General features: G+C 42.5%; 2 protein-coding genes across 2 annotated transcripts in view; one reads left to right on the forward strand and one right to left on the reverse strand.

Moving 5' to 3' along the window:
* Positions 1 to 5045: 5045 nt before the first annotated feature.
* T265_02971 (hypothetical protein) lies at positions 5046 to 60693 on the forward strand (the record flags this gene model as incomplete). The annotated part of the gene is made up of 10 exons (XM_009167350.1): positions 5046 to 5060; positions 5392 to 5451; positions 29608 to 29724; positions 34550 to 34576; positions 49012 to 49428; positions 52917 to 53078; positions 56401 to 56565; positions 57935 to 58120; positions 58389 to 58526; positions 59902 to 60693. The coding sequence occupies 10 exons, from the start codon at positions 5046 to 5048 to the stop codon at positions 60031 to 60033; spliced, it is 1419 nt and encodes a 472-aa protein (XP_009165614.1).
* A 3372-nt stretch (positions 60694 to 64065) lies between these two features.
* Positions 64066 to 70460, reverse strand: part of T265_02972 (hypothetical protein) — a gene marked incomplete at both ends in the record, with an annotated part of 15193 nt that continues 8798 nt past the window's right edge. Inside the window, 3 exons of the mRNA XM_009167351.1 lie at positions 64066 to 64310; positions 67453 to 67738; positions 69569 to 69643. Coding sequence (XP_009165615.1) covers positions 64183 to 64310; positions 67453 to 67738; positions 69569 to 69643 — 489 coding nt within the window. The remainder of the gene's footprint in view (positions 64311 to 67452; positions 67739 to 69568; positions 69644 to 70460) is intronic.

The following is a 70460-nucleotide window of genomic DNA, read 5'->3' on the forward strand; positions in this document are numbered from 1 at the left end:
CAAAGATAAACCTTAACGGACGCAATGTACTGTGCCTAGTTGTGTTGGTGGGATGTTCATTCTGACATTCTAATCATTCTGGCCAAAAATGTTCTTACTTCAGAAAGAGAGGCTATGGAATTTCGGATGTGGTGACAGACAAAAGCCCAGTTCTTATTCGACACAAACTGCGGCTGTTTATGAATACCATTTGATATGGAGAAACCCGCGGGGCGGAATTAATTTTTTCGCCAAATGATTTTTGACTCGTAGATATACAGACAAAAAGCCGGAATATAGACAATCAGATGCAAGCCTTACCTCAAAATATAGTCCCTCAGAACGGGTGTAGTCTTTTCTCACAGCCCAACGGGGGGTGTAGTCATCTGTGTCATTTATTAAAAAGATGTGAATACTATGGGTTCAAGGCGATTTATAATAGGAACATTGGTTGTGAGTTGTTGGTATGAAGTGTGGCGGACAGCTCCTGCATTGGTTTGTTATTGCATGATTAAGCTTCACTGAACTCCTCCAAGTTTTACAAACATCCGTGTAATGCACTTAGCTCATTGATATTGGAACTAAGTGAAAAGATTCACTGTACCGCTTTATAGTGGGGTACATTCCCTCACTCATTTTTAGTTAAGAGTGAAAAGCTTACTCCTAAACATTTTCCAGGGTCTTGAACTGGTTATTAGTGTGAACTGTAATGGCTGTAAGCGTGGGGACAGTGTTACCTCATCGGTATTTGATCCCTATCATACTAATGATAGTTGTTAATATCACGGGCAGGTTCTTCAATGGGAGGCAGCCAATGGCATCCGTTTAAGCTGTTTTTATTTCAAAAGTCTTTTGAAGGTGTTACATACACCCAATCTTCTTCGCAATGTGGCATTTCTGGAAGCGTTCTGAATTTTCCTTCGCCGTCTATCTTTGTTCCATCGAATCGTCAAACTTCGTTGGTTAGCTTGTTGGTCGGCTTTATGGCACGCTCGTCTGGAGGAATCGCATCATGCCTTAGCTGTCTCATTAGAACTCCAAGATGTCTTTTCATCCAGGCTACGTCTGTGTGGAATTCGCGTTTGCATCCTGCAGTGCTGTTCTCGTTTTGATTAATATAAACTTTTATTCTCGCATATCTGGAGGATACGCGTGTTGTAAAATCACACATAGGGTTCATTAATGGTGCTAGCAATTCATTCGATAGATGTCTGGATAATCCCATGTGCAGTTAGAGTGCACAGGTATGATTAGGGCTAACTCCATGGTGTTTCAGTTGGCGAATGATACATCCGGTAAACCTGAGCTCTTTGGTTTAATTCGATTCTTAGTTATTTGTTTTCGTTCACATTACCCGCGAATGAACTTCGCGTTTCGAAAAAAGTCTCTGCCGCGATGTACACACAAAATATACTGTTCTCGCGCTGAAAGATCAAAGACATGAGGCTTCGGAGCCGCAACGAATAGGGTCCAACTGGATGATTTAGAAAGATTCCTGTCCAACGGAATGATATGGACATTGATATCGTCCAATTTATGAACTACAACACTATGCTTGCGAAACCTCGAACGTCGTAACAACCGAGGCATAATGTAGCTGCTGTATAAGGTATTCAGTCGGAGAATATAGCAAACGAAAGTTTCAGTTGAATCACCCCCTTAAATTAAATTAGGTGCAAAAGGACATGCTTCAGGAAAAAACAGTTCAGTTCAGAAGGACGTTCTCCCTGATGTGCATTTCCAGCCATCGCAACAGTCTTAGGGCAAAATCGCTGGCACTATAAAAATTTCAAAGATTGATGTCGTCTGCAGTTTACATATTACTCTGCGGCAGAGAAGTAGTGCATTCTTTCACACTAATTGCATGTATTGAGAATGAATCTGGTGATGAAGTCAGTGCAAGAATCTCAAAGGCTTGAGTCACGTTTGCTAATTTGCGTCACTTGTGGCGTCAAAAAGGCATCTTACTGGATCTTAAGGGTCGTGTGTACCAGGCTACAGTAAGGGCTGTGTTGTTGTATGGGTGTGAGACATGGCCTCCGCGGGTAGATGATGTGAGGCGTCTTCAGGTTTTCGACCATCGATTCCTCAGAAGCGTGACTGGTTTCGGATGGCTTCAGAGTGTTAGTAACGAGCTGATCAGAAAGCGGGTAGTTGGTTGTGCTGCAGGTACTTCAATCCGAGAAAACATCCAGCATCATCGACTACGATGGCTGGGTGATGTGTGCTACGCATGCCGAAACACCGTCTACGAGACGAGTGTTGTTCTCCGTGCCTCCTTCAGGATGGCGCAAACCGCGAGGTGGAGAGCACATGACTTGGCAGAAAGGTGTGAAAGAGATCACGAAGGGTTTGGGTGTTGTTGTTGTTTTACACCTTCCAGGATGGGGTTCCCGTGACCCCGTCTGTTATTGGCTGGAGACGTTGCAAGAAATGGCAGCTAATCGATGTCAGTGGCGTTCGTGCTGCCAGTTTCTTTCCAGATTGTCTGATTGAGCGGATATATACGTGTAATGTACATAGAGGAACCTTATGGTTGTACGACAGTGAAGCATCAGTGCCATGACTGATGTTGCTGTCTTCGATGATGATGACTACGTCTTCCCTCCAGAGTAGAGCTTCAGCCTATTGTGCAATCACGTACCGTCAGGATGGTACCTACTCCTACCAAGTTGCAAGCCTGCTTCAGCTGGTTCGGAATGGATGCCGTCTAACCATCATTTTATAATCGTTATCAGTTGGCTATTTTCCCCTTATCCCCACTTTTGTTCAAACACTCATCAAATGACCTGTGTGATGAACGGGACAAGCGGTTCCGTAGTTTTAGCATGCAACCAATCGTGTTGCTAAGATTAAGGTATGCGAAAATGTCACGCTTGTACTAAAAATAATTGCCAACTCCCACAACAACAGGCCAGAGCGTTTTGCTGGCGTCATGCTGTGTTGTGTCGCAATACGCTGTCAGAGGTGGGCGAAAACAATAGTGGAGTTCGAAGGTGGGGTATAAATGAGAGATAGGTAGGTGCAGCACTCCATGGCAACCAATCCACTTGCCGATATAAATGAGATTGAACGAATGGAGGGGGAATTTCGGTCGAATAACCAAAGTTCCATCATAACTAGCACTTATTCTCATCGAAACTTTAGAAATAGAAGTAGTAAGTAGCCACGCTGACCTTCGGTTTCAAAACACATATAATTCATTACTCGAAATATTCTTCACTTAATCTAATATAGTCAGAAGTGCTTTCTTGCCTAAAACTGACTCAGCAGAATAATGTCAGACATTAGGCGCATAGATCGGTATTCTATGTGTTATCAATCTCAAAATAACGCAGTAATAACATAGACCATTCGCCAGTAACGCACTTCGACATCTATCAAAACAATTCAGCGACATACAAGCCTTGGCGGTGATATTAGACATTGTGATACTTAGTTGCTTTCATACGACAGAATGTGGAAAAAGTCCACTTTGAAAATTCACCAAGAGAAAAAATTTACAGTGAAGACGAGGAGACACTTATGCTTGTTTTTAACAGGGATAATGTAATCCACGAGGCAAATGGGCGGTGAAAGAATAGCACATTGAACGGGTCGGATTCAGTGAGAGTACTTAAGTAGGTCTGGCCAAGTTGCTGAACACCTAAATTTGCTTAATTATTCCAAGTGATGACTGGTTATGTTTTGCTTCGATGTGCAAGTTTCCGGGGAAATCTTCATCAGTCTGCTACCTGGTAAATGACTTACAAAATATACATGAACTTTAAAAACCCGCAAACCATAAGCCAGATATCTCGGGAGTTTTAATTATCAATTTTTTAGTCGGTCATAAAGCACGGAGTTGCCTGATATACGTGATTGTGGCAACTCAAAGAAGATTTCAAATGAGAACAAGCGTAGCGTAGATGGGTGATCATTTTCATGAGCTTATAAACTGCCCTTCAAAGTTAGCGTGCTGCGCTTGTATTTGACTAACGGAAGAATGGAAATTAAACAGTATTTAAGCTCCTGACCAATATATTGTCGAGATTATAAGCATGTGCACAGTCCTACAATTTCCATCGAAGTAACCATACGAAGTGTGATAAAAAACGGCCCTGCTGCTTACACAGCACCAAACACCTACAGTCAGGAGGTCTCCAGTTAGTGTACAGTATCTATATGAAATTCTTTCGTATCCAGAAGACCATGAATAATCGGGAAAGGAAAGGAGATTACCACAGTCCGAGAGAAAAGGCACTAGCAACCACACATTATGAGAATCAGATTTGAAATCTCAGACGTTAAAAACGTCTTTACTGATAATCCACGCCTAATAAAGCTCTCGAAACCGAAGATGCATTAGCTTTCCGTGTACCGAACACGGTGAACATCAATCCGGTTTGAGAGCAGCCTCACTAGAAGCATTTTTACACGTGATCATTCACTTTCGACTCTGCGTTTTTCTGCGTGGATTCTTGCGTATTATGTCCGATGGGAAGCACTGTGCTGCTAACCAACCAGAATAGCACAGCTTCTAGATGATTTTACACGTTGCAATTTACCTCTGAATGGGTACTTCTACCCACAGCAGTCACTCGGCCAGTCTGATGCACTTTCGGACGAAGCACACACGTGCTTATCCCGTTAGGCCAACAAGATGTGCGACCCACGCACATTCCTCATTCGTGACCGCCGAGTTTCGATTCCTGGTGATATTCAACAGTGACAGGGGTGTGTAAAAGACCTAATCGTCCTTGAGCGAATACGACGTTAATTGTGAACCAACAAGCAATCATGTGCACTACTAACGTTAATTGTGAACCAACAAGCAATCATGTCAAGCAATACTTGCATATTTCCCCTTTCGGATTTGAAGCCTTCCAGACGATGCTGATTGATTTGGTTTAATGGTCTAATGCACGATACACTAAAGCACACACTTTGGAGGCGACAGATCTGTCTAGCTAAATGTCTGGGATGCGTTGTTCCTTTGCACGCACACACACATACACATACACAATAGGTGGTTGTCCTGATGTGCAGACGACCATAGACCAAACAAGTCACGCAAATCCGCTAGAATGCACACTCCAGAGGTGTGTTTGTGAGGCGTGCAGTCTGTGTGTGCGTAGGTGAGTGAACCTGACCATCCAAACTCCCTCATCAAATCGGCGAGGCACAGAAGCGCCAGAAGCGTGTTGGCACAGCTTTAGCTACTGTGACCACCTAATCGTATCACTCGACGCTACTGGACCACAGTTAGCCTGTTGTTTCTGTTATCGATTGCCCTCCAACATCGCCATTTTCCCCACAAAGTAGAGTGGACAAAGTATTCGTGCGCCATAGTTACGTTCGCTAATTTTATGGATTAGGTCTTCTGCCTCGAGCGTAACGGTGTGAATTCAATTTTGTGTATATCCCGCTAAGCTTGCCGAACTCATCCGGTTAATAGAGCTTGAAATGCCCACTATAAAACCAGGATCGAAGGTGAGTTTGGTTAACTCATGTGTGCATATAATGAACATATAATTATGCATGCTTAATTCACCGTTCCTTTGTCGCCGTTCTTTTGCGTTCTGTTTCAATCAAGCTATAAGGTACTTACTACAGACGGTTGCTGAAAACACTACTCTACTTAATTCATACAAATTTCCTTGAAGATTTTAATGAACATGGCCGCCAAGAAACCATCAGATCACAGTGTCATCTCTCAAGCTCCCAACCAGTGAAAACACGGTTTTTTAGTATCAGTATTATTGGACGCGAAAAGACTGGCATACAAGCACTTCCTTAAAGCTCTGTAATACTTCAGGCGTCAGTTGACATAGGTGTTTCAAATACCATTGCTGCTTTGCGAGAAATCAAAGAAACTTTGTTAAAATCAATGAAAATACACTGATTTCAAACACATAGCATGGGGACGTTCCACAGATAGCAGTCACCGGTTTAGTCGAAAGCCGTTGGGTGAAGGCAATCTCCAGAACCAATGATAAACAATCCTCAATCTGAACATCGATTTGGTCGTAAATTGATTTTCGGGTCCATATGAATGCACAAGCACTATGACTTGGAATTTATCAGAGTCACCCAATACTTATTTCTTCAGCAAAAGTTGCGGTGCATGGGATGCCTGAAGATTCCATTAAGAATTGTATCAATACGTTGTCTTTCTTAATCGGATCCAAGTAGTATGGAAGGCTGTACAAAACCCGCAGAGAGTCCACTAACGGTTTCGTCCCGTTTTGAAGCCTAACGGTCAGACGTGATCTCCAGAACCCGCCTTTATCTTAACAGAAATTTTCGTGGTCAAATGAAAGCGATGACTGAACTGAAGCTTTCGACGTAACAGAGTGTGCTGTATACCAATCAAAATTGTCTCTGTTGTTTTGGGTAGTCTAGTTTACATGATTGTAACAGATTCGTGAACATTTAAAGAAGAAGGAACTAAATGAATGTGACTTAGGTAGGAGCATCCTAGAGCCCAGTGTAACTATCTTATCGAATCATGAGTAGTAACTATGACCAAACTGACTAACTGCTCATCATGAAGCGTGAAGACAATGTATATCCATCGAGAATCGCCTACGTAACTTAGCTAAGGTAATCTTTCGAGTGGTAGATACAGATAGTCGGATGCGAGAAAGTGGTAAATGAATCTTACCCACACTGTGCGTGTTGTAATGATTTTGTATCGAACGTTTTCAAGTTATTGTTCAACGGTACAGCCAACAGCTGATTCCGTGTGGTTATTTCACCTCACCACAATGCACGTTTTGACCTACTCCGTGGATTACTTCTGGTAGTCAGCGTGACCGTGAACAGAGAGTGTGTGATTCTCGGAGCTTGCTGTCTCATTCACATATGATATCCGCTGTCATAAATGAAGTGTACCAGTTTTCGAACTATTTAGCTGCGTAAGTTTAGCTTCTACCTTATAGACAGACCATTTGAAGTGAATAAATTCTTGAAGATCCAACCTTTGAAAGGGAGCACAAAGACTTACGCAGTCCTTGGTATTCATACACATTTGCGTGGGATTCTATCAAAATAAGTTCCTTGTTCTCCTACATTTACCACACTATTCCAGAGCACAACATGAGATTTCAGAATGCAACATCGATATCTGAAATCCCAGGTAAATAAAGGCGAAAGTGATCTATTTCAGAAGCAACTACCACATTCATGGTTTAATTACGCAAAATGAGTAGTGAAAGATCACGGCTTCCATATGGTGCTATCTACCGATATTGTACTCATGGCAATATGACCTGAAAGGAATCTGGTCATTTGTGGACGCACAATCAGGCAATCCAGCTAGTCATATTTACCTTAAGCTCACTTGCCGTGGAAGACCACCATAGTGCATGCATTTGCTGCAATGACGCTGCAACGACTACCAGCTGATTCATGTTGGTCGTATCTCAATGGGGGTTAGCACCACTATTCAGGGTCCCCTATAAACTCATGCTGGTTGTTATAATCACGCGGGTTTATACTGAGTCAACCGGTTGTCTTATCACGCATGCGTAAGAAAAGCAATGGTTTGCAGAAGAATCCGATTCTTCTGATAGAATAATTTATCCAACAGCGGTTTTTACGGCTGGTGGTTTCATTTCTGACAGAAACAACTTATAAATTTGGCGTTAGGTCAAACGAGAATAGAAGACTGAATTCGATGCTTATCTAATCGTTTAATTGCTGTTTTGGGGCCAGCCACGGCGATTGAGTGAGGATGTCTAACCGAACGACTGAACACGTACCTTGTCAGGTTAAAGGCATCAGCGATTCAGTTTTGGTTCTGGATATCAAGTGGCTAGTGCTACAACCATCATATTCCTCTATGAGGTTAGGCTAAAAATACCAATCTTTGCAGGAATTAGGATTCTGAATCCATCAGAAGCAGTCACCGTTTACATCCGCAGATCAAAGCTTTGAGATCAGAAAAAAATGTTTGAGCACCACGTATAGACTGTCTTGCCAGCAGTAAGGCAAAGAGTCAACAAAGTTCTATTGATCTTTTGCTGCTACAGTCACTTGGCCAATATGTCACGCTTTCTAATCATTGTTTTTACTGACTACTTCGTTACTTATACGTCCACGGATTTTGTATGCGCTTAGTTACATCTGAGCCCAACAGATCCCATATGGAATCAGATTTGAGATTCCATGACTCTTTAGAACCATTGTTTGGTCAACACCTTTTCTTTCAAAAAATTTATAAAAGTGGGGGCGATTTTCAACTTCCCACCACCTCTTTCTACCCATAAATCTCTGAGAGTTATCGAGCAACGTTTTAAACTGGTTGTGGGTATGAAGTCAAAGTGATAAAGCCGAAAAGGATTCAGCTGCTTGAGGTCTCGTAATATTCCTGAATGAGAAAGACCGTCCATGGAAAACGTCGCAAGCCACAAAATGAGGCGGCCATGAAACAAAAAAGATTTTTGGCAGAAATTATGAGGCCAGGCGGGTGATCGCGGCCGAGATGAGAAAAGTATGTGTTGCTTTAAACAGCTGAGGAATAATCTTGCCGTTGTCGAGTGTTGTTTTGTGCCAAACCTTGTGGCTTGAAATAGAGGTTAGCAAATTCTTACAAAGTTAACTAAACCCGAATGATTAATCTCTCCTTTAACTCAAAATCCAATTACTGTTTGAACTACTACATTTATCGAAAACCTTGTCACCCGGTGATATGTATTGTGGTCAAACTGTGTCAAATCAGGGGTCACTGCTGAGTTAGCATCACAGACGGTTTCAGAAGGAACACACAGTCTCAAGGCGACACACATTCAGAAACACGTTTCAGTTTATAGATGAGATGCGGTTATTTTTGACAGGCAGTATTTGAAACGCACATATTCAGCCTAGCACCACCTATCTTACCAACTAGTTCACTGGTTCCAAAAAAACTTTCCTTAATTTCCTCCTATGCCAAGGTGCTACATCTCAGTCATTCCATCGACAATCGATGGTTTAACCAAGTCAGACGTTGCGATAGCATAGACTTCGAACCATACGAAAACAATAACACACCAGTGTGATTGATTCTGGCATCGTTTTTGTATACGTAACAAAGCATAACAAATTTTACTTTTATCACTTGTCTACCTGTTTGCCTTCTTGCGAAAATTTGAGCAACGATTTTCTAAGTGATTTATGCTTGAGCGTTCAGCTGTAGCACCCTTTCGGTGCCTAACTGCCATGCCACCCGAAGGTTGCACGAGGGCTGGGATACTGCCAGGTTGCCAAAGCCTAGACAGGGGAGTCGAGAGGCAGAGGTCGGGTTCGAACCACAGACCCTCCGTTCAGTAAATTCGCGCTCTAACCACTTGGGCCGTCTCGCCCATTTATGCTTGAGCATAAATAATAAAAACGTGGTCCTGGTTCTGGAAGAATTCTATATTAGCGAGTATGGCTGGAGTAAATGAAATTTCATTCCGCAAGTATACTCAGTCTATGCCGCACGTATGCTCCATTCTTCTGGGAATCGTCAGCAATGCGAACGCTTCCAACACTTTTGAAGATATGAATCCAGCTTGCAATAGGATGCAATGTCACATGGTCAAAAGGAGCTAACCAGTGGTGTGATAAGCTTACACACAGACAGACTAGAGAGTTACGATCATTCAGACAGGCTTTTTACATCAAGTATTCCCGTAGGGACTGTGTGCTCAGAAACAGTGCGATATTTTGGGTACCCTTTTTTCCAACCAGAATGCTGGCAGCTGGGAGGTTTGAGTTTTGATGGAAATTTTATCCTGTAAATGAAACCGCTTTCAATCCTCATCAAGAATTAAGGCACACGACTAGCCAGATTGTTTGTTTTATAATCGGTTACTTTGTAATTAGAGTAGTATCGAGAAAGCACGAGCACGGATTACTTTCATTGTCCGCCTCATCTTCGGTTTTACATATATAGAGTGATTGATTTTCATACATAGGACAACACAGGTGAAGGAAATGCATATACTGCTGGTTCTCTTGGCATCTGTTAGAACAGAATCACGTAATAAAGGTCATAATTTGGTTGCATGGTTCGCAGTCAAAAAGACTCGATAAAGTGTTAGAATATTTGTAGCTCCGGTGCGTTTGTTGGTTGTTGATCAGGTTGCTGTCCACTGACCCTGCTTACAAAACGCTTGTCACCAAATGAGGAGACGTTGTTAGTGCACATTTGGATGGGCAATTTCTCCTTAACTATGTGTATTCGTTGCTTCTTAATTCTGTGGTTGATTCGGAGGCGGCATACTCATGAGTTCTTTGCTCCGTTTGTGACTCACTTTGCTATAAACCGCGCGTGTAAGGAAGTACCTGCTCAACCGTGCACTAATGATGTCTCGTTTGATGGCAAAAAGTTTGCAAGGTGATTGCCAAGCTACGCAAACAAGTCAACAGCCATCTGATCAACAATCAACTAAAAGCGCTTGTAGTGGTATTCTGCAGGATGTTTGTCAACTTCATTGGGAAGAATGTATAATGACCTCGACCGCAAAGGGCCGTGTTTCCATGTAGATTACTGTGGGTTGGAGCTGCTTGAAAGTGCTCCTGTTGTCATATGTGCTTACACCGTAATTGGCCTTGCGAATAGATTTGCATGGACCCAAGAACCAAGAGATATTGACTTGGATTATTGGTTGCTCATTAAGCAGACTAGACTCAAGACAAATGATTGTGTCTGATTACAGTACTCGGCAGCACGGTTTTAAGAGAGAGGGAATTTTTAGGTGAATAGTTTTTCATAGTAGTATTTTTCGTTGAATAGAGAGTTTTTCAGGAGCTTATTTTGTCTCGATTGGAATAGTAAGAGGGGACAGCAGTTAAGCAGTATACCCAAGTTGAACTTACCCAGAACTTACCACATGCATTCGATGTGTTGTTGCTACCTGCTGGTAAATCATCTTGGAACATATACACTGTACAATCCAAAATCCAACGGGATAGACTTTTATTTTCATAGGATACCGTTCTTCCTCTTAAGTGCCGAAATGCCTAGCTGATCTGGAACCTGTTTCTCAGGATGTACAAAATTCCAGATCAGCAAACAGCAAATTTGATAAAACTCCTCTGTCGGATACATACATCTAGTACTGATAGGTTTTTGAAAAATTAAATCATATGTTGCTGGAGAGTGAACAATGCAACGTGATTTGCTAATTCATACTTTTACTCCCCATACCAACTAGCGCGCCTTACATGCACAAAGTAACCCGGGGAATCTGTAGAGTAAGACTAACTTAGGTTGGCTTCTATTGAATCACTTAGTTCTACGAATACCAACCCACTGAAAAGATTTTTCTTGCTATTCCAAAGTCCTTATGTTAGCACTCGTATCGTTCCCAAATTTTACACCGCTCATACTGCTTAGTTCAGTGAAAAATTAGCCTCCATGACCTGGTGCTTTCCAAAGATAATTTAAGGGGTTTTTCTGCGAATCAAACAATTTTCCTATACAGCTGAGTGATTATCATTCGATCAGTGATATACCTGGCTATAAATAGACTCAACCTCTGCTGGAAATGCATTAGGATTAGTTCAGTATTACGTGGGATCTTCAGAAGCACAAGAACTATTTTATCGAAGTACATTCATTTTCATGCCAATTCGATTTTGATGGGAGACTCACCTGGAACCCAGCTGAATCTCTCGTTTATGAAATTTTTATCAACTAAATGTGCTGCACCAGGCTGCCTCATGTTTGAGCTGATACGATGCTGTTTTGCCTCACGGTGCACCTCGAAGAGGCGGAGGACTATTTAATTGACTCAGTTTACGGCACGTTCCATCTCCTAATCCACGCAGGCAAGGGACATATCATAGGCGCACGATGCTGTTAAAACTGAGTTATGTTAACACACTACATGGACGCAAATTTTAGTATTGTGAAACAATTAAAACTTAATTGTATCATGAGAATTCCACACTGTCTACTTAATTTTAGTGCCCACCTCAGCCTAGCTGAATATTCCACGTGGAGAAGAAGAGCTCAGTTTATGAAATATATTTTCACCTCGATACGCAACATAAACTAAGCGGCGTCAGCCACCCAGAGAACGAAACCGAGTTAAGTGTAAATGTTTTACCAAGAGGAAGGTTTTTTGCGTAAAACGACACACCAGCAGCACCTTGAAGCTTTTGTTTTAGGTGAATCTCTACCATTCAGTCACCGTCGAATATTCTGCGGCATAAAGCCTGTTGTGTGCCATGTCTACAAACACTCAGCTGAAGTTATGAGTAAACACATGATACTCACAAATCCATCAGAATAAATCGATGCGAATCGGCTCAAGGTTTGTCACGTGTTCTTGTACCTGTCACCAGATTTCTTCAAGGTTACGTATCAAGTCGCATTCACAAAAACTTTGGTAACAACCAGTCGATTAAACTCACGCTCTAACCTATTAGATATTAGGTCGTTCATCACTCCGAGCCTGTGGGTTGTGTAGCCAGTCAACTCAACAATCAACTATGACAGTAAAGCGTAAAACGAATACTCGCTTGTCTTACTGTTAAATCTCAGCACTATATGTTGAAGAAGTAGGAACATCAGCTTAGTCCATCACTGTGTGTCCGTCATCTATTTCGGTCTTTTTTTCAATATGGCTCAAACCTTTGGAACAAGCGACTAATTTGTTTCCCTATATAACCGCTTCTTCTTTTTTTTGAAAAAAAACGGAGATCACACCTATCCCTTTCCTCTTGTTTTCTGCTTTTGTTTCCCTATATAACCGTCTTCTTCTTTTTTTGAAAAAAAACGGAGATCACACCTATCCCTTTCCTCTTGTTTTCTGCTATTCACTTATTCTTACACGATGAATCCACATCTAACTTCACAGTTCCTTTGTTAAGAATACCTCCGAAGTAGCAAACATTCCCTTTTTCTTCATCGACCTCTTGATGATAATGAAGCGCCTGAACATTCCCAACTGTCATTTTTGAATACGTCCCTCAGTCCCAATTCACTGCTGAGCTTTTCGTGTTTGCTGATTTCACTGACTATAGTTCTGAATGGCCTGCTTGTTCAACCATTGATCAATTTTGACGTAGGGTAAAACACTAATTCAGTGTCACCTTTTGAGACTAAATTGCAAATGCTTTTTATTGCGTCAATGAGTATGAGGTTGGAACTGTTACAGTACCTCATCATTCACACCACCGCGTATTCCTCTCATATCACAACCTGATCACGTATTGCTTTCGCACTCTGGCTACATAGCCGCATCCGAATTTTGTCGTCCAGTTTTATGGTACTACTACCCCGTTGGCCAGGAAGGTATGCGTCAATCGATTTCCTCATATTCTTAGGCACTGCTCCCATCCAAAGACTTTTGTCCAGACTCATGAAATTCCGCATCGGTGATACGCACTGGTTTATTGTTCATTCCACCAACAACATGAAGAGATTTTGAAATTTCAGGGATTTTTCATCCTACAGTGTATACTGAATCGTTTAAATACAGCTGGTTCCTCCTTAATGGGAAACATCCGTAGTTCGTATCTAACAAATCCCTGTGGTAATTCAAATCCGCGCCTTCCGGCTGATAGCTGAAGTCTATACCGTTCAGTCACGAATGACTGATCAGCAGCGCAGTTAGCTCGCGCCCAAATAGAACAATGCATCACCCACACAATGCGCTCTCCATCTAATACTTTACTTGCGGGAGGAAATCTCCAAGGGACTTTCTAAAACGTCCTCAAATTATCACCAAAGTGACGAATAAATTGGTGCCCACCACTGGAAAGGACAAACGTTGCCGGTGGCTTAAATTCCCATTGACTGAGGCTTGTTTGGGCGTAGTAACTCTGAAGTTTTTAGTAGCTAAGTGAACCCTCGACTAGGTAACTTCAGTAAGAGGTCACATAAAGATGAAGTTCGTTCCACGTTAAATTCATACGCCAGCCCTGTGTGAACTCACGTTCTAGTAATCTCGAGTATGGCGACCTTCAGTCTTGAAGGATTACAAATTACAAAAGTACAGGATCCTCGAGTACGCTGGTCTTTACTCCGAGTGAGAGTCGCGGTAGTCAACGGATTGAATGAACATTACCGTTTCAGCACTTACCTGATGAACCCCAAGAAAGGCGAAACCGGTCGTGGGCTGTTGAAGGATTTTCAGCAACCTTATAAGTAGTGTGTTACAAATACCGTTTCAGTTTTATGCCCATTCACCATTCTAAGGGGCCTAATGCTCCGAATTATAAAGCCTAGGCAGCCTCGGGGTTCAGAAAGGCACGCTTAGTACTGTCTTTTATTATTAACTCTCTCAGTACTATTCCAGCGGTTTGTCCATTTTGAGAGTTTGCATACGTCCACTGCCCCCTCTGTATCGTCAAGCAAGAAACAGGCATATTTTTACATCATCTAACTGTCCCTATCAGGACAAACCAAAAATCTGATATGGTCGATCACCAACAGCACTTCGCCACATCGCTTAATTTGGTTGAAATGTCCGCTTGTGTCTTGATTTACTGGCAGTCGACGCGCAAATCCGTAGACGCTTCCACCCTTTTTAGGTGTACGTGTCATTTGCACAATTGTTCTTGGATCAATACGCTAGTGGGAAAACCAATCCTGCTCACTCCATGCGAGTACCTCTAGCATAGCTGACCAGAAATCGATGATATATTTACAAACCAAATAGAATGTAAATATTTATGCAATTGGTTAATTTCTGAGTGTGAAATCCTGGAGAGCAGATACCTACTGTGCGGTAACTGTTTAGCGGATGGCAACTTCTAGGCGCGCCGGTACGAGAAATTCCAAATCAAGAATTATCCCGAATCGTGTCTCAATGATTGATGCACCAACGCGTGTGACTCACAGAAGAATGTTCCCTACGCACATATATTCAAATGAACCACCCTGGGCTACATTTTCTTTGGAAAGCTCAAACAAGCCAGATCTTGCGCCCACAATTTCAAGTACTCATCATGTGTTTTTGAAGAATGTCTCATTACTACAAAACACACGAGATAATGCGCATGCTCAGACGTCTTCAGCACGGAGTCCCGATTTTCTGAACAAATCGGAAGTTGATTATATCACTACTAAGCCGACGGAAAATACACCAACGGAAACCGCTTCGAGTAAAAGTGGAAAGATTTCGACGGGAACTCAAACCTTTTCGGACTGTATTGGCTCAGGTATGGAGACGTGTGATGAAAAAGCCTCCTCAATTATGAAAGAAAATACCCCGATGATGTACAGAGCTCAATATGATATTGCCAGCTCTGAACTAAGCCGAACAAAAAGAAAAATAATTCGGACAGAACCAAGAGTTTTAAGCTCTGCACTGCGTCCTAAAGTACGATCGCTCAAGGACCGTCCACCCTTCTACCCGCCGGGTCCTCAACCATGGCAGGAAATAAGCTCCTACTTGAGTCCCAATAGGCTTGAAAGGATACAGCAAGCTCGCAACTTGTACAGCCACCTTTCGGTTAAAACAAAAACAGCAGAGAAACAAAGAAAATCGGCTTCATCCACAAATCTTCGTCAACTAGACACGCAAGACTACGCGAGATGCCGACATCTAGTATCGGAACCCTTACGTACGCGGGTCATGTCTTCAGTGAATCTGTCAGGGATTGAAAAAACAAATGCACACACTGCTGTCTCATCAAACTCACCTAGAACTCCCACATGTCAGAGTTTTCCGTCGACAAAGACCAGGACGAAACACAAGTCTGTGTCACTTAAGAACCTGTCTGACTTTTCATCCTTTGTAACCCCTTCCGGAACTACATCCAAGCCATTTTGGAGTACGCTTAACGTGAATGAACCGATTAGATCAGCGCAAATGTATTCGGGGGTGTGTACGCCATCCTCCATGTTAACACTGAGGAGAACACCGTCGCAACCACAGTTTGGGTCAAATCGGCCACTAAAACGTACATCATTCTCAGATGTCAACATACCTCGACCGTGTCAAAACAACCAAGTGACCAGATCTCTTCTCAAGAAGTCTGACTCGTGGAATTCAACACACCGTCTGAATGAGATAAAACTTCGAGAACTGCAGCAGGACCTTCTAGCATTAAATGCCATGGCGAACCGAATCAATGCGCTTGATAGCGTTGATTCTGTCAGAAGGAGTGGAGACACAGAATACCTACCAAGCGATCGATCATGGGGAAAATGCAGCACTGTACCATCGAACCCGTATGTTGCCGATCCAGTCAGAAAATTTGTGGTCATTAAATCAATCGGATTAATCAATCCACATTTTGCTCGTCGAAGGTTTATTTCCGTATTCGGTTTTAACAGGCCACTGTGTCTCCGCTTATCTATAACACAGGCGGGTAGTACTGCGTATGTTGAAACTACGGGAGTTGATCAACCCTTGAATCTAATACACGCACGAATAATCTATGACTTGACTTATCGGTCGGCACACAGCTTGCCGTGGTGGTGGCAGTGGAAATATACGAATAGCGTGAGTTGGGTTCATAATGATTTCCGTAGGAAATACACACTGCATAGTCTGTTCGCGCTTTTATTTTTTGCTAGTCAGCTAGCTTTGAAATTTTCCTAGAAAAATCTTTCGCGATACAGAAGCAAGACAGTTGCTTTGATGCGGCACTACTCACAAGGCTTATGAAAATCCCCCGAAATTTCGCAAACTGGTAATGTGTTGGAATATCGGTAGCTCGGGTGTATTGGTTGGTAATTGATCAGGTGGCTGTTGATCTGTTCGCCGAGCTTGGCAATTGATTTGCAAACGTTTCGTCACCTTTCGAGGAGACATATTCAACGCACTGAAGATGTCTCCTCGAAAGGTGACGAAACGTTTGCAAATCAATTGCCAAGCTCGGCGAACAGATCAACAGCCACCTGATCAATTACCGATTTCGCAAACTCTCCAATCCCTTTGGAGCCCAGCGAGTTCGAGAACTCATTTCATACTGGAAAACCAGGTGGGATTTGTATTGAACATATTCTGAACATTTGTCTGAAAATTCTGATGGCTTTACTAAGTAACTAGAACGTGTCTCTGTCTTATGCTCTGTTTTGCACGACAAATGCATTATCATGAGATTATAGGAACTTTTTGGTGATTGAAACAACGATAAAGTCACCAAAATAGGATTCGGTTGCAGTCACCATCTTCTACAGAGTTTCTTCTAACAGCGAGAAAATCCGACCGACTTCTTGAAATTTCCCTCGACGGTTGATTTTTCCTTCAAGGTAACTATTCACAAGAACTGGATAGATTCGACCGGTGCTTAAAAAGAGAGGAGGAAACATTCTGTACCGAAACCATAGAAAAAACTTAGGGATATCGGCAATATAAGACATGATTTTTAGCAACAAACGTTGGGTGTAATGTCTTGTTTGATTATATGATAAAGAAATCACAAAAAATTTCTAACCAGTCTGTTTTCTGGTTGGATGTGTACGTGTGGCTTTCTACAGTGAATTACAGAAGCTACCACCGTTATTCTTCTGAATCCATTTTCGCCCGATATGATTAATGCCTCATTTCAGAAAAGATGCATCCATTTTTTGTAAGCGGACCTCAAATATTCAGTTTAAGGTCGCTTTACAGTGGTTTCTGTTGTCACGAATCCGTTGCAGTACGCCCTTTTTCCTAATAAAGTTCTGCTGAGAAACACTTTGTCCCCACTGTGAGCAACCACTCGGCTAATCTTAATCGTTAGAAAATCTCGTCCGCTCGCCGTTCAGCTGTATCATCGAATCTCGAAAGTTGTGTCTGGCGAATTTGGAGCGGTCTGATTACTTGGACTGCTGTTGTTAGCAATAATAACATCAGTGACTTCCGACAGTGGACTTACAAGCATAAAAGGCAAGTAAGATAATCCACGACAAGGATAACAGTCCAGAGAGAGTTTTGCACTCATAGTTCAGTCAGCCGCAATGTATCGTTTTTGAGGGTGGAATAGGGGCCCGAGAAACAAGGTAGTGCAATTTGTAAGGCTCTTCATCACTCAGGAATCTTTAGAGCCATTAAAACTTCCACACCAAGCATGAGGTATATGCTCTAAATAGTCGCCACTATTAGTTGATAAAAAGAAAGAACGGCCAATGCCAGGTACTTATTATTGCTGTGTAGTATCTCAGTAGTAGCTGAGTGTCAGATCACTGAGTGTGAACTTAGAAAGCTGAAGTGCTGCACCAGCCTTGGCTTACTCAGGAAATCAAATGCTTCGAGTGGGACTGGTCAGGAGTTTGTAAACAAAAGCATCAATCGTTGGAGCGTAGTTGGGAAAGCAGCCTTCATAAGGGCCATGCTTCTGCTTTTACTAATTACCTACAATTACTGCGCACTCAGTCAATAATGTGATCAAGTTCAGTACCGTTGCTTGATGGTGCACAGCAGTAATCAGGTCAGGCGTGATGAAGATTTTTGCGATGAGTGCTCTCATTTTCGCAAAGAAAATGCAGCATACACATCTGAGATGATTTCTGAGACGTTCTACTTAGCGATCTGATCGTGCCAATCACAGAGCTTGTCAGGTATGCTCAACAAAAGTCTAGAATATGCACCAAACTTTTAAGTTGACCGCAGTTTTCACGAGAGGATACTGTTTGTCTTTTATGAATGCGCCGGGCGGACTTTTTCCACTTCTCCCGGTTTGATGTGTAAGACGTTGCGTCAACTCATCTTGCGGTCTGATGACTGTTAAGTTTTACTCTCTTTATTTACGAGTGACTCGTCAGCGTAAGTTAAACCATCCACTAAGCTTTCACGGGTTTGATAACTTGGCTGCAGCAGTAACCCTGTTGTAGCGGACCCCATGTCTCAATCCTACATTGCCACGAATCAGAAAATCTCTAGGTACCTAAGGAAAACTCGTGCAAAGTTCCCAAGACACCGAAATATTGGTGACGGTGCCCCTGCAGATTTGATGGTAGTTCATGCGATTTCGAAGCGAAAGAGTTTCCGATGTCAATGAAGGACTAACAGCGTTGGAATCAGTCGATGAAGAGTAGTGGAGCAAAGGGTACAAGCGTTGCCATCCAGAAAGCCAAAATGAACTGAACTCAGTTAAAACCTACTTAAATGCATGGCAGGGCCAATTGTCCATGTGTTTTAGGACCGTTTCGGCTTTGGACGGTAAGCTACATCTGCCTTCCATAGTTCATTGAATGACCAATCAAGCACAGTAACCACTGCATCTTTTCGCCCCCTTGCTAAAGTGCCGCGTACCAAGCTAGACAAATCTGCTTTCCGATGATCGGCAAATGGTAAGTTGGCTGGCATCGATTTCAAGCCACCAGTACGGAAATGTTCTGGAAGCTCAAAAATGGCAGGCTGTCACAGTATCCGACTATGATTCTCCATAAAAAGCAAGAAGCCCAGAATTCGACTTCAGGATTGCAACGGCTTGTTTGAACTAGGTGGTGCAAGTGCCACAGTCAGATAAATGCGGGCTATTTTACCGATCGTTCAGCCAGGGTCACTAGATGTCTATTTGTTCTACGGTGCTGCTTGATACCTGCGGTTTCGTCTTAATACTCTCAGTTGACTGATCAGGGAAGTACCATGGAATTAATGCGCGCAGCACAGTTTGCATAATAAAAGGTGGGAAAACTTTTTCACGCAAGCACAGAAGCGACTGGGACTGTTGGTGAGCCCTGTAGGCACCAGAATTCTTCGTGCCTACCCAGGTCATGCTGGGCGAGTTGCACATTTCGGTGGTGATTCAGGGTGATTTGCGTGAGGAATATGAGTAAACAATCAGCACAGTCCGCTAGGGTGGACACTAGTGTGTCAACACTGATGAATTTGACGATAAGCTGCTGGGCCCACTTTTGACTCGCACCATTTACCACGGTCATCATACTTGAGCTCGACGAGTTACTTCTGTTGACTGCTAGTCTGTAAAAATCTTGTTGTCCATAAACCACAAAAGGATTTCGACTGCGGCCAGAGTTTATGCCATTTACGTGACTGCATAATGACTGTGTCATTCCCCTAGAACCTTCCTTTGCAGTGTTATGGAGTTGTCAATGTCTAAGATCATTTTATTGGTAGAAGATGGCATTTGCGTTCTAAATGGATGCGTTTAAACTTTTTATTGTCACACGCTACACTTATGGCAAGCGGTCTTTGTTACCGATCCGCATGGTACGTATATACATGGAGGGATTAACGGAACGCATTCTTTGTCAAAGAAGAACTCGCTGCTAAACCTGTATAACCCAGACTTCAAAGTGCGACAACCTAATCGATTCACGGATGTCCTCCAGAAGCACTAGATACCTCAACAATAAATCAAATGCCATAAAGATTCCTCTGCTTAGAACACAACTGGTCACTGTTTGAAGTTATTGGAGAAGGCACTCTCTGTGACACTCGAAGTCAACGGAACATTTCGATATCCCTCAAAATGACGTCTGCTGCCATCTCCTCAGACGTTAAAATGAACGAAGCCTAAGCTGAGCTTGAGGAAATTCTTTCGTTCTCCATAAAGTCCGGTTCATTTCTCGGACGCTGGGTTTGTCATTCTGTTAGTCGAACGATGGTTTAACTTGTGTATCTCGGGATTTTTCCCAAGTAAATAAAGACTGAAGCTTCCTGCCGTACACAAGTTTGATTTCCAGTGCAACAGCGCAAGCCGGTTTACGAGTATACCGATCAGTGGAACATCTACAGGTTAAGTCGATGCCGAGGGGAATCTGGAACTCATGTTAATAAGTATCTCCAAATGAATGAACATTCGAATTTTTATCGACCTTCGTCAAAGTGCTGTGTCAAGAAAAATGACTCCATGACCAATGTGGTTCCAAATGAAATCGTAGGAGTGAATTAATTTGGAGACTGTTGTAAATGAGAGATCTAGGTGATATGGAGTTGATTTCCCCAGGTCCCAAGAATGGCGAAACCGGAAGTGAGATTCCAAAGAATTTCTATCACTGGAAAGACGGCAGTAAATTTATCTTAACGGTCAGTAAGTGGATAGAGACTGCTTGACTTCGTTAATAGCACAACGCTAAAATGTTTGACAGAAAAGAGCAATCACTGTATGATAGTTTACGTACACCGTAGAAGAGAAGTGGACACTTCAAAAGAGGTACACTTTTCTGTTGGAACACCTGGATCATAATCCAGTCTACTGTGACTGATGAACTTTCATGGACGTTTTTAGAATGTTTTTGTCCAGGCTTCCTGGTTAACCAAAAGATACTTAAAATTGCCACTCATCAGATATACCTGTCAAATTTTTAGAACATCCAGAAGGTGGAGGTCTATTTATTCTACCTCCTTTATCCAACTTTTACTGCTCACAGTCCCTCCTTCCTTCAAAACGAAATAGTCGCAAAACTTCTAAAACTTCAGTTAACACGGGTTTCCCCCTTATGAAACGAAGCCGTGATGAAAAGAAACGCTGAAGCAGAAGCGTCAGATGGACAGCAACTTTGTTCCGCATTTGGTCGGATGAGATTTAGGGGAATGCTAGTACATTGCATTATTGCATTCACCGTTCCCTGTTGCTTTCCTAAATGCTATGACCCTTTGTAGTTTGTTTCAGTGCATTTCCGCTGACTAACTCTGGATGATTTTGTTCATGGAAAGGACGACATGAGAAGTATCATATCGGCTTGCCGTATCAATCTACACTGATGCCAAAATTTGCAATAAAAGCCAAATCATCAACTTTCTATTGGAGTCCAGTGACCACTGTCATTATCATTACAATAGAACACTTGCTTGAGTTTCGTCTATGTTTGAGGCACGCTACGTAGATATAGTCAAACGGGTTCCCGCGTCAAACAGTCAAAGAAGGGAATGCTTATGTCACGTTTCGAGGAATATGCCCAGAACAAGACCAAACTTGCAGGACGCTGTCTGGGGTTTTTTATTGGATGTACTCCTTGCTTACATCGACAGTGAAGAAGCCTACCTGATTATCATCTCAAAAGTGTCTGAAGATGGATAGTTTTTGGTACTTCATAAGGAATAGCGCTAATGGATTAGTGAATAAGAGGGACTTCAGAAAATTTGAACATGAGTTTAAAGAAACTTTTCATCATCCCAAATAAATAAGTGTATGAATGTCCGAGTTGCATCTAGAAAACATCAGAGTTCCGGAACACTAAATATATTGCTAAAAAGGAGAGTATGCTTGTAGTTTGCAGTCTTATTTTCATTATCCGGAGCATTTTACAGTCCAGTTATGCTCATTTACGGAAATCTATGGCCAGGTCTCCTATGTATTTGTTCTACGAGTTAGCTTCACAGACTACACTCCAATTGTTTCGGCGCAGCTACGTCATATTCAGCTTTAACTTGTGAGCATAATTAAGGAAACATATGATCATGTGATGCGCACTTTCCCAGGCTCACAAGCGCTTATGCTGCACGCAATGTTATCCTCTTTTGAGAAATGTTACAGTAGAAAACAAGCAGTTCAAATGGAGACCAGAAATATTTTTCACAAGTGCTGTGAAGGTACATGGAACAATCTAATCCCTGTGATTAGTGGAGGCCTTACTGTCACTGGTATAGACTTGACCTCCGACCCGATTTCATGATGACCACAAAGAATTTTGAGGGTACGGAATTTAATTGACACGACAGACGCTTGCAGTAAACCGACGCACACACATTACTGGGTAGTCACAGTCTTCAGAGCAAATTTGCTACCTGCATGAGAAACATGAGGGGTTTTAGCTCACTCATTCATGGAACACGAGGTTCATCAGAGAAACCAAAGTCGCTGGCAGCACATTGAAAACAGACATCACCTTGGAATTAAATACGAAAATTTGAACAAGTCACCACAAAACCCATTGATGAGGAAAATCTGGTATCGGTGAGAATCCTCACTGTTTCTTCTTTGCGTCTTTTCACCTGTTTTTCGGCTGCAGCTTATCAAACAGAGGGTGGATAACAGATAAAAATAAGAAAATCTGCCCGTCGAGTAGACGAAAAAATGACCCATCATGGTTATCACCATCATGTATAGCAATATACCGGCAATACCTATTGTCACTTAAATATCAGTATCATGTTCTGAAAGATCAGTAACAAAACTGGGAGAAGCTTGCGGTGCACCAAAAATTAATTTTTCTTGATATTTCGGTTTGGGTTGCAGTCTGTCACCATTTTAAAGTACTTTTTGATGACAAGCCTCTATTTGCGGTCTAACCTGCATATTTTGACATCTGATCGATCATGGTGACAATCACACAATACGATCAAACAGCCGTTCTAATAGCCTTCTGTTTATCTGAAACGTTATTTCCTTAGGAAGGCTGGAAGTAAGTACATGATCCAAACAAGAGGTTTCAAAGTATTGTTGCAACAATCAACTTCTATCGTTTATGACAACATATTATATCGTATTATATTATATGTTATATTATATTATATTAAATGTTGTATTATATCACACTGCATTACAGCATATTTTATTACACCATATTTTATCATATTATGTCATTATATCATATTGTCATATCATGTCATTTCATAATATATTATAGTGATATATATATTCATATGAAACCAAACAGCACTTAAGATCTTATGAAGCAAATGTGGCGCCAAAAGTTTATTGCTTAAATTTAACCACTCTGGCATAGGTGTGTACCGCGGCTAATGCAACTACATGGTCCTTTTTTTATAAGAAACTGTTTTAGTCATCTCTGTGTTACCACTATTTTAACCAGATGGCCGATCACTGAACGACTCATCGAACAGTTTGGCCGTGACAAACTTTTATGGATAGTTCCCGCTAAATAAGGTACTAAGAATAAAATATCGATTATTGCAGGACCCAACAAAAACATTCGAATAGACATGAGTGGATACGAACCAAGGTATCATTGGTCGTTAATTCAGTCGTCAAGTTAGCACCAAAACACCAGAATTACAACTCTTGATTAAATAACTGATACCATTTTTAAAACTTCCAATGGTATATCCGACGCAAAACCGCCGAAATGGTAATCAATAGCGCAAGTTTGGACAAACAGAAGACAGAAAAGGGTACTTTCTCGTCCTCTAGGTACCTATTGCTAAATTTATGTAACGTGTCTGACATTTGATACCTGCCCGAAACGGGATGCCAAAAACTGTGTAAAAGTTTTTCAAATGATTCACCCACTAGACCAGATGCTGAATCACTAAACAGACTGCTAATCCGGAACTTCGTTTTTTGTTCTTCCCCTCTGCCCACACACACCTGCTTCGTCTTCGATTTGCGCGACTGTCAACAGGACACAACCAAGTTGATCGGGGCACAAGGTTAGTGGGTAACTCAGCACATGGGTTCTGACACCTTTTGCGTGAATTACCAGGACTTCTTGACCAAAAATCGTTATTCCATGTTTTAACAACTTGCTGATGCATGTGCATTGTATGCATGCACTTCCATAACTGAAATAAGCCCTGTCGGTATAAATTCTCATCCAGTTTTACGTATTTACTGGTGTCAATAATCATTTAAGATCGATAAACAGCGAAAAGGATAGATAGATTTTGCCAAGAGCGATCGATTTGTGTTTTTGGCGTGCTACATGCCGTCGGTTGTGTAGGCAAACCTAGTGGGTGACTAATCCTAACGCCGTAGACAGAGAGAAACAATGCCATATACATTCGGCTAGGGTGAAATTACTGGGTCGATCAGAGTTTATTGGTAGGAAAGAGGGTGGCTTTCAGAGTTAAGTTGTNAACGCCGTAGACAGAGAGAAACAATGCCATATACATTCGGCTAGGGTGAAATTACTGGGTCGATCAGAGTTTATTGGTAGGAAAGAGTGTGGCTTTCAGAGTTAAGTTGTTCGTGCCATTGATATTTTGGGTCATGAGTAAGAAGACAAGGTATACTTTGTAAAAAAAGAGCGATAAGTGAAGATCGCCGTTCATTTTAATTTGGCAGCCAAAATATTCCCTCAGTTCGTTGTTCTGAAGAGAATTCCATAGATTTGTTGTACCAAAAACAGAGTGGTTACATGCGCCACAATGTTTCTGAACAACATAACTCGACAGTATTCAGCCGAAATGAATTTGCACGCTAGTGTCGTATGATGACTTCTCCAAACATATTTGAATTAGACCGTTATGGTCTTTGAATATTAGAATACAACTATTTGGTTTGATTACAACATTCTGACTTCCTAGATTGGTGTTGAAAAGTTTGAAATCAAATTGCCGAGCTCACTGGTCATACCAATGACCGTAAGCAGGGTCAACGGAACCGAAGGCATTTTGTATAAAATGTTCTTCAATTTAGCTTCTAATATATGCCGGTTCTGCAGCTTTGTCACGTAGTCCAGCTTAAGTTAGAGAGATTCTGCTTTGAGTGAGCCAACCGACTCATTTGTCGTTAGCCGAAACCATTATAAATTCAGAATTTGACGTTAAAATCTACGGTCCGATATCGTGTGAGTGCACATAACATTGGGGCACTTACAACAACGAAGTCACAGGATTTGCGCCAGAGTATAAGGCAGAATGGGAACTTCATGCTTCAGTGAAATCGATCCAAGAGGAGTGTGGAATAAAGCGGTATTATCTATAGTTGGACCTTTCCGCCACCTCACCATCAGTACCTGTAGTCTTGGTCGAGCAGAAGACACACCAGTTTGCACCACTGCTTGCTCACGAGACTAAAATTCTTAGATTGAGGTAGAGATGAGCCACCAAACTAGCTAATGTCCTTTGTCAAAGTCTCTGAATTTTTGTGGCTTGGTGCCTTTGGGAATTCTGTTTCACTATAAATAAACGAACCAAAAAATACAAAAATTTGAACATGTCAGATTTTCCTTGAGTTTCACAGCATGGAAACCAACCATCGATCTCATGCTTAATTCAAGGTTTCTAGTAACTCCACAAATGTATCGAAATTGCCATTAGTTTGCATTTTTGTCCTCTGGAATGTAACGAATGACCTGCCTGTTTTCGCGAATTCATGGCATGTTTCTTACCCGTCTACATCTCACTTGTTTCCAATGCGAGACGTGAGGTCACATTGTTGCATGCTATTCCCCGTCCCTAACTCCCCGGCTTGCGATGCATGCAGTGACCACGCCTCGAAAGGCGAGAAATAAATCAAAGAAGAATAAACCTAGTGCCAGCGTAGCAGATATGCGAACACTTGCTGGAGGAGAAGATAAAGCCGAACTCCGCCACAGTCGTTCACAGTCTCGTCGACGCCGGCTGTTTGAAGCAGTGGCTGCCCGAGTTGATTTGCGTCGATCCCGTTCCAGATCCAAAGGAAGATCCAAAACATCTACACTAGAAATTAGCGGTCCCATTATCCAACCACGTGTAGTGTCAGAAGTTTTTGGACAGAGCCCCATTCTTTATCCTCTGGAACCTGCAAATTTGGATGCAAGGGCGCCCGAAACAACAAGGCAGTCCCAAATTCCAACTGGTGTCAGCCTGCGGTCCTCGGTGCAGAGGACCAGTCCGGTTGATCGGGGACAGAAAGCACGAAGCTTGGATCCCTCGTGGGTGAGTTCTTGGAATAAATGTTATACCTTGGACGTGTAACACTGTACACTATCTCTGTCCCCACAACCTGAATCCGTATTGAATCTGGTCTTGCGTTAAATGTTATTTGCGCATCCCGGTGATCCCTTTTTGTTTGAATTTACAACATGGGGAAATTCCAGTAACATTTTCCCTTGTGGTGCGCCTTATCTCCGAAACGTTAGATTACGAACAGATCTATAGTAATTGACAGAGTCCATTCGGTTGAGTAAAGGTTGCGGGGAGAAAATGCTTTCGTATGACGGTGCACTATATTCCCTGAAGTTATGAGCTGTTCCTCATCAGATAGAATGGTGATTAAACAGGCAAAGGCAGGAACATACCACACATAAGATTGAAAATTCTTTGATAGCCTGTGACGGGTTTCGTCCTTCTCGTACTATCGAAGAGAATCCTACACTCCCCCGAATAGTCTTTTATGAAGAATATATACTGTAATATCTCAAATATCGTCCCAAATGAAAGATCAAGGGGCCTCAGATGAGGGCTATCATATATGGAAGCCTCAGTTGACTCTTCCACTAAAAACGAAATAGTTTGCAACTGAAAGTATTTCGCGACACGTGGACAGTCTGTAGGAATGTGATCTACAATGTGTATTGCCCCAATTCAGACTCATAAATTGGACGCATAATAAAACTTCCAAACACGCTTTGGATCAGACAAACCTTTCCGCCTGACGTAGTGTGAGCAATAAACGTAGCCAACTTTACTCCCTCTCTGCAAAGTTATCCCCTCCGTAAGTAACAGACTTTATTTCTGTTCCACGATTGGTTATCGAACGATTATGCTCATGATGAATAGTAACTACTGTACTCTGGACTTTGAAGGGGTGTTCGATTAGGTCTATTCACATTAATAATGGGGTATAAGTGCCGTGGCTTTGGGAATCTTACAGACAGCATCAAATTAACTTCGAAATATCATGTGGCTGCGTGAAACAGAGTCCGAATTTCATGGTTCTGGTATTAAAAAATTACCTGAGGAATGAATCTTGAGTAACCGTAAAAAGTCTAGGTGTATGACTTGCCGTGAAACAACCCTACATGTCAAATTCTTCCAGGGAAGGTTTAGGAGGTAGGACTAGCCGTCGCTGTGCCCACCGTAGTGGACCATTGACATCGAAACTGCGCAGCAACCCGCAGTACGGAGGCCCTGCGTGTAACGCGCTTAGTCACACGACTGTACATAGCTATAAAAACCCCATCACAAACAACCCACATCTGCTAATTTGCTCAGAGTATCTTGGGATCAGCGGTCACAACCTGCCATTCAGCCGGTGCGAAACCAATTCGTAGGCATCCGTCTGATGAGCACGGGAAAAGTCAAGCGGTCTCGTGCAGGTGAGCCTTCCATCAGTCAATAAAACCTTCAGTACATGGTTGGGTACATAAGAAAGCTGTGAAACTGGGTTATTTATCTTTCTACCGAATACGAAATATGAGTTAAACTAAAGTTTCTAGGCCGTATGAAAACCTTCTTGACAAGGTTAGAAGTTTCTAACGTTCGTGGGAAATTAAACGCCATTTTATGACAACCAATACACAATTACCGACTGTTGATCCAGTTCGTCTAATGTTTAAATCGCCTCAACCTCTTCATCCCCTATTTCACATTATTTTATATTCACTAACCTAATGACTCATACTTTTAACTAGATTCAAAATTAGGGAATGGGGTCGGACTATAAGGCGTTTTGAATCCGGTTTAAGGGCCATTTATTGAAGGATTTCGCGAGTAGTGGGGTTTTAGAAATATTCACTTGTATTTGCGTATAGGTAATTGTATCTGTATCCTCGCTAGATCCGCTCTAGAGTAGTACAAGTCGCTCCCGCACGAGGCCACACCACATTTATACTACTCAACTCCTTCAAAGGTGCCCATTCGGTAAAATCAGGCATGTGAAAGCTGGGTACTGTTTCTTCCTGTCCCTCGAATCATGTCTGTGGATTCAAGAAGGTCTTTGAAACGTACGCGCCCTCTAGTATGATGCTGATCAAAGTAAACAAGTATCGGAAGACCGTCTTAATTTACTGATATTTCACTGTATTCCACTGTTCTGTACGGTAGTCGTAATGATGGGAGAGAATTTTTCATTCCATCCGGATCGAACGTTTCACATATCCGTTATTGTTGAATATCCATTAACTTCATTTACTAGCGGAAAATGTCAACAGCCGTTAGTCCCGTTATCAGGTCAATTAAAAATGGTTTTTATCGGTCTCTAGTTAAATATGAATGAAAGGTGCAAAGATGGATTCCTAGATAACATTTGAGGACATTGGTTATCAGCTGAAACTCGACAGCTAGTGATCTTGATGATAGCATGCTGAGGTTTTGAAATCTCAGGGTCTTATTATACCATCACCAAAACTACTAGTAATCTGCTCGGAAAGAAAAGCACCTCATTGGTTACATGAGCTTCCCGTCGAGCAGCCGGTCCACACATGACCACGTGATATGAGCTAAGTGGTTGACGAATAGTTGGCGCTATGTCCTGTCTATATGAGATAAGAACTCCGCCAAACAGCTACTCGTGACCAAACGTACAGAGTTCAACTACTGGTCGGGAGGTCAGGGGTTCAAACCCGTCCCCATATGTTCCTGCGATGCACACCGGTAATATTTTTCGACAAGGATGAAATAACTCCAAACTACTTGGTTTTTCAAATTTGGGCCAACAGATCAGCAGCCACCTGATCTACAACCAATCCATACTATTACGTATGACTAGGTGAACCTTGAAAACCTTACTACCGTTTTAAGTATCATTCCTTTTGACACTAAAATTGCAACATCTAGTGGTGGATATTTGAAGATTCCACTTTGCAAACCGTGTAGGTGCCATCTTTCAATTCGTTCCGGTAATCATGCCCTGAGATTCCCAGTTAGCGTTGAAATTCATAAAAGGATTATTGGATGATCATGTGCCTGCCCCCTAATTGGAAATTGTTCTCTAGGCTGTTGTCAATCAGTCGGCTGGCAGTGAATTTCGTTAGCTAATTCGCTGCCTTAAATTTCTGTCTCAGAAGCGCTGGTGACTTCGAAGAGCCTAAAGGTTTAATTGGGAAGAGAAATTTCGTTGTGTAATCCTGCTGTGAATACAGAACAAAATAGAGTTACACTTGACGGTCTGCTAAGCCAACGTTTTCCTTTCAATGTGTTGATTTTATTATCTCAATAGGATGGTGCAGAAAACTTCCGCGCGAATCGTTCCCAAGATCCAGTCCACCATCCACTACCTCCTGAAGTGCCGGTGACCAGACAATTCAAAGGTCCCGATAACCGAGATAATACAACGGTGAGTTATAATCTTTGACAGATGTGTTGTATACATACAAAACTCAGCATTTTAAAACGCATGAAAGTTAGTATTACTTGGTGGTGCTTGTTCTACCTTCTTATGAAAATCTAGAGCTATTAAGAAAGGCGATACCCCCTTGGCAATGAATCAGGTCCTTAACTAATGAAACATTTTAGCTGCGCCCCATAGCATATCCGTTATTTGCGTATAATGTATTATCAGGGTTTGTTTTAATTCCCGGATAAGAAGTTAAATAGGCTATCCATTTCATAGGAGAACCGGCTAAGAGCGTTATTTTCCAAGAAGACTGGAGTGGCCGTGGGGATTTTGTTGGATATTCAATCAACCTCTCTTCCGGCTTCTCATCTTCAAGTCAAAGTCCTTGACCTTCTGCCCTTACCATATGGACATTCCATTTTTGAAAAATCTGAAACTGTTAGTTTCACTTAGAAGTTCAAACAACACATTGAAAACATGGAGACTGGTGGATGCCAGCATGTGTCCCACAGAATTGCTCTGGTCTTCCAACGCAGCTTGCCATAAGGGAAAGTAGTACTTGATCGGATGGATCTCTTATGATTAGTCCGACTTTGTTCTGTTCCTTTTCCGCATAAAAATGAGGGCGTGGCGAAATCGAGAGTGGGGACATTGTAAGGCGGTGAACTGAATGGTTTATGAACCACTGATTTAAACCACGGTCGTCATTACTTTAAACCGGATTACAATGAGGCTTTCGTTAACGAAAAAGAAATCCTCAAACCTCACTCCGATGTGTGAATTAATGTGATTAATGTGGTCGACCTACTCACTTATATCGAATCACGTCCTTGTACTTTGTGTCTGGGTTCAGTTAGAACAAATACTCATTTGTATATCAACTGGGTTTTCACGGGGGACTCAACTGAAACTCTCTTTTATGTGCTGCACAAAGGCCACCTCATATTTCAATTAGCACACTATTCGAGATTCCGAAGTGAGTAGTTTCCTTTATGAAATTTAAAACAAAAGCTGTTCTTTTTTTCAATTGTGGGCAATAAATTTGAAGATGATATTTAACAATCGGAGGTCTTTTTACTTTTCTAATAAGAAGTGTGCAGTCTTCAACAGAAGGAATGAGGTGAAGGCAAAGCTCAAACTCACATCTAATAAACAGGACGTTTGCTCAGTTACTTCAATCTTACTTGAGTCGTCATGTACTCGTTGCCTTAACGGTAGTAGCTTTTGCTCTCATCAATGCTTCAGTCGAGTTAAAGTACTCTGACATGGGAAGATTCCTAATTATTTTGTCCACACTATTATCTTGTTAGCAAACAGAACGACTGCATGCAAACAAGCCATTCTCAAACCCTCTGTACTTCAGATTCTTCAGATACTACAGAATGCTGAAAAGAGTAATGAGCGGTTCTGCAACGTCTGCTACAAACCAGTGAAAGCAGAGGATCGATATAATCTAATTGGCCGGGTTTTACATCGCTGGTGTTTTACTTGCTCGCGCTGCACGGCTCCCCTGGCGTACGTTTTATCAACCATTCATTAACGTAATTAATGCACACATTCATCCTGTTTAAGAATATCTTGTTGCATTTGTTTCTTTGGATAGCTCGGATATTTGCATTTTGTCTACCGAAAAATTCATTTCCTTTGCAGTTTGACAGGATCTGAGTTATTTGTCCTAAATTTATTGAGCTTCGGAAAGCAGAATCCACACCGATGATTGATGAACTGACTGCCACTCTCTCTTCTACCTTATTCAGATTCTTGATTTTACACCAAGTCTTCCCTCTGCGACTTGCGAAATTCACTTATCTAAATGTGGAGCGATATCCAGTGATCTTATTTAGGAAGTAATTCAATTTTCACGGGTATCAACTCGTACTTTGCGTGCATCGATGGAAGGCAGATTTTGAAAATGTACACGAAAAGATAGTTTTCTTCGATGGGACTTTAACTCGTGATTTCCTGCATACCGAACAAGGACACCAAATAACTTTCCGCAAATGTGCAGCTGAGTTCACACTTGCTCGCCACATGGTGGCCTTTTTGTCAACAGTCGATGACTGCCACAGGTTGTGGGTTCGGATAATGCCCAAGGGGTATATCTCCTCTTCTGGACTGTTTCCTTGAGTTCACAGTTTAGATTTCTCTAAACTGCCGTCCCACATCAAGGGCCAACACTGTTACACGCGATAAAAGACGATCGAATCCTTGTAGAGTCTTGTAGAATTTACGGTTGTATTCTCAGTTAGTTTACGAACTGGCTCAGTTTTTTTCAGGAAAATATGAAACGTATTTTCTTGACATAATCCACCACTCAGAAAGTGGTTAAAAACTCCCCAGACTTATGTGTGGTATCTCATGTCAAAAGAATATGCTGCTATGCCTCTAATGTTGAACAACTAAAAAATCAGGCCTCCTTAGGGCAGCACATTCGTTGGAAGAAGTCCATAAACAAGAGAGTTAGTTAATTTTCCTGTCAACATCAGTCCAATTGGCAAGCAAATGTAGTTCTCGAAGTGTATCCGCTTAAAAAAAAGACACGATGATAAATGGTTATATTGATCTATATAAACATTCCCTAGTTATTACTCGATATAACATTTAAAATTTTGCGTCGATCTCTATAGAACACACTCAAACGCTACAAATCACGACCAAGTTTAGCCTTTGAATAGCTTTGATTCAACTTTGTCGGTAACGCGCTCTGGTAGTTGTACCCGGCTCGTTTCTTATCACACAAAAAATAAGAGACGCTTAACTTTCGTACCGTGGAAAAAAGTGAGCAATTAGTTTACTTGCTGCCGTGTGTGATAACGGTGTACAGAGTTTGTTTTTTCCTGTCTCGTAGGCGGCCCTGTCGTAGATTTTTATTGTTATTCAAATACCGCTGGGTAGAAAACAAATCTCCCGATAGCTAATGCGGAGTTGTCCCTAATCATGGTGGTGTGATCCCATTTTCTTGGAACTGTGCCATCACTCTCAACAGTTATCACGTTTCGCAGTTCTTGAACTAACAACGTGTCCGCCACAGAAGAATCAGCAGCGATTGTTGTTTGAAACCATCAGAGTACACGGAAACTTTTGTCAACAAGTTCCTTGCTAATTTTAGTTTGATGTTCAGGACAAACAGAACTGTCCATCCTGTTACCTTCTATCAGCAAGGTTTGTTAGATTACAGGACCGTTACCATCAGTCTTGGAAACAACCAGCTGATTCGGTCTGGCATAAAATGCTAGACCACGTGGTCCGGTTGACGATCAAATCATAAAATGAGATTTGCAGTTCTGTTGCGAACGTTTCCGCACTAATCGAACTGATATCACTAATGCGTTGTGAAGCGGAGAGAAGCTGTGCGTGAGCATATATGCGTTCGGCTCCCCCTATAGGCATAGGGTTTTGCTATCCCGATGTGCGGTGTGGTGATGGCGCTGCTAAAACTCAGCTAACCGATTACTGACCAGTCTGTGTTTATGCGTCGATGAGGCTGAAGGAACTGCCGTCCACGAAGCAACCTTTACTTAAATAATTCTGGTCACTGGTGAGTTCGATAAATTATACACTGAATACCGTCATTTCCACACCTATTGGGCTTTGACAGGAGACTTAACTGAAACCCCCAATATCGAATACAGAAATAAGCGGTGAAGAAATATATACAACAGTCACAGAAACATAACGGTGTTTTTAGATTTCAGTGGCTGAGTTCTTTCAAGTGAATTTCTGTGTACGCATGTAGAAATAATTATAGATATCGTTGTGGTTCTTTTAGTGCGCTTATGACACTCAAACTTATGAGTTTAAAATTAGCTTAACCTGGCTGGCCGACTAAGTCATTCAGTTAAATGTCACTTGAGAAGTAATGGATTTACGCATACTCGGTGTCAACTGGCTTCCCTCACCTTGGCGTTATTGTCACTTTAAACCAACCCTGTTTTATGCGTTTTCTTAAAACATCGTCCACATGTTTCAAAAATTCATACGGTAAAAGCTACTAAGCAGAAAAGAAGGTTATTCGGGTTGTCTGGGCGTTTCTCGTCATCAAGTCTCGTCCAAAAACTTTTGGAACCGGCGTACATAGCCAGACTCTAGGATTTCCTGTTGAGTTCCAGGTACACCAATGAACTAAAGGAAATGAAATGGTTTATCAAACCGTGCCCGAGCTCGAACTCCATCCGTCGACTACAATAAATACTCTGTCTCGCATATATAGTTAGTTCTGTGAGATATCTTTTCGCTCACTGTTTCATGTCTGTCGAGACTTTTTAATCGGTATAACCAATATGAGTTTCGATATATTATAGAACCATACTTATCGGTACATATATATCGAAGAGCTCCACTAGACCGTGATTAACTCCGCTCTGGAACAAACCATGCCAGATAAACGATGACTTTATCTTTCTTTAACTTCCAAACTGAGCATGGTTTCTCGGAATAACCATATACTTCGTCGTTCCCCCAATTCGTCTACAGAAACCAAAGCGCTGTCTGTCAGAATGGGATCTGGTCCTGTGCACACCATGTACAATATCAGCTGAGCAGTATTGATCTCCCCTTTGCTGAACAATAGTAACATCTCATGGAATGGTCTTCGAGCGAAACTGCACGACCTTACCGCTGGCCGCCAGATCTGCTGTCAGTTCTACTACAGCATTGCACAGACCTGGATCAAGTTCCTGGATTACTCTTTGTTCTCCAAACCAAAAGGATAATTGCATGAGTGCATGCAATTGAACCATTTACAAACGGTGTAAAAAAATAGTGTTTTTCGTTGTTGAGTTATTAAAATATCTATAAGAAACGGTTGCTCATACTCTCCTTACAGATGGCAGCGGCATTGCAGAAGACAAAGGTAGGTGATGAGGTTCTCACTGGCATGATGATGTATGCGCCAAGATTTGCATCAGAATATCACAGAGCGAGCCTATTGTCATACTTCTGTTGCGCGTGGAGTGCTAGAGATTGCATGTGCCTGACATAACCGACTATCAGATATTTATTCTTGAGTATCGAAGATGTTCATCAGGCATGCTGGCATGAGCTTTTTCATTTGCAGTCATCCAATCTGTATCCTCCTTTTGTTAAACACTTGTCTCTTACTGGAACTCATTTTCTAACTTAAGTCTCAGTTTTTTTCCTTTGAAAGCTCTACAGTGTGATATGCGTTGATTTGCGAGTACAAAATGAGAGATCTTTATTTGACACCAACATGGACCACTTGTCACCAAGAGAGTCAGTAAGATGGAACAGGACATTAAAATCGGTGGAGCCTGTACTCTCCCAAACAGTCGTCACTAGAGAGCCACCTAATCTAATGATATGCATTAGTGTTTTTGGACACGCACTTTGCAGCAGGAGGGATTAACGGCTGTTACCATCCCAGCAGATTACACATCACGAAATCATTTTTGGGTACTCCTTCGTGACCTTTGCCATGCTTTACATAGCTACTCTCTATTGTTTTTGCTTGTTTCTTCACTGTGCCCTGGATCAGCAGTTTCCGGTAGCACTTCAATTCCTAAGCAAACCATCGATAGTAGCATTCACACAGGTGACGTACCAGTCCCTTACTTACAGACTGAATTGTACATGTTTAACCCTTATCGACCGTTGCTCTCGACACGCGGGTTTGCCAACAGCAATTTTCGATGAGGCATGTACAGACAGTGCCGTTAAAAATAAAATAAAATCTACAAATATTCTTATTTGAATACAAATTCGGTTTCCGTGGGATACTCAGCGGATTGCTATTGAAGCCGTCATTATTGATAGTCTCTTTCAAGATAAATGTGCTGCACCAGGTTGCCTCGTAAACGACAGATTCGACTGTGTTAAGTTGAGAATTTCGTCAAAACCAAATTCGTATGCGAATGGGATTATTTTGCAAATTTCGTCCAATTTGGGTTCCACTGGAATATAAAGTTGACGGGAACTCAGAGAATGTGCTTACCTAAGGCGTCTGAAAGAGGGAAAAGCCGGTCGTGCTCCGTCAGAGAGTGTTTTTAGCAACCTTATCAGTAGTGTGCTACCTCTAAAATACATGCACTTTATTGGTTTTAGGGATGGGTGACAAAAGTGTATCATGTGCTTATGCTATCTGGGTTATTCTGTAGGTCAAAACAATTTAAACTTGGGTTACAGCGTTGAGCGCTTGGTGAGAGTTGATGAGCGTCCGGTGACCAACGAGTGTTGAAAAATCGGATGTCACTGGGCAAATCATGTTGCTCGATACAGTTGAACTTATTTGTTTCGATCAAGTAGAATGTCACATTCCTTGTCACGCTTTTATTTCAAAGTTTCACTGCATGCTGACAGATACACACGGAATGTGTGAAACACACACCGAGTCTCCTAAAACGCCGTGGTTGCAATGTATCGAAATAGTGGTAGGTCGGGTGCCTTAATTGGCGGTAGATCAGTTGGCTGTTGACTCGTTCGCCGAGCTGGACAATTTCATTGCAAGCGGTTCATCATCAACCGCAGGGACACCATCAGTGCGCGGTTGGGATGAGTTCTCAAACCTCCCCCCCGAGGACAGGTCATTAGCCAATCTACAACGAAAATTCTGACTGCGGAACAGTGGTAATCAGATTAGCCTAGAAGGTACGTTAAACAATTCTTCGCAGCACCGGGTGTTCTGTAATAAAGCAGACATCAGTGTACTTCGGTGGATCATTCCAATAAAACTCATTTTAATACTGCTGACGAATATATATATATATATATATATATGAATATATGGGTACATAAGATGAATTGAGCTAAATATTCTTGAAATCAACCATGTTTTTCAAAGGGCTATCGTAAACTGCTTTCACACTGGAGAAATTTCCGCCATTCTCCACTTCTCCGTCCCCGTATAGTAGATCTACGGTTTTGTCCTGGTCAACAATGAATGCTCCTGAACCCAGAACGTGACGTCGTCTGTGACAAAATATGTGGTTGATTTTGCTTTTTTCCGGGCATCTGTATCCGTCTAAAAATGCCATAAACAATTTAGTGAATGCCATTGTGGCAATGCAAGATGCAAAAATGACTGTTTATATTTGCGGAAAATAAATACGTCGGCCTGAGGTGAATAACTGTGTGTTGTGACTTTGGGAGCCAGTGGTTTTTGTAACGTAATAAATACACTTGTGGTAGGTTGACAGACAATGTTTTCATGTTCCTAATGGTCAGAATTTTAACTAACAACCAAAGCACTCACTCGTGAAAGTCAAGATCCGTCAACAATACCGTCAGTGGTCAGGTCTATTGAACCCGAGTATAGGACTTCAAACGCATGTGGACGCGGTTCACGTTCAGATCACCCGAAAGACCAAGTTCGGCTTCCAGTTGTGCAAGCAAAACTGCTATCACTGTTATTTCTGGCACAAAGAAAAAGAAGTCGCCTTATCTGACTGCAAATATGTTGCTGAAACGCAGATGGTACGGTCTTGTCCCATAATCTCCGTTCTCGCACAACTACGTGGATGAGACTCAAAGGAGAATCCCCAAAAGTGGTCGGGTTGGGTATGATGAAAAACTAGGAATTGCACGTCGTGCTGCACTTGGGAGTATTGACCTGTAGGTTGCGAACCCATGCTCTCTGGTTAGCCAGAACATTCACAGCCCATTGTACAATTGGCTACTACAGACCTGGCAAAAAAGGGCACGACGCCATGAGAAATTCTCACCGTATCCGTTCCTCACAGCAGGGTGCAGTGATGAATATTTGTTTCACTTTCATCTATTTCCGCCACCAAATGGCGCGACTGCTCATGCAGTTAGTCTGTTCAAAGGCTGTGTGATGACTGTAGTTTGGCTAGGATGGAGTGGCATTGAAAAGGGCAAATTTTAGCGAATTACCAGTAAATGTGCTGACTTCTAGACCGATTTTCTAATGTTATTGTATCTTTACTGAACGGTGAATCATCCTTGCTAACTAACCAGTGCGTGCTATGACGTCGATCACTTAAGCAGAGAAATATAGCAGTTGATTCATTTCAAACAATCGGTATCATTTGGGTATGACACTAGGTCGAAAAATGGCGCTGCTTGGCTACCATGGGTAATTTCCGATGTCTTACCGGATCTCTTCGACCCTTCGCGGAAGAATAAAAGATGAATTGTGGATTTGATGGCACGAGCACAAGGATTTATGTTCTATTCGAAATTCTGCCGTTTGTTTTTTCCACGGCGAAATTATTTTTAAGCGGGCTTCGTTAACCCTTTATATAACGCAAGTAAGACTCCGTTGTTTCACTGGTTTGAAAATTCCTTCATATGTTCTTGGTTTGCTGGTCCGGCCCCGTACATGTTGCTTCCAGTGAAAGTCCATAGAACAAATACGAGCAGGGTGAGATCATATGAACATGGCGGCCCTCGTCTGGATCAGGTTGGTTAGTCCAACACACACTGACCTGTTCGTCGATAGAATATCCCCGTGCATTGTGTGAAGATCCCTCACCATGTTGGTGTCATACCAATGTTTGTTACGGATCGGCGACGCATCCGTTTGGGGAATTAGGTATTCCTGTAAAACTAATTCTATTAGGACACACCTTAAAATGCTTCGGTGATATGGTCAGCGTTTGCTTATCTGCAGCGTATCCTTAGAACATCGGAACCAACTAACCACGACTCCATTAGTCCGGTCCACACAATGGAAGTTCGTTCAAGGAGTTTATTACAAGTATCAATCGCTTCGGGTTACACCTCTGCCTGAGTACTTGGAGCTGTTTTCAGTCCACTGAAAGCAAATATCTATTCCTGGTAAAAATGTATGCTCCAAACAGTTAGGCCATCCACCAGCAATTTACAAAACTTTATGCCAAAACTGTTGAACTTCTGCACTTACTTTAACTCCTTATGGTTAAAGCCTTGCTTTCTGACTTTCTTTCCCGTGAAACAAAATTGTGTCGGAACTAGTAGAGTACTATGTGGTAATTGGAGAGTTCTGTGTTTGTCAAAGTGTTTGCTGCTTTCAAACCCGATTAGCAACGTGAAAGTTTCTCACGAACATCCAAATGTATTTATGTCAATAAAGGCCCATCAACATAGCTGGCCCTGAATTTGTTTTGCTTTTTATGATATATTTCGGTTGGTAGTGTCTCATTATATTGCATACTTTGGATGTCTGTCCAGCGTTCGTGATGATCCTGAAAAACTGAGCCCAAACAACTCAATGTCATGCAGTGCAGCATCTGTTTTTTTCTTCAACTGAGAAAGCAGTGATTCAATGTTTGATATGAATCAAGTGTTATATTCCCATATTTAGATTAACGACTCAGTTACTGTACAGTGGTTTAGTACAGATGCCATGGATATCAACTCATCCAGTATAGTTCATCAGGAGTTATCCACTGCTCGACCTATGCAACCCACAGGGTGCACACAATGCAGTCGTTGAACAAGTCAGCTGGGTTTTTTATTGATCGCGCCATTTTGTCGCGGAGATAGGTCCAGGCAAAATAACTATTCGCAATCACGCTGCTACCACAGTTCTACGGGGAGGTGAATATCGGAACTCGGTGAGGATTTTCTTCTACGAAGGTCGACTTTGGTTGTCAAACCTGGCATATCCCGGAATACGAACCAATTAAACCGACCGTCCGGTAAAATGAACATAGTAATTCGAGCTGGAACAGTTGCGCAACTACGGCACATCGTCAAATCCAACAACAGTCGGATTCGAGCGGCTCCGAACAGCTGTCGTTTGATTCATTTCGTCGAATGAAGTTAAACGTAGACCACTATTTCCGCTTAGGTTATGGCATATGTATTTTTTTCACTGTCAACACCACAAAGTTTAAACAAGAGCACGTCACAAAGTAGCTAGGCGTACGTTAACAAATGTTACTCATTTTGGCAATAATTACTGTGCTACGCCAATAACACATTGGTCTAGGTATTCGACTCAAAGGTTACGCGCTACAAAGTATTTAGCGAAACTTGGTTAATTTGTTTTTTATGGGTAGACATGCCTCTATGAGTTCAGTGAAGCTTTTAGCAAATGTTAGGATCCATTTTTAATGCAGTGACCCTCAAAGGATACCGATTTTATTTGGCCTCCTAATTTACTTTACATGTGAAGAAGTTAACATACCTCCTCAAAGATTTCTGCCAAGTTAGGTGGTCCCAACGGAAGCCATATGCGGACTTTTATTCTCATGGTCTATTCAAATTTCCTTGTGTTTAGAACCAATCAAGCATTGGTTTTTCATGCACTTCACTGCTCCGTTGGATGTTACATCTATTCGAGTCACCTAAAACGCATTCGAACGCAGCGCTGCTTGAATAAAAGTCGGGTTTTCACCTAGACTGTTTATCATATGCATGTTGAATAAGAACGGATTGATCGTTTGATGAAACAGATGACTAGTATCGAATTACACTCATCTGCAAACTAATTTGACTTTGCGATAGACTCACCTGGTACCCAGCTGAATCTCTCGTTTGGGATGTTTTCCGGGCAACTGAATGTGCTGCACTAGGCTGCCTCATTTTTCAGTCACTACGATCTTCGACATATCGCGATACATGTATATTCGTAATGCACAACTCATAAGGTAGCTGAAAATTTTTCGATAGCTCAAGATTGGTTTCGCCCTTCTTGGGGCTCATCAGGTAGGCTCATTCCCCTAATTTTCGTTAACCTTATGTTCTACCTGAAACCAAATTGCACGAAATTAGCGAAATACACTCATTTGAAAAACTACTTTGGTTTTGCGAGAAACCCACCTGCATCTCTCGTTTGTGATGTTTTCAGGCTATCTTATGCATCTTCTTACTATCCTTATGTCATATGATTAGGTGGTCAGATCCATATGCTGTTTTCTCTTGCCTTCATAATATCCAGATACTAGCTATGAGACCCTCTTCAGTTCGTTGTTTACTTAGGGTGAAAATCATAAAATCCCTACATATTATTGATTCTTTACTCATGGTCAATAGGAACACGCATCTGAGGACTCACGAAAATATTCAACCCTGGAGAGGCAGGCATTCGTCTTGTGCGATGAAATCCTTCACTCCTGAAAGGAAGAACCTTAACGCTCATCAACAGGAGTTGATGCATGGAACTGTCACTACGTGCACAGAAAGTTGCTACGTTGATCTCGTTGGAATGATTTTCTTGTTAGTGATACTGTGGGAGTGCTTAGATACCACAAAGGACATCCGTAATTAGATGGATTTACCGGTAGCAGTTGTACCATACCAATTTTTAAGAAGCATCTTCTCCATATGCACTAGATTATGTCGATGTCCAGATGTGTTAGCATTAATTTCATCCTGTGCACACCTAATTACACCTGAATACAGCAAGATAAACTTGTACAAACAAGGTGCACAACGCGTCACTGAAACATTCAAGCTTATACTGATATCCGGGATTTTCTTCGCTAGGTGTTGAATCTAGTTCAACAACTTGGCTTATTGCTTTCCTCTATACAATAATAATGGGTTGTATATAATACTCGCATACTGCTGATTGTCCCGACAAAAATTCGGGGAAATTAATGTTGAAGGTGAATAGGAAGATAAAAATCGTGGGGAATCATGTCACGAATGAACCAACACCGTAACGGTTTTGCTGCTTCGTATTGTTGTTAGAACCCCCATATCATGTAGATTAAGTAGAGCTGCTGAACTGCGTCAAAATACAGCTGACTCGCAGATATATAGATCTGCACACGTCAGTCAGAGCGGGAATTTTATTAGGCCTGGATTTGCCTGCTGGAATCTAACATCTTGTGACATAAGAGCTAGTTGTTCAGCTATGATACCTTTCCAGTAGAGAGCTGTCAGTCAACCAGGAAGTACGACGGATAAAATGATGTCAGGGTACCCTAACAGGGGGAGCAGAGAATTCACTGTTGACTTGAAATCATGGACTTTTCAACCAGGAATTTCGCGCCTACCACTCATGCTACTTCACTTCTGTTTCTAGAGGAATATCTAGAGAATGAGATCACTGTAAATTTCGATCTCTCGATGAGAACAGGTTACTAGGTTAGACCAGTAGAACCAACTAGAATAAATAACCAGATTCTCAATAATCGATAAACTAAGCGCGGTTGCATTGAACGTAACCATACTTAAGAATCCATCTCCTTGTGCAATCAGGTAAGCTTTGGAATTTTGCTGAAGTTATCTCATCTATCATGGTGACAAAGCCAGCGATTTAGGCAATAATATGTTCTCACTCCAACAGTTTATTAGATAAATTTGTGATATTGTTTAGTTCCGTCAAATAGATGCTGAAATTCTAATGGATATATTTTACTTCCGTAAGCACGATTGTAATCGGGAAAACTCATTGAGTTATTGAGAAATAAGGTTACAATTTTGGTACAAAGTCAACATTGGGGAGAGTTTTGAATAATCATTTTTGTTTTGTAGCAAAATGCAGCCTTCTGGCATCCAAGGGATTGGAAGTTATGCCATTTTCCTCAGGTCATATGATGTCAGCAACTTGTGAAGAAAACAGGTCTATTGCTCCAGTTGCTCCTAATTCGTACAGATGTTGGACAGCGTCACAGCAGCGCTGTGCAAATTGCGAGCAATCTCTTGAGATTCAAGTTTTCTTTCTCAGGGAGGAACGTTCTGCACTCAGTAAACAAGACCGAATTCTTGGTCAAGTACAACAGATTCTTGTTCAACATAATGGGAAGAGAAACTACGAAAAAACTCTGAAACTCATGTAGAACCTAATTCTTCCTTTCAATGAATCACACAGTAGAGCACGTTTTCCTATCGTAAGCTGGCTGACCATGTGGTGCATGTAGACAATCAAAATGTCAACTGCGTCTTACTGGAAAAGGTCACTTTGATTTTTTTGGTTTGTCTGTAAAGAAAAGGTCAAGACTGATAGAACATTCCTGCCATTGGTACGCTACATAGTGCCAACGTCAGCGGTGAAGTGCACTGTTCTATCGTTAATCTAAAACTTGAACTGGACACGTGATACTGATTGATGTCCGCGAATTCGTTCGATCCCGAAACATGTTTGGTAAGCCGAGCCTGGACATATACTTGCTGTTTACTGATGGGCTAGCTTAATTGACTTTGTACCGCACAGTAGTCATACTGAATTTTCGCTCACAGGGGTACACCGACACTAATCTTCATGGTAAGAAGGTTGAGTGTCTTGGGAATCCAAGTTTGAAAGAACAGTCTGGAAAAGAGTTTGCGATTGGTTTGCGAAGTCAGTCATCACTGGTGGTGAACGTACCGAGCTGTTATCCGCTTTCAGGTCTGCTTTTCACTCTCAGCTGTGCCGATATCGCACGCTATTCGATCTGGGTCACATGCGGTTAGTTCTGAACTGCTTGCAGAGCCTCATAAATACCCGACAGTCCGTTGCAAACCGGAGTAGATACTACATAGGGTTGAGCAGAATCGTAAAGATTCTAACACGTGAAAACCAAGGTTTTTTAATTGACCGCATCAAGTTTGTTAACTTGTGTGCACCGTGGCCGTTTTAATTTCACAAAAATACTCTTTTGGGGTACGCATAGTGGAATTTCTCTCGGCTGATGAACGGAAACAAATCATGCTACGTGATGTACTGTAGCTAGGAAGGGGTAAATGATCAATCTCTGTTTGATCGGTGGTGGACTGGTATGTTGCCATCCTGTTGGCTCCCGAAATCTACGCAAACTCATCGAACCCGGTCAGCCTTCTTTGCTGTGCCCGTTGCGGCGCTGCTACCGTGGTACCGCGTCGCCATGTGGCTAGGCATTTCAGATCCTTGGCCTGTGGATTAGAAGTACCATCTCAATTGAATCCACGTCTGCAGACTGAACTGGGCAAGCTATTTTCAGAAAGTGTGTGGTTGACAGCCGATTTCTGGCCTAACACCCACTTGAGAAGGGTTGTCGTGGGCTTGTACCCATCATCCCTCTGTGCACTTCTGTTTCGACCGACGGCGTCAGCAGATCAATTATATCGATGCGACAGGCTGTTCACTCACCTCGCCATCCATTCCGATCACAATAAATCCTAGTTGAACATCCATTTACTGGCATTCATAATACAAGAACCAAGGTCAAATGTACAAAAGGTCACTTACTTTGAAGCTCTACATAATTACAAAGTGGAAGGCCAATAGAGTAGAAAGTTTTCCCAAAAAATTGCGGATGTTTTACATTTCCAATCAAGCCAGGGAACGAACTGCTCGGATAACCTGGAGTTGTTCACATGCTCTTTCCTCAGGTTTCCCCATCTACTAACCGCAGAATACAAAAAGAACAGAAAGCGGATAACGTAAATGTAATCTGTGATTTTAAGACCATAGATCGCAGTACTTGCATTCATGCATTCATGCCACTGATTTTTTGTCCGTTTATGCTAGAAGTGTGGTAGAACTACACACTTTGATTGTTATACCAGCATGTGTCATGCTCTGAAACTTACGCCGTATCTCTCATGCTCCAATATTCACAGCATGATCAAGTAACAGTGCTGGTGTCTGTAAGCTCGTAACGCACTCACGCTTGTTTGAGGAAGCTGTTTTGCCTGCTCTACTGTCCTCACATTCAAGCATATATTTTTGGGATTTTTCCAAAATATTTCCACTTTATAGTAATACTTCCAGCAACAAAGCACGATGCTAATAGTTATCTCGACGTTTATTTTCAGTTTTCTCATACTTGTTTCCAGACGAGTTGGTTTACAGTGTGTTACTCTTCGAATGATAGAGTAGGATAAATAATTGAATTGAGCGCCACTCAGTGAAGTAGTAGTTCTATTCCCGAATACATATCGCTCTATTTCAAACCATCTGGAGGACTGTTGATTACAGTGTACGTGAATAATGATTTTATTATTCACACCACTTGTTGAGGCATACACACACACACTGATTAGTCAGTTTGAGGGCGTCTAAGTAAAATCATGAGCTTCGTCCACCAAAAACCTTAATAGGACAAGCTGGATAATTAGCGTTCCCAAGCGAACCCAACATTTTCTGCTCTTCGTAAACTGGTTGTCAGTAGAGACTTCGCTCGTCTGACGTACCCTATTTTAAGTTGTCATGGTCTATGTGCAAACAGTTCTGAAAACAACAATTTGAAGCACTGCAATATTTGGCGTTTCTCTAGAGAACGATTGATGAATTGAACATTAGACGTTAGGTTTCAGGTCAATATTGCCTTCTAGAATTGCTTTCCGCTGGTTTTCGGGCAGGAGGGCTCGCTTCCTTTCCAAGTTGTCAAGATGATTTTGGTTGGTTTACATGGGAACCGTTCTCATCGCTTTCGCTATTTTTATGAGTCTCGTCTGCGGAGACAGAGTTCTGTAGCCATTTTCTACGCTGCTCGATCCACATACTTGAACTGGTTTGATACAGACAGGGGGAAGTTGTACGGCTTACTTCTCAACGATGTCCCTTCCGTTAATTGCTATCAGATGTTTGCAATTACCAGTGTAACGGTGATACTACTGATGGGAGGTGTGCGAGTAGTATGTTTTGCTCTTGTAAATTCGCTTTGCGTCTCTTGAAAAGGGAAATGTGTTGCGGGATTTGTGGAGTCGCTTTGTAGCATTTGCTTGGATTTGAGCGATGAATGATTTGAGTCAAGGAATATCCAGGAAAGTTCAAGAAGACGCGTTCAGTAGAAGATAAATATCTAGTTTTTTAAATAAGATGCAAATGAGAGTTTTGCTTCCTTGTGCAATGGTCTGTAACCGGTCATTAGCATTTCCTAACAAATACCTCCGCAGCAAAAGCCTTCTTCCTTTCACAAGTATGGTCATCCAAAACGTGGGAGCTAGGCTGAGTATTTTTGGAATTTTCTCATCCACCGGCTTTTTCACACTCCGGTTGAGAGACACACAGGTACCGAATAAAAGCATGCAATCATGGTAATCAACTTTGAGAAAGGTTTCTCATGTTCCATCCAAATACCAACACTCTTAAATCAATACAGGGTCATCAGTAACAAAAGCTTCGTGCGAAAATTGCTTGCATATTTGATGCTGCTGCATATGCAAGTTGTGTAATGGCTGCATGCTCACTGTGTATCATGAACACCAAGCTCACCGTAAATACCGAAGGTCGTTCAACTGGTTAAAATCCGTGATTAAAATCTTCGAAGCCTTCCATCAAATTACAAACTTTGTTTAATATGCTCGCAATGGAAATATCACAGCAAGCTACGTGTTATTTCCTCTGCAGTATTACCAGCCAACAAACTGGTACATCTTAGGTTCAGCTACTAACAGCATGTGATTATGAGTCATGAGTGATCCTGTACCTCGTTTCACTGAAAAGTAAAATTTGTGAGGTGCACGCTGGTAATGCTTCCTGCAATAGTTGAAACATCCGGGCAATTTTTTTGCTTGACATAAATATTCTGAAAATTCAAGTTCCTCTAAGTAGTTGGTGGATTTCTGTTGTTCCATTAGATATGCAAGATTTAGAAAGTTTTCCAAGGGAGGCAAGTTTTCCAAGAGGAATTACCCCCTGTCCTTGATATCCATACACGAGGACCAGAAGGCCACAAAATTCAATCTGGAAAACGCAATAAGTAGTTGGTGGATTTCTGTTGTTCCATTAGATATGCAAGATTTAGAAAGTTTTCCAAGGGAGGCAAGTTTTCCAAGAGGAATTACCCCCTGTCCTTGATATCCATACACGAGGACCAAGAAGGCCACAAATTCAATCTGGAAAACGCAAAACATTTTGACATACGGAGACATGAGACACGGAAGAGAATTTCTGGACGCATGGTACTCCACGGCAAGTTCGACCAACCGGTACATCGAACTGGACCTAATTTACACACCCCTACGTGCGAAAGATCTCAACCGGAAAACTCAAGGAGGACCGAATCTTGGATTCATAAACAAAGAAACAAGGGACTTCTTGCAGTCAACCCAATAAAGGTCACAAGCCAGGACTCGGAAGAACAAAGGTCACTCCAGCATCGACCAGATTAAGACGGCTGGGGACGCCAAGTTCAAAGGTCACGTGGGCATCGGCGAATGAGGACACAGGATAACAGAGCAACCAGTGGGACCGCCCGATCCAACAACTAATCGCGATCGACGGTCATCCCCGGCTAGTAGCACGTATATTAACACACTCGTAGCATAATTCAACGCACAAACAGCAACCCACCGCTACGCAATGCTACGCTCCCCAATGACGCACTGATGATGTCACCTCGATTGGTGATTAAACGTTTGCAATCAAATTGCCCAGCTCAGCGAACAAGACAACAACCACCGTAATTTATAACGCCAAATATCCAGAAACTGCATTTCAGTGCCCAGACACACGTTATAAACGTTCCGGTATAATCAGTTGTTTTGGGAGCCCTAACGGAGGATAAGTCGGGACGGGTTTGACGAAGGGACCAGGTGTTACTGAAGTTGGTATTTATGCGCTTACAACATCAAATGCTCTTGATTACATTTCATTACGAACTAGGACTAGTTGAAGAATGACGAAAAAGAACGGAAGAAGAAAGAAGACAGGAGAAGTTTGTCGCCAGCCGAATCACTGGAAGATCTCAGAAATTTTACTTGATCCTGGAGAAGTTGTTTGGTGCAATAGCGCAAAGCATCGTAACGTATACAAAAGCACAAAAGAAACATAACTAGCTACTACTCCATTGGACATCCGACCGTCCCTCATTAGCTGTTTATTTTTATCATATGTATGGCGAGTGGCTGCGAAACCTAACAATCTCCTCCTTCGGCTGCTTTTCGTGACTCAGTCTGCATACCCAAATGTGTCTGATGTCAGGAAATATGAACCTGATGCAACGCGCCACACGCACCACAGAGGCTTCCGGCTCTAAACAGTCAGGAAAAATGTCAGGCGCGAATTCGCGTGATTAATTATCATCATGCTACGAAGCACCATATAAGCTAACCGACACAAAAATAAAGTATCCGTTAAGTTATGGATTCCTGGACATTTGCGACTCGGATAGCTTGCACGTCGGGGATTTCTTCTTGTAAACTTACGGAGGACCAAGAAAACATGACTCACATATGTAAATTAGGGAAAAGGGAAGATGAAGAGCGTGTTGTAAAAGTGGGATGAAATTGCTAGACCTTTCGTAATGCGATTGTTTGTACGCGACCTGACTAAAATGACGCTTTCTGGTGGAGGTTCAGCTGGCGAGACGGACAGATGTTGTCGGACGGACGAATTTGGTGCAGACAGTTATTCTACCTTCGATTACGGTATCCTAATTCTGATCAGTAGCTGAGCTCCTGTTTACATTTTATTTCCATGGTTTACCTTGAAAACTTCACACTGACTCTGTAGTTCGTGTTTCTTCTATCGCCGTTTTTCACTATGAATGGGAGCACTTCGCGGCAGCATGATTAATGTTGTTACCAGCCTCCGAGCGTGAAATTACTTTAAATTCCAATTCCATAACCTTGAATAGCATTTCTCAGTTTCAACTCTACACACCCAAAAAGAGCCAAGCTTACTGAAACCTAGTTTTTGTATCTGTTTCAAAGTGTCTATCTCCAATAACCACGTGATATGATGGTTGGCGCTATGTCCTGCCTTTGTGGGAGCTGATAAGTCACTCGTGGTCAAACGGTTAAGTGTCCAATCGCTGGCCGGAAGGTCGCGGGTTCGAAGGTCCCTGAGATTAGTGAGTAGTAGTGATGATTTTCAACAAGGATAAAACAGCTGTACAATGCTTCTCGGCTCCTCAGCAAAGGTTCCACTGACAGGGTGAAATCTCTACTGAATATCGCAAGGTTATGATTAGGTCATCTCTATGAAAACGAAAACACGTGGTTTTCAAAATGGTGAGTTTCCATAGGGACACCCCGTTACGGTGTCTCATGGAAACCATAAACCTACATCTCAACTAGAAGAAATGTGGTGAGAATTCCAACGCCATACTTGTCTTGAAGAATCCCGGTCACATCAAATTTATTCCATCGTTGTGTGGGAATTTTGTCGGTCACTGATACGTTTCGCTTTCATTACTCTCTAAAGTTGGTTTCAATCATGAGTGTCAGGTTACGGCAAGATTTTGTAAGGAAACATATGCCACCCTTAAATTGTGCATCGACTGTTTGTCCTCTAAAATGATGTTAAGGTTATAGCAACCGTTCCTGCTATTTCTCTGCCAGTTAAACACAATACTGTGTGACTTTAAAAATCAACTTTCAAGGATGTAGGTTTCGTTGTTCTGCAAAAGGACAGAAAGTGTTTTTGATTCGCAGTGTCATGTGATCCATTATTCATATCGAAGTGTTTGACCGTAGTCAGATCTATACAGTTTGTTTTTCTTCGCTTTTGATGTGTATATTCCAGCCAAGAAGGAAAGCGTCGTAGAGGCCAAAGAAACCCCAGAAAGACGTTCAACCAATGTAGGCGCACAACGAATGGGAAATTTGAGAAACAAATTCGAAACAGGTGAAGTTGGGGAGAAGAAAAAGAAGAAGAAAACAGCTCCAAAAATCAAGTATGCAGGAGCTGAGTCGGTGAAAAATAAATTTATCGAGACTGCGTCAAAGACAAGCAACGGAACAGCTAATGGTCCTAGAGGTCCAAAGGAAATTACACCGCCACCTGAAGGGGTCGCAGTTGGTGTGTTAGAAAGCAAACCAAAACCGAGAAATCCAGATGTAGTAACCGCGGATGATACCCTGGATCCCGTGGATTTATCAATTATCGGAGAAACCACAAAGAACCTACGAGCTAAATTCAAACACCTGGAAGAAACTGGAGGACAAGTATGTCTTTCACGGTTAAATATTACGTTTCGGTACTTCGCTGTTTTCTTCCTGAAGGCTTACTTATAATGAAAAGTACAAATTTAAGCTACCCTTGCTACTGGTCGAAATTTTTTGTTTTATTCTTTTAAATTTCTTCTTGACATATCACTGCTGAAGTATTACTTTCCTTGGTGAGTGGATGAACCACCGACGTGTCGCTACGCTTATCAGGGATCATCTTGTTTAAGTTTATTTTGGATAAGAAGTTTAAACATCAGCTCATTTTAATGCGTCAGGTTTCCTGGACAGTTCGGCTAGTCCAGAATTGTCGCTTCTTCTCGCTTCTTCCTATAAAAACAGAGAATACCTGATGATTCAGAATGCAGTAAAGTGTCATGTCTTTTTTGGATATTAGGAAGTTAGTAGTCGCCTGTCTAAATAGGTTCCTTATTGCATCCTCTTCATAATAATCCTTCCATAGCCGGAAAACTTTCTATTATATCTACTAATTTGCCAACCTGTTGTATCTGACTCGCGACCCGTTCCAGTGCCTAGTGGCGGAAAAAAGACTCACAAGAGGGAACACAGCAGCTATATTCCGAACAAGCGAGTGCGATAGCGCGAGTGTGTGCTAGTGCTAAAGTACAACCAGTGTCAAGCTATTTATTGGAGGGATACTCTCTGAACTTCGTCCAATGCTGACGCACGCGGTCTGGCTTTTGTTCGAGGCTGCGGCGCGCTGCATATTGAGGGGGAGTTGTCTGTCTGGCCAACATCTAGCGGAGCTGAGAGTCCCATTAGATTTCGGGCGTTCAGTGGTTGCTTTCAGGAATCTGACCTTCCTGATACTTGCGGATTCGTAATGCCAAGTCGTTCAAAAAAATATTTTTTATTAATTAAATTCAGCCTTGGTAATATTGAGCAGGTCATAATAAAATAAAATAAAAGAGGAATGTTTAAGTAGTGAAAATGCAAGGTGAGAAAATATGGCACGTTTGATGTGGGGGGGGGGAGCGTACTCAACCCTCTAACCTCCAACTGGTCTGCCGAACGCCATATACCTAGGCCTGTCTTCTCGTGTGCCTGGACATTTCACCTTCAACAAATCAGAATATACCGATAATTTATTTCCCGTTTTCTGTGTTTTCCACTTCTCACTACCGAACAAGTCAAGAACATCTGCTTTGGCATTCATGAGGCCACAACTTTAGTACCTCAGAAAGCTCAGCAAATTGGAACAGGCCTAAATACCAGAATTCAGCGTGATAGATAACCGTACGTATCAAAATAAATGGATTACTCTCAAGTGTTGATGTATAGCTATCTTTTGTTGTTGCTAAAAAGTGCCTAATATTCTCTGAGGGAAAAACAAGATATCTCTGACTCCTCAGCTCGACTATTTTGATTCTCCTTATTGAGCTGCACGGAATCGTTTTTTAGTGAAACTGAATTCCCGTGATAGGACTGTTGGTACCAACAAGAACCAGGTCCCTGCTTCCTCTGTTCAACCTGGCCTGTGAGTAATAACCAAAACGTCGTCTAGAAACGTTTGATACATGAAGTCATCTTGTTCACTAGAAAAATGGTAACAAAACATAATCCGACAGTCTTGATAGCCAAACAACCGTGTTGTGCTGTTTCAAGAACAGTGCGGGACTGCGCCACTCGAACCAGGCACAGCCACCCTGCATCGTAATGGTTTGTAATGGTTTGCACTGACAAGAATGCAATGCAATTACCGATCGTTCTTTCACGAACACCTTGACTGTCATGTGTGCGTACATCAATCTTTTTCTGTGACCAAGAGATGTGGCACAGACGAATTATGGATGTACCATCCCCCGCATCACCTGATACGTGCCCCGAGGTGGCCAGTGTGGGTTGCACTCGTTTGACGACAGAAGAACCTAGATCCCAATTAAAAGTTGTGGAAATCAGATATGCTGTTTTCAGAACTTAAAGGATGTGGAAGAAACTGAAATTCGACAAATACACTAAGTTGCCTGTGCGGACTACTTATCTTCGTTAGTATTTCTGAAACAGTACTACATAGGGAATGCAGAGGCTGTGAAAGTTGAACACAATCACCAAGCCGTAAGTACAGCCAGTAAATTTACCAGACACAAAAGTATTGTCACTGGTTACTTGGTATATACTATAGAAATTTGAAAAAAAGAAAAGTCGTTTTCACTTAATGGCGAATTGAGGGACGGTCTCGACTTTAATGCTATCGCGGATAACATCTGTCCTATCCTGCGGTTCTTGGTCAGAGCCATGAAATGTCCAACCGGTCTTGTTTTCAAAACCAACAGACTGGGAGATTACATGTTTGAGGTCTGACGTAAGCGGCCCGATAGTTACGACGACGTCATTGTTAACAGGAACATCACTTCATAACATTTTCGCACCTCCATTCTCTGTTTTGGGGGTTGCTTATCTGAACCGTCATAACGCGCACAAGGTCCTTCATTTGGAGAATTGACCGATCCCCATTTCTCGTGATTTAACTCCTAGGCACCGAGAACCGAATAGCTCTCCTCATTTTGCCTCCTCATCTCGTAGGGGTCAGCCGTCCCAACATCCAAGCAGTGCAGGATCATCAGAGTCTATTAGACCTAAACTCTGTTTACAAGGTTATTATCCTCGGTTTTCTAATCTGTATTTCGGCACATCGGTGAGTTGTCACAGTTCGTCTTCCACTTAGTCATTCAATGAAATATAAGACCCGAGTTGTTTGGACAAAGATACAAGTATGCCATTTGTCACCTTTTATTTTGAGCTTTGGCTTGGAACATGAGGGCAAGTCTTTTGTCACACGAGCGAGTGTCAGTCTTAGGTTTTTGAAACACCCACTGAGATCAAATATTTCAAGTATATGATTGCTTGGGTTGCCCAGGAATTAATTTTGTGTTCCTCAAACTCTTCATAAGTAATAGCATAAGTTTTGGTTGTAGCACTCTTTTAGTACCTAGCTGTCATGCCGCCCGAAGACAGCAAGAGGACTGAGACACTGTCGGCCTGCCCAAGCCTAGACAGAAGCAACCAAGACCTGAGGTCGGTTTCAAATCACAAACTTTCCTATTAGTAGGTGGTCTCAGACCCTCTTAAAAGCCGAGTATCACCAGGACGTCTCACAGGTAAGAATGAGTACTGGCTGTTCGTAAAAGACCTCCAAAATCTAGAATGGCCGGAATTCGTCGAATTAGCTGCCATCCTCAAGAGTTGGATTTAGCAATTCATGACAACCAAGTAACCCAAGAGATAAGATTGTGCCTGGTATTCGGATAGGGCTGAATCTCTAATTGACGTGTAAAATATTTGACACTCAGATCTGGCAAATGCTTGCCTTTGTACTGGTTGTGACATTGTTCATCCGATATTTCAAGTTGAAGATGAAATTTTCATTTACTGCCTCATATTTGCATTTTTGCAGTAAAAAATCTGACGTTAAACTTCGTCGCCGGAGCTGAATGTGTTGTTTTCCATTTACTTTTACCCCTAACCAGCTGGAGGAAGAGGATAAACCTAAACAGAATGCACTTATTGATGAATACAAATCAGTGGCACCGGAAGCCACACGGTCAGCTCGAGCTAGGTGGAAGGATATTGAAAGTGGAAAAGTGGAAAAGTCCGTTGAAGAGAGACCTAAAATCGACATCCATGGTGAAGTAAGTTTGGGCTGAATCGTAAGATATGTTGACACAGTTCATTGATGGGTAAACCAGTATGCCCCCTACCCGGAACTTGGTTCACGATGGGATAATATCCTATAATGCACCATCTGTTTAGAGTGAACAATAGGGAAGTAAGTTTCCGTCTGTGCTGTGTTTTGAACTCCTGTGTTCCATCTTTTCACCCTAACAACGACACCTTCACGAATTCGCATACCGATAATAAACAGCTGTTCAACTGTTTGCTCAGGTGGTCGCGTGGATTGCTGGAAGAGGTTTGCAAATGGTTCCTTTTATTACACCACTCGTTCACTCCACCACGCTTTCTGTGAAAGGAGAAATAGGTTAGAATTAAACTTCTTTATTTGTCTACTCTGTTGAAGGTCCGGAGTGAAATGTACGAAATCAAAAGACACTCAGATACATAGTGGTTCATAGAACTAACCTACGATTTCAGTGTGAAGAAGTGCCTGTTTTTATATCAGGAAAGCCCGCCTAGTGGCCGTATTTTCGTATGGAAGATTTGGCAGGCGAAATTGTCGATAAGTGGCGTGCAGTCTACTAGGAGAGACATCCTTTCCCAGCCAGGTTTAGTGTAAGAGCATTCAAACAGCTCCTATAGCTACTGATAGGATTTCGAATTTCCTATGTGTTTCCTCCTTTACCGGATATTCTTCAGAATAGGTTGGCCTTGTACAGTGGACTAGATAAATGACATCTTTCATTTATGGAAAATTAGTCGACAGCATTCTATACTATCCAAGAATATGATGAGTATCGTACTGAGAAAATTAAGACTGCTTCCGATTGAATGGATGATGGTAACGAAGCCATTTTCTGAGGGCGTTTGTAGAGCGTCTTCTGAGTTTTTCTGCAAGTCCTGTCACCATTTTGTCATGTGACTGAGATAAACCGTTGACAGCTGCTTCAAGACATTAGGTGATAATGCCATGTAAAAATTTCCACTTTCACTCGTGACCACATTCTCAGAAAACTTAAAGCTCGTGACCTTCAGACCATTGATAAACTTGACCATTGACTGATTTCCATCGAACTTTAAGAAGCCCGTGCAGGGTATGAAAATAAAGAGTGGCAGAATACAGTTCTGAGGTACGTTACGTTTGATTAAACAGCTGCCCGTTTTTGTCAGGAACAGTGATATGCCATCTTCAACCATCAAAGATGTTTTCACTGCTGAGAATAAGAGTTCAACACCGGGCTGTCTTATTTATTGTGTCGTGGGAGATGACAAAACTCATGAATTAGACCCAAAAGCCTAAGGTGTTGTGATTGGTCAGTCAGTCGACGATCTCTTGTGCTAATATGTTCCAAGGGAAGCTTGAAAATGCAGGGAAACAGCCTCTCTAAGATATAGAGTGCACCAGACCGAGAGAAAAATTTCGGTCAATTTGACGGTGATAACCACATTATTTCAGGTATATTATTTCAGCCATTTTTGACTACGTAAAGTCAGGATTAGACAACTGTCACGGGATAACACGGAATTCTGGAGTCTGTCGTTTTAAACTCAAAGGTGACAGCTTGACAAACGCATTGGCATTTTCTCGAAGAACTTCATTTTAAAGTATGAACTATTGCACGACAACCTTGTAAGTTGCGTGACGGTCTCTTTGAACGATTAGCACCCAATTTCTTTCTGTAGCACGTGAGTTGTGAAAGCCATTGGTATTCCTACTATATTTTGGTCAATCAGATTTCCCACCACCGTCAAACAGTGTTTACCTAGATCTGTTGCGTCCCATACTGCGCCTAACTGCAACCATGTGTGATTGTGCTCAGTCGTTACCAACTGATGCCCGTCGGTATGTGGTGGCCTGGTGCTGAAGCGACATTGGCTGGGTGGTTCAACCGCCCAGCATCTTGGACTACGTCCTCGTTATTTCTCCTTCAAATCACAGCCCTATTTCACCCCATTCGTGATAAGTTCAATCAGATCAATCAGGGCAATCAGGTATGTGTAACACTTAACTAAACCAGAAACTCAATCGGACTCCAGAATATGTAAGTGTTCTATATTCAGCTCGACTAAGAAGTCAGGAAAATATGGTGAGAGTGGGGAACCTTATAAAACAATTTCATAAGTGAACTCATAAGGAAGCTCCCGGTAGGTCTTCATTATTTCATGGCTACTGAGGCATACTGAGAGGAGACGTGATTTCGGTGGGTGGTCGGCATAATAAAACCAAACGGTAGACGCTGTTTTCTGATCAAGGAAGGACTTTCAGTTTCAAAGTAAATCGACTTACTACGGAAAGTTTGAAAGCATAGCCTAGCTAGTTCATTCTCTGGAGGAATGGTCACGAAGGTCGAGCAAAAGCAAGTATACGAGCATTAGCACTAGCACAAGAGCAGAGTGCTCTGTTGATCGGCGGCATCCACCATCCTACAATGGATGACGGTGAACTGCATTCAAGAAAGTTACCACTCAAAACTCATGATTTCAACGAATGTGAAGTGACCATACTGGTTCCAGGGTCTGAAAACTAAACCAAAGGTCCAGTTTTGATAGTTCATTTGTAAGTACGACGTGGTAGCTTAGCTTTCGTTTGTAAAAGCCGTTGAAAGGAGTGATGTAAAGTGGACCTTTCCACCCTTCCATTCTAACACCGTTGTGTACACAAAAGTAATTAGTCATGTTCAAGGTGGTGTGCTAAAAGGCTGCTTAAATTACTAAAATTGGGGAGTAAAGTTTCCGTTTTCTAGGAATTTGAATAAGCCATCGGGGAGGTAGACCGGAAGGCAGAATGACTTCTAAATATCAGCTAACAGAAGGAAAGTCACCCGAGGCTGAAGGGTATGAATTACTGGAACTGTTATTAGGTAGGATAACCATATATAACTAGCCTCAGGTATCGCAAACACAGGAATCGGATTTCACTTGAAATTTACAGCCAATAAACGGAGAATTTCTTGTTACTGCACAAGCCGGTATGGAAATTGAAACAAGTTTAAGTCCTTGGCTACAAAGTTATTACTTTACAGGATGAAAACAGCTGCCCTTGAACTTTAGTAGAGCTGGTATAAAGCCCAGTTTTGAGGAGAATACAAAAGCCACTCTGAGGGGCAGCCTAGTAGCCTAACATAACGATCCAGGTTTCGTTTGCTAGATCCCTCCAAATCAGCATACTAAAAGATGTATGCAGGGATACAACCAACATTCACGGGTATTTCACCGTTTTCAAACATTGAGGTATTCGTCATAGTAGTATCATCTTCACTCTCTTTTTGGCATAGACACAGTTTGATGCAATGGCTTTGAATGAATGTCAAACTCAGTGCCGTTTTTTCCCATCTTAAGGGTTACGGTGGTGTTTTTGAGAATGAACCCGAGAAACTGGAAAACATCACACGAAGTGGGGGAGATGCAAGAAGTTTACCGGCTGGCATCAGTGCCCGAGAACGACGAGAGGAGTTTCTTCGTAGGGCAAACGAAGCAGCTTCCCTTAAGAAGGAGCCCGTCAGAGTGAGTATTCTTTTTAGTTGAAATGAACAGTATTTGATTTTTCACCTGCATCATTCCCTGCATTGTTGTAAGATGGTTACTCTTCTTAGTCAAAACCGGAAATAAAACACTAGACTCGAGTTTCTTTCCGAAGAGAGTATATTACCAACTGGATACGTTCCATCGTCATGTATACAGGGCACGCACACTTTCCCGTTATTCACTAGCGTGCGTTGTCGGAGTGTCTGAAGTAATCCACTTGATTTTCTGCCACCTTGCATATAATATTAACAATATCAATAATGATAATCGAAATACACTCGTTTGCATACCAATTCGGTTTTGACAGGAGGATCACCTGGAACCCAGCTGAATCTCATTTATGATGGTCGAAGAGTTTTTTGAAACTTTATGAGTAGTGTATTACGTCTATTCAATAAAAATAATCGTTCAATTGTTACGCCTTTTCGGCACCTAAGTGCCAAGCCACCCGAAAGAAGCACGATGGCTGGATACTGCCAAGTCGCTCAAGCGTAGACGAGAAAAGTCGAGATGCAGAGGCCGGGTTCAAACCACGGACCTTCCTGTCAGTAAATCCGCACTGTAAACACTGAGACTTCTAGCCTTGCACAGGAAAAATACGTAGGTCCGCCGCAATCAGCCTAGCTTTAGCTACACATTACCTAAACCCACCAACATTGCAGTAATCTGTCTGTTCAAACGCATTGTTATATTACATGACAACGCAAACTTAATCGGAGGGTACTATTCGCTATATTATTCACCTGAATTTCAAGGGGACTTTTCTAAGTAGACAATTATGGAGACTCTTGTGGCTTATCAAAGTTGGCACAGAAACTCTCATAGAATTCGACCAGGCTGTACGCAGTCTTCGTGCAACCTGCGCTCACAGCACTTTCGTATAAGTTCCACTTGTGCCCTGATTAAATTATTTCGGTGAGTTCACCCCAAACACAGGAAGTACTGGACACAAGTTTCGTTCGCATTAGAACTCACCAACACTGAGTACCATTCGTCGCACATTCGCAATTTATCCATTCAGAAACACCGCATAAACCTGAGTACGAAAGCTGTGCGCTATTCTTCCCTTAAGATTTCTCTCAAAGTTCTCTTCTTATGGTTCAAACATGCAAGCCGTTTGTCTTCCCATTTCATACAACCGGGGCATTTGACACACAGTTAACTTCGAATCGGATGCAAACAGTACTTGGACCCTTGTTATCATGCCGCCGCCTTGCATGGCAGTATTTAGCTAAAGTTGACAAAGTCGGCCATATTTTCTGCTCTCCGTATTTCTAAATAACCACGACACACTGATTCACCATTTACTACGTGGATTCATTCTTCTGTCATGGTGAACCATATACAGGTCGACATAAATGCCGCCGAAGGTGGTATTTATGAAAACGAACCCACAAGACGGGAAGATGTTGTTCGCTACGATGATGAGCAGAATGACGATTATCCATCAGCCTCCGCGAAATGGGCCTCTGAGGCAAAAGATCGGTTTATGCAGGAGGCCAGCAAGGCACAAGAACAGATTCAACGCACAAAAGTGAGTTTTCTGTATATGCTTGACAATAATCAGGATGTATTTCACTGCACCTCTCCAGATTCTTAGCATAATGACTGCAATAAACAAAGTATATCCCGACTATGCAAACCTGTATCAAGTTCAAATGTCCATTGTTTCATTTTTTTCAACGTGCGTACTGAGGATACCATATGTTACCAACTGGCCGTATTTGATTTAAACGAACTGTTGACTTAGTCGGTAATAAGCTGAATGTGATTGCGAACAGTAACTTCTACTTCCATTTTAGCCCATCGCCGTGGTCGAAACAGAAGCGAATGGTGAGGGGACGGCAGAATATCGCTTCGCATCGCAAGCTAAACAGGCCCTGATTGAACGACAAAAACAAGAAGAGGAGGCCGCGAAAAATAAGGCCAGACCGGGTATTGTAAGTTTATGCAATTGTTCAGTCTTTTACATGTGTGGAAGCGAAGCGGATCAGAGATGGGTATGGTGCTCATAAGCATTGATAGCACATAGCCTGTCTGTATGGACGCTACAACTGTCCCATAATTCTGCCGTCTAAGAGGTAGTTGCAATTTAACTGGTGTTCTGATCTCGTACATAAATTTTCCGTAAATCACTCTAGATTATAGATTACTTTCCTTTAGAAGAAGTTATATGACCAGGACCGGTCGAAACTGCTTCCCACACGAATTGCAAAAAATTGCTCCGGACTAATTTCCAAGCCGTGTTCAGTTTCTGATGTGGTGCTGAGAAGTGTGTTGTTTTCCATGCCTCATTCGGAGTGGCGGAAAACTTAACAGCAAAGAGAGCATGGTTTGGTAAAAGTGAACAAGGAGTGTTACGAAAAGTTTGGACGGTGTTGAGGTTGTTAGTTTACAGGATGAAGTTCACCTGACCCATGCACTGGCTGAAGGCCACTGAACGATATGGCTGCTGACCGACTTCACTGTCATGCTGTCAGTGTTAGTTTACAGGATGAAGTTCACCTGACCCATGCACTTGGCTGAAGACACTGAACGATATGGCTGCTGACCGACTTCACTGTCGTTCATGCTGTCAGTTCCTCCATATTACCTCATTCTTAGAGGCCCAGGCTGCTTGTGGTAGGGAAACCTCCCTGTGCAATTCTCCTCTTCTTTCCACTGAAAGACTATTAAAAAATTGGCATGGTTGTGAGGTATTGGCGTTGCTTTCAATCAAACTGGTGGAGGACCGATATCACGCAATAGGCTAAAATATAATCGAGCGCACAAAGAAGAGGCGACATAACATAGGTCCTTGAAGCTTAGCTATACTCTATACTCTCTCACGTCGAGATATGCTTTCACCTTAGTGAAATTCATCGAAAAGAGAGAGGTTCTAAAGGGATGCATCTAAATCCAGAAATTCACCGTAACTTGCATCTCCCACGGAAGGTCTTAGAATTTCAATGTTTTGTTTGTTTGGTGACACTCAATTTGTATGGGGGACAGCAGACTGAAATTGGGAGTGGGGCACTCATATTACTCACGACTCTTCCGTACTAGCGAACAAATTGAGCTACTCAAACCAGGCAAGTAACACAACAAATTATCGCTGTAAACGCCGAACATGCTTTACAGTAAACGCCCGGCGCTTTCAGGTAGGTTTCCAATCTTAATTTGTGTTTGTTAGAAAGCAAACCTGTACTATAAAGTTATACTGAAGGTTCGCTTCTAACTAGTAAATGAAAACCAGAAATAGGGCTCCGAAGCTAGTGATACAATATGAGCCACAAGTTAACTAAAACGGTAACCCTCTTATCTACTCTTTCCTAGATTGATATATGGGGTGAACAGTGTGCCGAGAGTGGCATTTTTGAGAACGTCCCTGCGGCGCGTTCAGCCGATGTTGTGGCTGGAAGCATGACAGATGAGGAGGAATCCGAAGAAGAGTCCGAAGAGGAGTGAAAATGAGCGTCACGAGCGTTCCCAATGCCGAACTTGTCATTATGACCGATGTACCAAAACTGTTGGACAGATCACAGCAGATTCCATCAAACTGTAATTCACTGCCTCTCCACAATGTACCCCACTATGTAGGCCAAGCGAGCATTCAGTTTGGTTTACATCTTCCGTTGCATGCCTGATCGAAGTTCACGACAAGAAATTGTGAGTGAGCTTGATCATATTTAATTATCCTAACTGGCATACATGATCGACTGTTGTATGTATTTATGTACGAGATACATTTAAAGAGATCACTCAAGAGGGCGGTTCGCATTCCAATGTCTTCACAACCTCACCGCATTCTTTCGGTGCACTGGTGGGCACTGCTGATTTTATGTACCCACATATTTCTGTCATTTTGCGCCGATTTTTTCGTCACCACGAGGTCATTGGAGAGAAAGGTTTCGCGATGTGCCTTGCCAAAATTGTTTTAACACTTTCATCACAGAAACAGTCAAAGGCAAAAACGTATTGTTGAACGGAAGCTTCACACATTATGGTTAGTCTGTGGTAATAAACATCGAAAATACCGACCCGCAAATTGAGAGTTCTCCGGTGTTTCGCAACCTTTGTCACTTTGGCTATTGGCAAAAAACCCTGAACGCACTTGATCCAGAAAAGAGAAGACTATTCCATCTAAACTAGTATACTTTCTGGTGGCTGTGTGCAATATATTTTTCGAGTATTTTGCACATGTTAGACTGTCACCTTTGGTTTGCCCACAAAGTAATTCCTCATTCAGAGTTTACAAGGGAACATAGATTACAGCCAGAAATGTCGTACTTCCTGGTCAGCGAAACGTTCACCTGGAATGTCAAGATATCCCCTTCACAGTAGCGTGTTCTCCTGAGATCGGTACTTAGTGCTAGCCGAATCACACGTTTCTACTTCCTGCCAAACCCATTCTAGTTGTAAACAGTCCTCTTAAGCACGCACTCAATCACTCTGCTTCCTTCGTTCCAGGTAATCAACAGTTTCCACTGTGCTTCGGACATACGGGTGCAAACTAGTTTAAATGTTGTCAGTCCATTATTATCCTCAACCAAACCCGAATAAAAACCACAGACCCAGATAACTTCACGCCGTAAAAATTACTATGAGCTCAATAGGCATTGTAGTTTCCACACTTTGGTCGGTATTAGAATTGGCATACAGTAGGGAATAGTGATGTGTATCCTAAGCTATCAGCCACGCTTAGCCCACTCCAGTCGAGAGCCCACTGAATTTGGACAATGCAGTTCTGGTGCTCATGAGTCAGTAATCGAAAACGACAGCCTAGTGGTGGTGGGATTGCCACATCGTGCCGCTTCGTTTTACAAAAGCACACAGACGATGGCACTTTGCTTGGTTGGAGAAATTTCGCAACCTAATTGTCCAGCCCAGCAAACGAACCAACAGCCAACCTTAGCCAAAAACATCCTCTTCAGTGAGCAGCATCGACGATGCCACCAGATGATCAGCTACAGAAAACCAACCGCGTTTAGTCACCAAGGGAGAATAAAAAACTCCCGCCCGTCTAGATATGAACTGCAGGACTCAACGGGTGGATTGGCATAACTATCCACACCTGGACATGTCGAAATTTTATCACAATTTAGAAAAAAATCGTTCAGCTATAGCACCCTTTCGGTGCTTAACAGCCATACCATCCGAAGATTGCACGAGGGCTGGGATACTGCCAGCTTGTCCAAGCCAAGATAGCTAAAGTCAAGAGGCAGAGGTCACGTTCGAACTACAGACCTTCCGTTCCGTAAATTCGCGCACTAACCACTTGGGCCATCTCGCTCCCCTTGTCGATTTGGTAGGGAAATAACGTGCAGTAATGGACTGAAGTACATTATCATCATTATCAGCTTTAAGAACCGCGTACTTGTCGTGCAATGGTTTTAGCCGTCACAATTTCATCCTTCGATGATCTGAGATGGGGCCGGAGGCTGCGAATTGGTGCGTAAATAGAGGTCTATCAGTGGACTTTAATTTGGGGGGATTGGGGAGATATGTATAGAAAGCAATAGCTTGAGTGCACGACCACCATTGAGGGCGCGACTGGGCCATGTCTGACAATGTCTCCAGCCATTAACGGGGTCCCCATCCAGGGGGACGGCAACGACCAGCACAGCTGAGTTTGCTGGAAATGGTTTTCACAATTCGCTGCCAAGCCTCTCCTGGCTCGTTTTCACCTTTCGCGTGGTGCTGCAAAAAAAGAATTCTTCGAGGAATTCGGTGGACTGTTATGCGGAGCACATGACCAAGCCAGCGCAACCTATGCAGTGTAACCAGTTCATCTATCGTGGGTGAATTATCTCCTCCGAATAGCATTCGACGTTGTTGCACAACTAGGCAGCTTTGAACACTCCACGTAAGCTCATTAAATGTGTGGTATTCGAAGCTTATTAATGGACGTCCTCTGTCCACCCCAGCTTGACCTGATACGAGACTGTCAGAAAACATTCTCCTTTCCTAGCTGACTTAGGCGTATTCGATTATAAGCCTGGACTGCGTTGATTTAGAACGAGGTGTCTTCGGAGAACTTGCGGCAGCTCAATCTAGTGCTGCATTTACTAATGCTGTTTTTTTTAATGCAGACTCCTAATATTACCGGAAACAAACGAAAATGAAGCCACTAGATTTGCTGGATCCACATCCAACATCCGATCATTCTACTGTACACTGATGGGATTTTGCGAATGACGCAAGTCCTTGGTTTATGACGATGCTAAGGATTCTAGTATCAACCAGAAGTAAGCCGAGGTGGTACTTACAACAGTTTACGAGGCTTGTAGAACGCATGTGGAAATAAGCGTGCCATCCGAGGCAATACACCAACGTGATCTGTCTGCTCCGTAACTCTATAAGTAAACAAAAATCCGTTATTGTGCCCCTATCTCAGTAGGAGTGACATGGAAACGCCGATTAAACTTGAGTATCCGAATATATATCCTGCGTCAGGGACAAGTAGCATTGAGAGACACGAAACACAGAAAACGAACAAACCACTTTTCGAATAATCGCATTGAGCAAGTGTGCAATCATGACAATTCCATAACCACTTAAGTCGGTTGTGTAAGCTCAGTCGCGATATACATGGTAATGCGAACGAACATCACGTCGATTGGATGTGTGAAAAGCCAGTTACGTACTGAACGAACGCAGTACCTGACTGATCAGAACGTCACTCAGGCGCTTAAACCTTGATGCTGCCCCCCCCCTCACGAAGATTCTGACGTGACCTTGTGGAACATTACATGATAAACCTTGTAATATGGTGTGATAACTCCGCTTGGTCCCCATAAAAAGCTGTCTCAAGCAACCGCGGCGGAAGACCGACACAGGGCTTACAATACTGCCCAAAAGACAAGAGCAAAATGAAGATCTTTGGCGTGCAGTACTTGGAACATGCAACTAGGCATTTATCCAAACGGATTTCTGAAAACATTCCGTTTTTTTTCGGAACCAACAGTATTGTGCATTTGGTCCGAAGTGACCATCAGTGGAGTATTCGAGAATATATTTGACCTATTTTACTCCGTTTGCAAACGTTCCAAAACACCATATTCTCAAAAGTCGAAGCCATTTCAGAGTTCTGAAATCTGAGTTGTGCAAGACAACTAATTTAAGCAATCTTGTTGTCCTGTCCTTGTAAGAGGGATAGACAGGAAGTACCCAGTCACTGTTTACGCCTGATGAATGGTCAAGGCTTACACTTGATGGCTCGTACTGTGACCCTTTGTCTATCGTGACTTTAGTCCAATCCGTACGAGCATTTAATGCCGCTAGCATGCCAGCTGGAACTGAAATTCCATGACCGACTCGAATAAGTGTAGAACTGTTTTGATTACGCACTCGCCTGTGATCTCTCTAAAAGGGATTAATTCACATTCGATAACATGCGCATATTTCATAAAACTTGGGGAGTACCTAGGGAGGGGGTTCGTTGTATAGCCAGTGGGCACCTGATGGATGTGGACCATGAACCATAACTAAAGACTGAAGAGATCGTTAAACACCTTCCCAGTGAAAGCAACATGAAAAAGTTAATCAGATACGGACAGTTTATATCCAAAAATCACAGTAAGGTCACTGTGAATCTGATTGGATCAAATGCATATATTAAACTTTTAGCGCCTCTTCCAGTTCACCGGATGCGGCCATCTCCTTCACAATGTCCAGGCCTCCAATAAGCTCACCTTTAACATACAGTTGAGGGTAAGTTGGCCAGTTGGAGAACGTTTTCAATCCTGAAAGAAAAAGAAAGCCTTACAGTAAACGCATAATCCCCGAAACATGGTCATAGGGTTAACGAACGATCGTGTTATTGAAAGGCATTTACACCTATCACTAGTAAATTTCCACTAGTAAAGATTCGGCTACGCGCTGAGGACGTCGGATGTTGCATAAAGGGCTTTCCGGCGGAGTAAAACTACGTGGCGTGAGTCGGAGTGAACTCATAGTGGGAAACTTTCCGAATCTAAGCTTTCGAGTTTAGTAGCTAGAGACGTGACAATTCTCGATACTTATTGAATGAGTCTAGCCAAAATGTGAGTGGTGCGGTTAGTTAATTTGATCCCTCCTCCAAATAGCGTGAACCGTGAAAAAAAGCGAATGAATAAGTCTTCCTACAATGTTTCATTACGGGAGATAATGTTATAGTTAAATTTTATACTGCTTGTGTAGCCCTCTGTGAAAATCGCAAAAGCTGAAGTCTGCGGAGACGTTTCCTGTAATTACTGCATTGCACATGGCAGAAAATTCAATATGTGGCTATTCTGAGCGTCCAAACAACAAAGGGTGGGTCTCGAAATGGTTATCGCCGTTTGTTGGCGTAATCCTCTGGGGAAATAGCATAGACTAGCCAAAAAGCATGTCAATTATCAGCCCAAACAAAGTCTGTGCGTGGATAGAAAAGCCCAGTGGTAATGCCCAAAAACTGTTACATCTCGTACACAAAAGACTCAAGAAACCGGTAGTGAAATAATAATAATAATATGTAGCAAGAAAGCTCTTTGACTACTAGGTGGAATATTTTCAACAACAGTTTAATTGGTCGCATACGTCTGTCGACCATATCAATTCGAGCAGTTTAGGCCCTCTCCCGGTTCCTTAAGTATTAATAAGCCTTTCTGTCCCGAATTGCTATCAAGCCACTCGAGATTGCTGTGGTTAAAACCCGAATTCACTAAGAAGGCTCGAATCTAACAGATGCATTTCGACCGCTCCTGTCTAGGCTTGGACGACTGATAGTATCTCAGCCCTCGAGCATGACAATCAGGCACCAGAAGGGTGCTACAGTTTAACGACGATCGGGCCGCAGAGCAACATATACACTCCTCAGCATTTCCAAAGACGTTGGTGAACCTTTTGGTTCACCTTGACTGGACTGCCGGAACAAAGTTGCTTTCCATAAAATTAGAGCCTAATGAAAAAGGCCCACTGAAGCAACTACACTGTGTATACTCCAAACACGGCAACATCTAAAGTGACAAAGTGAGACGCAAGTACAAGTACCAAACAGGATTTCAAATAGGTCAACTATTCATTCTTCGCCTTATATCAAATAACTGAGCAGCGCCGAGCATAATGCAGTGAAAAGACTAATTACCAGGTTAGTAGTCTATTGTGACTGTTCAAACAGTCAAACGGCAAGCCCGTTTAAGTGGGGCCGGAAATCCTATTCATGTAGCAATCGATAGTGACGCATTTGTAGTGTGACACTTCCATTCTTTGGGTCCCATACTACGAATGTGTCCTATCCCTCTCTGGGTCCTGCTGCTCACTAGGACAATGGACTGCGGTATATACGCATTGGTTCGACTACTCCGGACCTTCCCTAGTTCGTTGGGCTGCAGTACGCAAACGTGTCACGATGTAGCTTGATGTGGCGACTCCCGAATTCGGGTTTGTTCGATCCGGGGCCCCTCCATGGATATTTTTGGCCGATCTACCTGCAGCCAAGGACACACGGTCGGGTGACTGCAAACTTGCCACAACAGTGCTAATCGACAATCGTAGCTTTCCTGAACTTCAAAAAAGCTTTTGGCTCCATAGATAGGTTGATCCCTCCACGTATAGTCGGTCAGGGCGGAAAAGCCCTTCGAGTTTGTATACATTATGTATTCTCCTTGATCCGGAGCTTTCCGATCGTCCTAAGGTTTGTAATGAGCTATTCAAAAGTTTGCTCGCAACTAGCGTGGGTTGTTAGGGTTATCCTGCCTCTCGCTTCATGTTCAGTTACCATTAAGTGCACACACAAAAGCAAGAATTCAGATGTTGAAATCACGGTTGAAGGCCACTGAGATTGGATTACGCCAGTGGAATAGTTCTGCTATCCGTTGGTCGGGCATTTGTATAACCTACTCCCGGAATTCTTACTGTCTTGTATCCCTCTAAAACTTGCGAGCAATGAGCTTGAGCAGCTATCTAGGCCGAGATTGCACCGTGATAGCTGAATTTAACACGCACATTATCAACGTACGGGCTATATTCGCCATCCTAGACTTCAGAAAGAGTCCACTGAAACTTGCTTGCTCATTATACGTGTCAGACCTGGTCTATCCCTGTGGAAACACTTGACATCACTGTCCACAAAACGTAGCAGTCAATCGCTGGTTGCGTCATATTCACAATGGAAAGGTTCGTACCAGGTCGGTAGATCGCTATGGAAGCAGACAAAGTGTACCTGTGTGAATCTGAGCCAGCTCAGTGAATGCCTGGAATCGCGGCATTAGATGGCAAGGCTCCTGCATATGTAGACCCGAAGTTGGTTCCGGTGTTGTGGGCCCCTCACAACCTGTAGGCCCAGGTGTTCGACACAGGTCTTAGCAGTGTGGATTCAGGTTCTCAGCTGCTTAACTCGAAGATAACGTCACTCTTGACGCGCTTTAGCAACGAGAACGATTTCCGTGTGCAGCCAGCGAAAAACGCGTCCAAACCATCGGAGTCGATGGTATTGGATAAGTTTCTCGAGTCGAGTGGTGCCAAGGAATCGACGGTCGAGCTCTTCATTCGATACACAACCTTTTGGACATACTCCAAGAATGTTTTCCAAACAACAATGTTCGGATATCTCCATCTTGCGAGCACCTGAGAAGCTGGGATCTATCCCGCTGATATTGTCTTGCCCCAATGCAATGCTCGGATGTTGTTTATACGTGAATGCACCTTGCTCCTGATCGCTTCTTCAATGACGAAGTGTGAATTTACGAAGTGAACTTACCACAGGAAGTTCATTCTGTAAACCGAGTCGATATAAATTTACAAAGAAACGGCTAAATATTAATGGCATAAGCCGAGGAGCCTCTCTGAATGAATGGTGAAAATTAGACTGCTGACTATGCGTCCACTTTGTGTTAATATCATCAAAACTAGACTGGGGATACTCACCCTGCCGAACTTCCTCATTGGTCAATATATCAAAAGTGTCGAACGAAACATTCAGTGAATTTAAAATTTCCAAGATTTGCTTGCTGAATCCACAACGTGGTTGAGAAGGAGTGCCTTTCATGAACAGCATAACGGGAGAACGTCGAATGAGGTTTCGCAGTCGAGTGTTTAGATCTAGTGAATCAAGTTCTACATCACCGTTTGTGTCCGGATGAGAAAGATTCGACACCGCTTTCGTGATCTCCGCGATATTCGCCCCACAGATACGACGGACCTCGGTGCCATTCTAACAGTCGGGGATGAAGGATACGGTACACCATATTGGGAACCACGAATGGTGCGGAATGGGAAATAATGCAAGTACATTCAAGAGAAAAACTAGCTGGCGGAGGAAAGTAGAAATCCCCTATGGTTGGCGGTAACAACTTCCACCTAGCACAGTTTTCACGAAATATGCTTGCTGGCGACTGGAGTTCGGCTTTAAGCAAGCTTTTCTTGCTTAAGTTCGGTTCACACTTCAGCTCGACAAAGCTGCTAAAGCTCGTCAGCGGTGGTCTACCGCCGATCCCGTCTGATACTGAGAATGCAGTGACATGCACTCACTCACTTCACTGCGGTCAAAATTGAATAAGGCAATGCTAAGAAATACCAAGATAGTGATGATATACAGCGGGGAATGGCATAGGTCGGATACCAATGTTCGCTTCATTCGGCATTTGTTTGGGCGCGAAACCTGTCAGTGGGGCCGTTGCCTGAGTTATGGGGTTGTCGAATTAGTTCAACATTATGGCTGGCCTGGTGTTTCCAGACGGACAACATTAGCCACGTTGGGATAACTCCGTGATCAAGACTAACAGTAGTGTGCAATATTAATGAAGAAGGCGTCTGGTTACGCCTGCTTGACGAAATTTGAGATAGCCGAAAAGTAGCTTAAGAATTATCTGTATTCGCAGTAGGTTTGGGGGTTTCCTTTGGAAGACGGAACAGTTCACAGTTTCGCACGGTAAATATAGGTCCCTGGTTATCATTCATTGCATTTAGCACAAATAGATGATCCTGTTATATCAAACGACGGTCCGCCCTATTAAGGATATTAAAAGCATGGCTAATTTAAGAAAGAATTTCAGCTGAACTGAAGAACCTCTCCAGTTCGTTCTAAACAACGTTTTCTAGCCTTCTTCACTTCATTTATCGCCATGTTATATGTCAGCGATTCAAAGGCAGTAAAAAAGCAAGCCCAATCAGATGTGCTATGATGAAGCGCCAGGACACTTTGAACTTCACCACCCCATTTTATAGCCTGACAACCGCCAACAAATTGAGAAGTGCCCAAGCGCTCCGTGGAATCTGAAAAACAGCTGCAAGAAATCGACACTGCCTTCTCTGCGGCCGTGTTACGATTATGGATATGACTAAAATGTGTGAATAAGTAGGGATTTTCTAAACCAGCAGATTGGAAGCGACATTGAAAAGAGGGCCCAAGAAAAATATACACCCGTTTGCGAAGAAACTGTTGCGGATGTGCGGAAAAAATGCTAACTCAAACGTACGAACAGCCCAACCATAATTACGGAAAATAATATCCTCTGTCTTGACGGTGTCACTATTTCGTGTTCGATAGTAGGATGAGCGCAGCTATGGCGAGCTACTTGAAAGCTTCGAATGCTAATTGCAGTGAAATCGTATGTACAATCAACCGCTGAAAAGATTACTCCAATGAGATAAAAGTGTTGAAGTTGATGAAAAACGCACGAAAACACGCGAAGATTCATCACTCGGTCGCCAACTATAGTAAACTTCCGTTAGCGACAAACAGTGAAGTATACTGGCCTAAGAGGAGTTCGAGACAGCTCGCTGTTTAAGGCGCAGACTTACTGACCGAAAGGCCTGTGGTTCGAGTTCAAAACCGGCATTTCGACTGCTCTTATCTGGGCTTAAGTAACCTGGCAGTATCTCAGTCCTCGTGGTTCCTTCGGGTGGGATGCCGGCTGAACACCGGAAAGGTGTTACAGCGGAACTGGCGTATCATCAAGACCAGTAATAATTTAATAGTGACAAAGGGTTTGATCAGAAATCTCATTACCTATTAGCTTTTCGCGACTGGAGGATCACTCACTTTGAACAGAATCACTGTAGGAACCGAATCAACTTTCAGTTCCTTCGACACGTCTGCCACCGATTCCGCGTTAACCTGCAAACAGACCATGAACAAGCATATAATGACTAAATCAATCGACATCAGTGGCGAGCAAGTAAACAGTCGAAGTCAGAAGGTGGGGAGTTCAGGAGATACAAAAGGTTATCATCCACGAGGATATGGACATTGTGTTAGAACCTTGGAAAGTAAGTGAAGGAATGGCGCTGTGGGCAGCATTTCCATCATCAGTCCGAGACTAAGAATGGAGCGGGATGGCCATTACTAAAGCGGTGTTTTTTCATGTCGTTGTGCACACAGTTATGAGCACAAGCAAAATGGCAGTACAGTAAAACCCACCTGCAGCGATCATCCGCCTATAATGATCGCTTTTGGTCGGTTCCGTTGAGTTTCTGTTACGAACGTCCGAGAATGGTGTAATGTAGCAACAACTAAGGTGAACTTGTGCACATGTCGACAAAAGCAGTGTTTCTCATCCTATCACCGAACGAACTAAGTGTCCAAACAATTACTACAAACCATATTAGTATCCAAATATAACACAAGGGGATAATGAATCAGGATATTGTTGAATCTAACTTGACCTTATGGTAATTCCCCCATTCACTTGCTTACTCCGCCTATGTACTTTTGATCTGCAGTTGCTTTGCTTATTCGTGCCCGGTACTCACTTTGCCGCAGAGGCCGTCCTTTCCGACACTTGTGTATTGACATGTGTGAATGTGTGCTGCTGACCCGGCTGATGGCACCACGCGACGGCCGATGTGGCATGAGAATATTGTTAGTTGTGCAGCGTCTGCTCGTCACATGGTGCCGACATCTTCAGGAATCTCCAGATCAGTCCTCAAGCCTC

This window comes from Opisthorchis viverrini (genome assembly GCF_000715545.1).
Source record: "Opisthorchis viverrini unplaced genomic scaffold opera_v5_39, whole genome shotgun sequence".
Classification (NCBI taxonomy): Eukaryota; Metazoa; Platyhelminthes; class Trematoda; order Opisthorchiida; family Opisthorchiidae; genus Opisthorchis; species Opisthorchis viverrini.